The 71,679-nt window shown below is 43.3% G+C and overlaps 2 protein-coding genes and 2 non-coding genes across 5 annotated transcripts; all 4 read right to left on the bottom strand.

Moving 5' to 3' along the window:
- Positions 1-2,856: 2,856 nt before the first annotated feature.
- LOC128118454 (U6 spliceosomal RNA) lies at positions 2,857-2,968 on the bottom strand. Its single transcript, XR_008221223.1, has one exon. It is a non-coding gene; the product is annotated as a U6 spliceosomal RNA (small nuclear RNA).
- An 18,823-nt stretch (positions 2,969-21,791) lies between these two features.
- Rpl39 (ribosomal protein L39) lies at positions 21,792-25,804 on the bottom strand. Its single transcript, XM_052738176.1, has 3 exons — positions 25,489-25,804; positions 24,359-24,462; positions 21,792-22,088 (listed from the first exon to the last, which is right to left on the bottom strand). Exons 1-3 carry the CDS (start codon positions 25,489-25,491, stop codon positions 22,040-22,042), a joined length of 156 nt encoding a protein of 51 aa, XP_052594136.1. The 5' UTR covers positions 25,492-25,804; the 3' UTR covers positions 21,792-22,039.
- LOC128118135 (small nucleolar RNA SNORA69) lies at positions 22,871-23,002 on the bottom strand. Its single transcript, XR_008221022.1, has one exon. It is a non-coding gene; the product is annotated as a small nucleolar RNA SNORA69 (small nucleolar RNA).
- Positions 25,805-33,940: 8,136 nt separating the features above from the next.
- Positions 33,941-58,716, bottom strand: Upf3b (UPF3B regulator of nonsense mediated mRNA decay). 2 transcript variants are annotated; one of them, XM_052738181.1, is made up of 11 exons: positions 58,431-58,716; positions 57,487-57,593; positions 57,219-57,325; positions 52,419-52,517; positions 50,081-50,191; positions 47,324-47,367; positions 46,561-46,743; positions 46,142-46,180; positions 44,087-44,250; positions 42,972-43,272; positions 33,941-34,927 (listed from the first exon to the last, which is right to left on the bottom strand). In XM_052738181.1, the coding sequence occupies exons 1-11, from the start codon at positions 58,584-58,586 to the stop codon at positions 34,778-34,780; spliced, it is 1,461 nt and encodes a 486-aa protein (XP_052594141.1). In that variant the 5' UTR covers positions 58,587-58,716; the 3' UTR covers positions 33,941-34,777. The 2 variants fall into 2 exon arrangements, with proteins under 2 accessions (XP_052594141.1, XP_052594147.1); XM_052738187.1 differs by lacking the exon at positions 46,142-46,180 and having other exon boundaries at positions 58,431-58,712.
- Between the last annotated feature and the right edge of the window lie 12,963 nt (positions 58,717-71,679).

Genomic DNA, 71,679 nt, shown 5'->3' on the forward strand with positions numbered 1-71,679 from the left:
AAGCAGAGATGGGAGAGTCTCTGGAGCCTGCTGGCCTGCCAGTCTAGCTAAATCAGTGAGCTCTGAGTTCACTAAACAACCGGGTCTCCAAACAAACAAACAAATGTGGAGAGCAACTGAGGAAGACACCTGACACCATTGATCTCTGGCTCCATACACTTGTACACACATACAGACAGACAGACAGACACACACACACACACATACACACACACACACACACAGTCTCATGGCGGGGAGGGGGAGACGACCCATAGAAGAGGAGAAGGTATTTGTAAACATATATCTCATAAGTTATCTGGTCTAAGCCTAGGGGTGACAGCCTGTAGACCCAGGGGACTAAGACAAGGTAATCTCAAGTTCCAGCCTACCCTGGGCTACATAGTTAGAGATCCTATCTCAAATTAAAAGGTGGTATAGATCTGTGGTGATATTTTATTTGTATGTTAATAAATAAAATTTGCCTGGAGATCAGAGGAAACAGCAAGTCATTAACACAAAAGTCAGGCAGTGGTAGCACACGCCCTTAATCCGATCACTTGGCAAGCAGGGTCTCTGTGTGTTGAAGGCCACACTAGGGAACAGAGCCAAGCATAGTGACACATGCCTTTAATCCCATTACCAACCATAGAGACCTGGAGGTCTGTACAGACAGGCAGTGACAAGGAAGTGAGGTAGTTGGGCTAAGAGCCAATGAGAAGGCAGAACAGCAAGGCAATAAAAGCCTGGGTAGACAGGAAGTCATGGCATTTTGGAAGCTACAGAGCTGGAAAGGTAAGGTGGTTGGTGGCTCTCACTATTTCCCTGATCTCTAAGGCTACCCCTATATTTGACTCCTTGTTCTTTATTTAATAAGACCACTTAGAAATTCATCTACATAGATCTGATATTGATCACACGTAACTCCTATAAGTTAACAACAAAAATACAAATAGCCTGATGTTGGAATAAACAAAGGACTTTACTGCACATTTCTTTGTGGGTTTTTTGTTCTTGTTGTTTGTTTGTTTTGAGACAGGGTTTCTCTGTGTAACCCTGGCTGTCCTGGAACTCACTCTGTAGACCAGACTGGCCTCAAACTCAGAGATCTGCCTACCTCTGCCTCCTAAATGCTGGGATTAAAGGCATGCCCCACCACCACCCGGCCTTTACTACACATTTCTACAAGGAAGAGAAGCATATGACTGAGACGCATATGAAAAGGTGCTCATTGTCACTAGGCCATGGGGAAATGGAAATCAAAACTACAACGAGAGGGCTGGGAAAACAGCCCAGTTTTAGAGTGCTTGTCTAGCATGCATAAAGGCCTGGGTTCCATGCCAGCACTACAGAAACTGGGCATTGTAATGCTTGCCTGTAATCCCAGTACTCAAGGGTGGACACTACAGACTTAGTAAATGTTTAGTTCTGGAAAGATGACTCAGTGGTTAAGACCACTTACAGCTTTTGTTGAGGACCCAAGTTCAGTTCTCAGCTTCCATATTGAGCAGTTCACAAACATCTGTAACTCCAGCTCCAGGGGATTGGCTTCTGTGGGCACCTGCACTCATGTGCACATACCTACACACACACACACACACACACACACACACACACACACACACACACACACACCTCACAATTTAAAATAACATCAATCTTTTAAAAATAAAAACAAAGACACTGGAAAGATGGCTCAGTGGTTAAGAGTACTTTCTTCTCTTCCAGAGGACTGAAGTTCTGTTCTCAAGACTCACGTCAGATGGCCACAACACAACAGCCTGTAATTTCAGCTCTAAGCGATCCTAGGCCTCTGACCTCTAGGACGTCTGCACTGGCCTGCTCATACTCACACAGACACACGCACTTACATACCTTATTTGACTAAGAATCAAATAAATTGGGGCAGAGAGATGGCTCAGCAGTTAAGAGTACTGATTACGGGGTGGGGATTTAGCTCAGTGGTAGAGCACTTGCCTAGCAAGCACAAGGCCCTGGGTTCAGTCCTCAGCTCTGAAAAAAAAAAAGACAAAATAACAAAGAGTACTGATTACTCTTCCAGAGGAACCACGTTCAATTCCCAGCACCCATGTGACTGCGAACAACCACATGTAACTCCAGTTCCAGGGCCTCTTCTGGCCTCTGTAGGCACAGCACGCATTTGGTGCACAGACATACATGCTGGCAAAACACCTATATTCATAAAATAAAGAAAAATAAAATAAAATCTTTTAAAATTAAACAAATCTTTAAAAAATTAAATAAATAAAAATAAAGACAGAACAATGGGGTTTGAAAGCAGAGAACAAACAAACATAGATCAACTGAATTTATTAAGAAAAGTAGCAACCCAAAGGTGCCCTTGTACTCATAGCGCAGAACTGTACATATTCAATCTATCCCATAGTTGATGCTTTGCTCAAGGACAAGAAGAGGCTTGTTTGAGGGAGATTTCTTCCCCCAGCACTCTGTATTCTTTGCAGCTCTCCTGGCCTAATTGGTTCAGGCAGTGTAAAGAAGAAGAGAGGAGAGGGGCCTTCAGAAAGGACCGGGGGAGGAAGCCCATGCACAGCGAGGAACATTAGGTCTAGAAGAGTGATGGCCCTTGACATAAAGGCAAGGACTCCTCCAGGCCTCAGGAGGACTGAAGATTCCCTGTTGCTCAGCTCAGTATGCTAAAGATGTTCAAAATGGTGCCTGGGGCATGACAAATGGATTAGTGTGTTCAGTATCATCTGCCAAAAGGACGAGCAATTTATCATGCATCCTAAAGAGCTAGTAGCCTGTGGCTGGGAATGTGGCTCAGTGGTAGTGGTCTTGACTATCATTCATAAGGCTCTAGGTTCAACCACCACACCCAAAACAGAGGGTTTTTAAAAAAATCGGGAGTGACTCACAGATTTTCATGTCACCATTGCTCGAGGGCCATGTTAATCTTCTCTGTATTGTTCGAATTTTAGTATATGTGCTGTAGAATAAGTGAATGCACAAAAATAACTTAAAAAATAAGAACTTTAGTTCATAACAGTAATCCAGAAACCATACATTAATGGGCCCTGGTCAATGAGAAATCCTGGGTTTAGAATCTTCCTTAAAGATATGAAGTTCCTTTTGGTATGTGGATTTGCCTGGGCTCTAGGGCCCAGATGGTCAATAAACACCAACTTAAATGGTATTGTGAGTTCTTCCATGATGACCTCATTCTGTGTAAGGAAGAGTTTCTGAGGTGACCAGAGGAACTGATTTAATCAATGGGATTGCTTTAAGAGCAGAGTGGAAGTGTCTGTGACGAAAGAATTTTGATCTGTAGACGGCAGCCCTAGCCAAGGGCAGCCTATGCCTGGGAGGCTCAGTCTGCCTTTCTTGAAGGCCAGTCCCACAGACTTACCATATGCCTTGGGAGGGCCAGGAACTGCTGAAGCCAGTACCTAGTAGCAAATCTCTTCCCATTCATCAGCTATGAGTTCTGCTTCTCTGGTTGAACTCTGATTTATTAAATACAAGAAAGAAGGGCTGGAGAGCTAGCTAGTTCAGTGGTTAAGAGCACTCACTGCTCTCACAAAGGATCTGAGTTCAATTCCTAGCAGCTACGTAGCCACTCACAACCATCTGTCAACTGCAGTTCCAGGAGTTCCAATGTCCTCTTCTGACCTCTGAGAGCACCAGGCACGCACATACATAGTGCACATATACATGCAGACAAAAATTCATACATATAAAACGAGTATTTAAAAGAAAAATGTGAGCTATGCTAGGACCTGTAATCTTAGGCAGAGGCTGAGGCAGGAGGATGGTAAAATCCAGTCCATATGGGCCATGCATCAAGACCACATCTGAAACACACATAAACATGATGCACTCCAACACTGCAGGTCGGTGATCAAATTTAAATTTGTTCAGGTCACAAGGCCCTGGTTTTGATTTCCAGTAAAACACACACACACACACACACACACACACACACACACACACTGTGGAGATATTGTGTCCCCCAATATATTGTGCATCCTCATAAACTTATCTGGGGTCAGAAAACAGAACAGCCACTAGACAGACATAGAGGCCAGAAAATGGTGGCACACACACCTTTAATCCTATCACTTGTGAGGCAGAGATCTATCTGGATCTCTGTGAGTTCAAGGCCACACTGGAAACAGCCAGGCATAGTGACACACACCTTTAATCTCAGGAAGTGATGGCAGGAAGCAGAAAGGTATATAACTCGTGAGGACCAGGAACTAGAGCCTGGTTAAGCTTTTAGGCTTTTGAGCAGCAGCTCAGCTGAGATCCATTCGGATGAGGACAGAGGCTTCCAGTCTGAGGAAACAGGATCAGCTGAGGAATTGGCGAGGTGAGGTTGGATGTGGCTGGTTCTGTTTCTCTAGTCTTTCAGAATTCCCACCAATACCTGGCCCCTGAGTTTTTATTTAATAAGACCGTTTAGAAATTCGTGTTACAACACACACACACACACACACACACACACACACACACATACACACACACACACACTTTTCTTTGAATAGAACATACCTGGCAGCAGGTCATGGCTTCTACAACCATTTTCCAATAAAAAGAACCGAAATGGATTATAAGACAATGAATGCATGAAATAAATATCAAAAAGTTCCAACTGGTATGAAGAAATTACTATTTTGTTGTTTTGGTTCTTGGAGGTAGGATCTCCTGAAGTTCAGTCTGAGGCTAGCCTTGGACTGCTGATCCTCCTGCCTCCTTCCAAGTAATAGAACAAATTAATGAATACTTAAATAAGTGGGGAAGAAGAGACAAACTTTGTATGCATGAAAACCCCAAATAATATGCACAGGCAGATACTTCTTCAAGAAAGACTGTAGCTCCCTATAGCTCCCTATTCCTTTTCTGCCCCCGCCTCTGTGTGTGTGTCTGTCTGTCTGTCTCTGTCTATCTGTCTTTCTGTCTCTCTCTGTTCCTGTCTCTCCCTCTTGCTGATTGGCTTCAAACTCTCCATCCACCTGCCTCAGCCTTTCTAGTGCTAGGGTTACAGGCATTCACCATCACACTCTGCCCTACTCCTTAAATGAAGGCAGCACCTAACAGGTTATTTTTCCAGAGCACAAGCAGAAAGGAGAAGGAACTCTACACTGGAGAAACCCGACACCCCACTCAGCCAGGTGATCTGGGTCAACATCGACAGTGATACATCATGTTGATGGTATGTTCCCTAGACAGGATACAAGAAATATGGCACTTTCCCTCTGTGATCTTTCTTACCTAAGCTCACAAGCCCAGTCTAATTATGAGAAAAATAACAAAGGAATCCAAATAGAGGAGCATCCTACAGATGCTTGACCAGTAATTTTCCAGGTCAGCAAAGACAAGGCAATCAGGAGACTCTCATAACTAAGAGGGCTCTGAGGCTATGTGATGGCTGAATAAATCATGACTTCATGTATGGGATCCTGAAATGCCAAAGTGAAAAACTTTTTAATGCAAAATGAGTGTCTAGAGGGTCACATCTGCCATTCTAGTATTTAAAAGGATGAGGCAGGAGGACCACCACAAGTTTGAGGCCAGCCTGGACTACATGGTGAGTTCTAGTCCAGCCTGAAGTACACTGTAAAACCTCATTAAAAGACAAACAAAGACGCCTTTAATCCCAGCACTCGGGAGGCAGAGCCAGGCGGATCTCTGTGAGTTTGAGGCCAGCCTGGGCTACCAAGTGAGTTCCAGGAAAGGTGCAAAGCTACACAGAGAAACCCTGTCTCGAAAAAACAAAAAAAAAAAAAAAAAGACAAACAAAGAAACAAACAAAAAACTACCAGGAGGTGGTGGCGCATGCCTTTAATCCCAGCACTCAGGAGGCAGAGCCAGGTGGATCTCTATGAGTTCAAGGCCAGCCTGGTCTACAAGGAGTTCCAGGACAGCAGGGTTACACAAAGAAATCCTGCCTATAAATTTAATAAAGACAAACAAACAAACAGATAGATAGATAAATGTATGCCAGGAAAATGGAACAAACCACCACTTTCTCTGTGGAATCTTCTCAATTTTTAAAATAAATCTGTTATAAAAATAGGGACTGAAAGATGTCTTTGTGGTTTAGAGTACTTGCTACTCTTCTTAAGGACCTGAGTTCAGGTCCTAGCACTTACTATTGGTAGCTCACAACTGTTTGTAAATCCAGCTCCAGGAGATCCAATGATTCTGGCCTCTGAGAGTGCCTGCACTCATGTGCATATACCCAAATTCGTGTGCATATGCATACATGTGCATGCACATACACACTCACACACACACACCTACACATAATTAAGAATAATAAAAATAAAAATCATCCTTTAAAATAGCATCTATTTAAAAAACTCAATCAGAAAAAAGTTATACAAACAAGTTTCAGTATTAAAGCTACAGAATGAAGAGCTATTCTGCTGATCTTATTTTTACTTGAATTAAGATACAACTCTTGGTGGTTTAAATGAGCAGCAGCTGGTTGAACTTCTGTTGGTCACAACTGCCTTGACTTAGCCAATGCTACAAAAAGAAAAAGAGGGGGGCGAGTGGAAGAAAGGAGAGGAAAGGAAAAGGAAAAAGCGGAAACTACCTGAAGAATTTGTTACACTTCTTGTCTGCCTGACCTCCTTTTATCCTAGGAGTTGTTAGTAACTTACCATTTTGCTTGGTACATAGTAACCTCATGTGCTACCTACTATCTATGAGAGATGGCCAAGTACCTAGAAAACATGCACATTACCTGCACTATTGCCTGAAATCAGCAGAACAAATTTATGAGGCAGAGCCTCATAATTTCACTCTTCTACAGTCGAGGACACTCAGACTCAAGAAGACAGTGAGAGGACCAAGTTTTAACCAGCTAGTCTGGCTCCTAGGCTGTCCTCCCCAGTACCTCAAAGCTGCCTCCAACATCTGACTCGTGCCCTCCCATCCCTCAGGACCCAGGTTCCACTGACTCCTGTGTCTTCCTACTTCTCCTCCTCAAGCCATTATGCAAGTGAGTTAGTTCTACGTTAAAATGACCCCTTGCCCCAAGTCCACAGCCTGTCTCAGTTTGGGTGTGTACATACTCAACTGTGTGTCAGAGATCATCTCTTGGATGTCTTACAACCATATCTAACTTGGTATACAAAAACTGATGTGAAAGCCTGCCCTCCAAATGTTCTAATTGTCTACCTCTTAGTAAACAACACAAACCTCTATCCTGTTGAGCAAGACAGATACCTGAGCTTTGTCACGGGCACCTGCCTTCTCCTCCTCCCCTGCAGTCAGTCACAGGTCTTGTTGATCCAACTAAATCTCTCCTGTCTGTCCATCTCATCCATCTCCACTACCTCTGGCCCAGTTCTGTCACCAGTATGCCTCCTCATCTGAACCACAGCCCCTGGTGAGTCACTGCTCCACGCCTACCCGCCACAGCTCCAGTCATACCGTTCTCAGTGGACCACACACTAACCCCCACTGCTTCCTTTCTTTCTCCTACATTATTTCAAATCTTTATTTTTAATCAATCATGGTAACGAATACCTGCAATCACAGCACTCAGGAGGTAGAGGCAGGAAGATTGTCCCAAGTCTCAGGACACACACACACACACACACACACACACACACACACACACACACACACACAAACACACCATTCCAGGGCTAACTATACATATGAACTCACAGAGACTGTGACCAAGAACACAAGACCTGCACAGGTTTAAACAAAATCCCAGCACTGAGAAGAGGAAGTGGACACAAGGTCCCACCCCTAACCAAGACGCTATTTGCAGTAGATACCTGCTGGGAAAGGGAACACCAGTTTTCTCCAATGCCGTGTCACTGGCTATAGCATCCACACCCCAGGACAGGCCCCTACATTCAGGCCCAGGAGTAGTTGACCAACAGAGACCAAACTCAGTGGGTTTTTGTGAGCTTTTTGTTTTGTTCTGTTTTGGTTTGATTGCTTTGTTTTTCGCTTGTTTTGCTTTTCATTTTTTGTTTTTGAATGAAAGACAAAGAAAGAAGATGAAGGTAGGATCTAGAAGGAGTTGGGGGAGGGGGAAAGAATAAGCTCAAAATATATTGTATGAACTAAATAAATGCATAAAGTAGAATAGTATTTAAGAAAGAAAGGAAGAAAGCCAGGCGGTGGTGGCGCACGCCTTTAATCCCAGCACCCGGGAGGCAGAGCCAGGCGGATCTTTGTGAGTTCGAGGCCAGCCTGGTCTATAGAGTGAGTTCCAGGAAAGGCGCAAAGCTACACAAAGAAACCCTGTCTCAAAAAAAAAACCAAAAAAAAAAAAGAAAGAAAAGAAAGGAAGGAAGGAAAGAAAGAAGGAAGGAAGGGAGGAAGGAAGGAAGGAAGGAAGGAAGGAAGGAAGGAAGGAAGGAAGGAAGCTGGGCAGTGATGGCACATGCCTTTAATTCTAGCACTTGGGAGGCAGAGGCAGGTAGATCTCTATGAGTTCCAGGACAGCCAAGACTTACACAGAGAAACCCTGTCGAGAGAGAGAGAGAGAGAGAGAGAGAGAGAGAGAGAGAGAGAGAGAGAGAGAGAGAGAGAGAGAGAGAGAGAGAGAAAGGAAAGAAGGAAGAAAGGAAGAAGAAAGGCCAGTGAGGTAGTTTAGCAGAAAAAGGCACTTCCCAACAAGCCTGCATCCTGAGTTTCATCCCTAGGACCCACCTGGTGGACAAAGAGAAGCAACATCTGCAAATTCTCCCCAGACATTCATGAGCATGCAGCATATGCTCTCCACCCCAGCCCCCCGAGAGGAAATAAATGTAAAAATACTTAAATGATTAAAATTATTATTATTATTATTATTATTATTATTATTATTGTGTGTGTGTGTGTGTGTGTGTGTGTGTGTGTGTGCGCGCGCGCGCGCGAGGTGGAGGTCAGAGGACAACTTTGTGGAGCCAGTCCTCTCCTTGCATCTTTCCATGGATTCCAGGGCTGTGCCTCAGGTCATCAGGCTTGCACAGTACTTTACCTGCTAAGCCATCTTGCTGCCTCCCCTAAGCCCCCAAATTTTAAGATGTACACAGTAATTGTGCATATTTATGGGGGTACATTATGATCTGTTTTTGAGACAGAATCTCACTATGTATCCCAGGCTAGCCTCAAACTCTTGATCCTCCTGCTTCAGTCTCCTGAGTGTTGGGATGATAGATATACCCACCTCCCCCGGATGTTCCAAGTGTCATACTGTGATACAGGCATAAATTGTATAATGATGAAATTGGGGCGATTAGAGTATCTGCCATTTCAACATCTATCTAACCTCTCCCCACTCAAGAATTTCTGAAACCCAAGCTCGACAGGCCACTGCATGATTTCGAACCCTTTAATATGGTACTTGGCTGTAGATAGAACCCAAGCTCCCCCCAGGCCTGGAGGCTCCCATGACGTAGCTCCTGGATATTTCCCCAGACTCTCCCCCATCTTCATTACTTCCTCAGGCATTGCCCCCAGTACATCCCCTTTCTGCAGTCCTGGTCCAATGAGTGACTTTCAGTTCCCTAAAGTCTCCCGGCGTTCTCTGGACTGCCCTTCTCACGGTCTGTTTCCTCTGCTTTGCCACATCATGAAGACTCCACACTTCACAGCCTTGCTCCCAAATGCCTCTTCAGCCTTGGGGGTTCTGTGTGCTCTTTCTCAGGCCCTTCCATGTTCAAGACAGATTCCCAAGCACCCAGTGCCTTCCTCAGAACAGGAGCGGGGGTAGGCTGTGCTCTTTGACCCCCTCTGCCCCCATGCAGACAAGGAGCCCATGCCAGCCTAAGACGAGCTTCAGCTTGGTCATCCATGGTGGGGCTTTTGGAAAGAGAAAAGAGGAGCTGGAGGTGCCTGATCTTGAATCCAGATGCCAGGGCTTTTTGATTCAATGACACAGCTGTTTTGTGGTGGGTTATTTGTCTTCCTTTCTCAGGTCCCGCCCCTTTGGAAAACCCTAAGAAGGATCACTTTTCTTTCCCCTTCCCTCCTGCTGTTCCCCTCCCCCTTCAGTCTGTAACCCAGTCTGGTCCCAAACAAGGATTCTCCTGCTTCAGCCTCCAGAGTGCTGAGATGACAGCCCCCACACCTGGCTGGGATCCCTGTTTCTAAGAAGCACAATATTTTTTTTTCTGATTCTTTTTTTTCTTTATTAAGAAATTTCTTATTCATTTTACACACCAACCACGGATTCCCCTCTCATCCCTCCTCCCGCTCCCCGCTCCCGCCTTCCTCTCCCAACTCACCCCCCATCCCCTCCTCCAAAGAAAAGGTAAGGCCTCCCATGGGGAGCCAGCAAAGCCTGGTATATACAGTTGAGGCAGAACCAAGCCCCTCCCCCTGCATCAAGGGTGAGCAAGGTGTCCAACCATAGGTAGTGGGCTCCAGAAAGCCAGCTCATACACTAGGGATAGATCCTGATCCTACTGCCAAGGGGGCCCCTCAAACAGACCAAGCTACACAACTATCTCGCCCATGCAGAGGGCCTTGTCCAGTCCCGTGGAGGCTTCCCAGGGACTGGTCTAAATTTCATGAGTTCCTACTAGTTTGGTTTGGTTGTCTCTGTAGGTTTCCCCATCGTGATCTTGACACCCCCCTTGCTCATAGAATCCCTCCGTCTCTCTCTTCGACGGGACTCCCAGAGTTTGGCCTGGTGCTTGGCTGTGGGTCTCTGCATCAAGAAGCACAATATTAAATGCACATTCAGAGTCACAAATGTGGCTTCCAGGTTCATGTTTCTTAGAGCTTGGGCAACAAACCCAATGTCCTCACTTCAAACAGAGGAAAACTAGCCAGGTGCAGTGGCATGGAACTGCAATCCAAGTACAGCAGAGGCAAAGATATGAGGACCACCAGTCGGGCCCACTGATAGTGAGACCCCCACCTCAAAAAAATCGGGGCTGGAGAGATGGCTCAGAGGTTAAGAGCGCTGCTTATTTTTCCAAAGGTCCTGAGTTCAATTCCCAGCAACCACATGGTGGCTCACAACAATCTGTAATGAGATCTGGCGCCCTCTTCTGGCCTGCAGGGATACGTGCAGACAGATGTATACATAATAAATAAATAAATCTTTAAAAAAAAATCAAACCAAGAAACCTGCAAGACCCAACGTTGTTGCAGCTTGTTTGTGGCAGGCTAGGCATAGCTGGACTCAATCTCAAATTTCTTTTCTTTCCCCTCTCCTTTCTCTCTCTCCCTCCCAGATACCCCAGGTTAGCATCAAATTCATGATGTAGGAATAGCCTTGGATTTCTGGTCCTCCTGCCTCCCTTTCCAGAGTGCTCAGATTACATGTATGTACCACCAAGACCCAGTTTATGTGGTGTTGGGGATTGAGCTCAGGGCTTTGAGCATGGTAAGTAAAAATTCTATGAACCAAGCTCCATCCCCAGCTGATTTTAGTGTGTGGTGCATACCTATAATTCCAGCGCTCAGGAGGCCGAGGCTGGAGGATCAGAAGTTTAAGGTCATCCTTGACTACATACTTGTATAGCCCAGCCTGGGCTATACAAGACCCTGTTTCAAAGTTTCTCCCTGCCAAAAAAGAATTTCCTGATAGATCATCAAGTTAAACACAGAGCTTTGTGTGCTTTGTGGTTCCCAGGCCCATAAAGTAGTTCCAAGTTGTCTTAGTTAGGATTTCTATTGCTGAGGAAACACCATGACTAAAAAGCAAGTTGGGGAGGAAAGGGTTTATTTGGCTTACACTTCCACATTGCTGTTCATCACTGAAGGAAGCCAGGACAGGAACTTAAACAGGACAGGAACCTGGAGGCAGGAGCTGATGCAGAGGCCATGAAGAGGAGCTTCTTACTGGCTTGCTCCCCATAGCTTGCTCAGCCTGCTTTCTTATAGACCCCAGGACCACCAGCCCAGGGATGGCATCACCCACAATGGACTGGCCCCTCCCCCATCAATAACTAATTAAGAAAATGCCTTACAGCTAGGTTTTATGGAGGCACTTTCTCAATTAAGGTTCCCTCCTTTCAGATAACTCTAATTTGTATGTCAAGTTGACATAAGACTAGCCAGCACACAAGTTATAGATTCTAGGCCCACGTCTCCAGAAAGAGGCTACTTCCGGTTCCCATCTCCTGGGATACTCAGTCAAACCAGTTGCCACCTGAATAACAAAGTGTTCTGAGGTTACCGGGGAACAAGAAGCTGAAGCCACATAGATATGTCTGGAAGGATCAGAGGCCATGTAAAGAAACAGAAAAGGCCAAGAAAATGAAGCCCACAGTGGTATGTGTATGAAGAAACCATCTTGGAAGTGAATTCTGCAGGCTGAGCAGCGCCACTAACCCCAAACCAAAGCACACAGCCAAGGCCAACCTGAGTCCTTGACCCACAAAATGATGATGACCAAAAAAAAAGTCTTTGTTCTGGGCCATTGTTGTTTGTAATAGTCTGTTGCACAGAAACAGATAAACATAGCACATTATCTTCTGTGATGGGTAAAAGGCATAGAGAGATGATAGCAAGAACACATACTGTTTCCAGCAGTCTTCAAAATGCTATCTCTTCAAGCACAAAGGTTTTGTTTGTATAAAGCATTTTCAGTCTGAAGAGTCCTAAGTGAAATTCTAAGTATACAGACACGAATATTACAAACATATGTGGATGTCACTATGGAAATGAAAATATGTAATACTTCACACGAGGTACATAGACTGCTTCCGAGTCTGCCAATCTACCACCCTCACACTTTTACATTTAAAATATGTGAAGTTTAGCTGGCTTAAACCTGTAATCCCAGCACTAAGAAAAATTGCCGAGTTTCAGGCCAGCCTGGACCACATAGTAGTTCTATCCAATCTGTGCTATGGAATGAGCCCTGTCTGGTTGACAATGGTGATGGTGATGATGGTGTAGGAGTTCCAGATAGTTCCCTTGGCCCCTGTATTCTCTATCATGGTACTTAAAATACCACAAATATTGATGAACTAATCTCTTTAACCAGGTCTGTGTTTTCCTTTTCTTGTTATTGTTATTCTGAGACAAGGGCTCATGTTGTAGCTCAGGCTGGCCACAAACTAAAAGTATAGTCAAGGATGGCCCGAATTCCTGATCCTCTTGCTTTCATTGCCCGTGCTAGGATTACAGACATATGCTACTACACATAGGTCTATACTTTTCAAGCTGTAAAATTGACTTAGTGGAGCACAAACCACATTTTTTTTTTTTTTTTTTTTTGGTTTTTCGAGACAGGGTTTCTCTGTGTAGCTTTGCGCCTTTCCTGGAACTCACTTGGTAGCCCAGGCTGGCCTCGAACTCACAGAGATCCGCCTGGCTCTGCCTCCCGAGTGCCGGGATTAAAGGCGTGCGCCACCACTGCCCGGCTCACATTTATTTTTTTGATGAAATAGAAATATACGATGTGTTACATACAAGTATTAAATGAAGATATAAAGGTTGGGCTGGAGAGATGGCTCAGTAGCAAGAGTTCTTGATACCCAAGCAAGAGGACCTGAGTTCAGATTCCAGCACCTATGTAAAAAGGAGAAACATGGGTGTCCATACCCATACCTGTAACTCTAACACTGAGATAGTTAAGACAGGAGGATGCTGGGGTATTGGCCTTCAGCCTAGCTTCAGGTTTCAGTGAGAGACTCTGTCTCAAATGAGTAAGACATATAGTGATAGAGTAGGACACCCAACATGCTCCTGCATACACACATACATCACACACACATATACACAAAAATTGTGAAATTTCCTAAAGAAAGTAATAAGGCTAGATATGGTGGTGCACACCTTTAATCCCAGCACTCAGAAGGCAGAGGCAGGCAGATATCTGTGAGTTCGAGGCCAGCCTGGTCTACAGAGTGAGTTCCAGGACAGCAAGAGTTACACAGAGAAACTCTGTCTCAAAAAACTAAAAGACAAACAAACCCAAAAAAAAATCAACAACAAAAAACAAGCAAAGAAACAAACAAAACGATCAAAAGAACACCGTTTTAGCCAGGAATAGTGGCCACACTTGAAATCTTAACACTTAGAGGTGAAGGCAGGAGATGGACACACACACACACACACACACACACACACACAGGGTTTGGGGAGGGGAAGAAGGCAGAGAGAAAAAGCATGAGAGAGAAAGAGAAAGAGAGCACCAAAGAGCCAGCGAGGTGCCAGAGCCAGAGGCAGAGAGCTTGGTTTCATTTAGGGTCACAACGAAGAGCAAGGGATGAAGACGGCAGAAAGAGTGTGGCTCGGTAGGAGAGTGCTTGGCTAGTATCCACGATGGTCCTGGGTTCCATCACCAGCCTCAAAAGAAGGAAGAGGAGGAGGAAGAGGAGGAGGAGGAGGAGGAGGAGGAGGAGGAGGAGGAGGAGGAGGGAATTTCTATATACCCTACATCCAATCCAGATTCCTAAAATTACTTTATTAGTTCTTTTTGTCTCTCTGTGTGTGTATGTGCTGTTTAGACTCACTTACCACCATGTCTCACAATAGGAAATGTCTTCACACACACACACACACACACACACACACACACACACACACACACACACACACACACACACTGTGCTGTTTAGACTCCATCAAAATACAAGTCTCAGGGAACACTGAGAAACGGTGTCAAGCCAATGCGGAAAGGAGTCACAAAGGCTCCCTCTGGAGGTTGCAGCTCAAGATGACACTTTGAAACTCTGAGTCTCTTGGCAGAGGTAACATTAGATTCTAGTGTCCACCCTTTTCCTTTTCTTGTTTCCTTTCTTTCTTTCTTTCTTCCTTTCTTTCTTTCTTTCTTTCTTTCTTTCTTTCTTTCTTTCTTTCTTTCTTTCTTTCTTTCTCTCTCTCTCTCTTTCTTTTCTTTCTTTCTTTCTTTCTTTCTTTCTTTCTTTCTTTCTTTTAAATGTATTTCTTTCTTTTTAGAAATGTAGCTAGAGCTGGCCTCGAACTCTTCATCCTCTTCCTCTGGGACTGTAGGCTTGTGTCACCACAGCAGGCTCAGCTTTTACTCCCCGAAAGTCCAAATCCAAAGGTGCCAAGCCCAGCAACATTTTGATTCCCAGTGTCCACATGATAGAGGACCGATTCCTGCAGTTTTCCTCTGGCCTTCGCTTGTGTGCCCTAGCACATGTGTGCATGTGTGTGACACACCCATCATGAAATAAATAAAGGTATTACAAAAATTTTAAAGGGCATGTCTTCTTCAAATCCAACCAGTCTGCCCGATGGTGGTGGTGCGCTCCTTTAATCCCAGCACTCAGGAGGCAGAGGCAGGCGGATCTCTGTGAGTTCCAGGCCAGCCTGGGCTACAGGGTGGCTACACAGAGAAATCCTGTCTTGAAAAACAACAAAAAGACACTAAATCCCACAGTCCATAACTTAATTGGTGTCAGGATTTATTCCTTTTATTTCATATGGCATCTTTCCCACATGTCAGCATCCTTAGGAGCCTCTGAAATACCCAGACTGCCTTTAAAAAAGGTCAACATAAATGACCGTAGAAAGCACAAAGAGAACAGAAAGCAAACAGCCAATGGCACAGGGCCAGAGAGGGAAGGCACCTCTACTGGCCACACATGGCCAGCACACAAGGAAGGCTCTTGCAGCAGATGCCGTTGCCCAGGCCTGCTCAGCCCAAGGCAGCCTATTTACAGCCAAGTTTACACTTGCCCAGTCCTTCAGCCACAGCCCATTGGCTCTTCACCCAACTTGAGCCAATGGGGTTTTCCTCCCCAAATCTTGCTGTCGGGATCTAGTGATTTCAGTCCATTTCTACTTCTCCCATGACCTGAAGCTAGAGAGGATTTCATATTGGTCTTGTGCTGGGAGAAGCAGGGGAAGTAGATCTGCCAGGAGGAACAACAGTGAAGCACATATGCAGAAAGACACTGAGCAGGAAACGGGACTAAAGAGAGCGAGCACCCTGCTTGACTTTTCCATGGCTTTAAAGGCCTGCTGGTGCTGCTTCTGGAAGCCTAACTCAATCTTGCTCTCTGGTTCATGAAACAACTTTTTTCTTAAAGGTTTATTTTGAATTATGTGCATGTGCGTGTATCTGCATGAATTAAGGCACATGGAATGTACGCAGGCACCTGCTGAAACCGGAAGACAGTGTTGGATCCCCTGGAGCTAGAGTTACAGGTGGTCGTGAGCCACCTGCAGTGGGTGCTGGGAACTGAACTTGGGCCTTCTAAAAAGAAAGAGCAGTAAGTCCTCTAAATGTGAGTCATCTCTTCAACCCTCTTAAAAAGTTTCTGTTGGCATATATCTATGATACATAATAATGGATTTTATTCTGACATGTGTATAATGTATTTTGATTATATTCACCCTCACTACCTTCTCGTTCCCCTCCCACTCATGCTGATCCCCTTCCTCTTCTACATATTTGTTAATTTTTTTATTGGTGATCCAAGAGTTTAATTAGGGTTACTTACAGGACCACTAGGCACCTCACCAGTGGCTATACCACTGAAGAAAGTCTCTCTTCCCTCAGCAACCTTTAACTACTAATTGATCCCCAGGGAGGGATTGGGTCTCATGACCACCCCCCCCCCCATGATGGAATGTCAATAGGCCCGATCTTGTGCTAGTCTTGTGTAAGTAAGCCATCACAGCTGCTTCGAATTCAGGAGTACAAGGAGCAGTGCGTGGTCAAATAAATATTTAATTCCATCACTCAGGAGGCAAAGCCAGGAGAATCTCTGTGAGTTCAAGGCCAACCTGGACTATATATCAAGCTTCAGGACAACAGCACCACATAGAGAGACTCTGTCTAAATAAATAAATAAATAAATAAATAAATAAATAAATAGAATGCCATAGACTCTATCTCAATAAATAAATACATAGATAAATACATAAATAAATACATAAATAAATAAATAAATAAATAAATAAATAAATAAATAAATAAATAAATAAAAAGAATGCTTGTGGCTCCAGAGGACCCAGGTTTGTCTGTCAGCATCCACATTCTAGAGGACCCAGGTCTGTCAGCATCCACATCCTAGAGGATCCAGGTTTGTAGCATCCACATCCTAGAGGACCCAGGTTTGTCTGCCAGCATCCACATCCTAGAGGACCCAGGTCTGTCAGCATCCACATCCTAGAGGACCCAGGTCTGTCAGCATCCACATCCTAAAGGACCCAGGCTTGTTTCTGAGCAGTCACATCAGTCGGCTTACAAACTACAGCTCTAAAGGATCTGACACTTTCTTCTGGCATCCATAGACATCAGCACATGTGTCATACACATAAAACATTTTTTAATTAAAAATAAATGCCTGCTCAACATGGAAAATATAATTTCTTTGTAATAAAACACAATGTCATCATGTCTATATAGCCTGGGAAATATAAAAATGAAAACTGAATCATGTTATAAATATATACACATTTCCAGCAAAAGATATGTTCAATAATGTTCACATCTGCACTATTCATAAAGACTCTAACCAGGCATGGTGGTTTTGTATTGTGATACCAGCTACTGTTGCTAGGGAGGCCGACTCAGGAAGATCACTAGAGTCCAAGACCTTGACACAAGCCTGGGTGTAGTGGGTAGCCATTCCAACTTTGATCTGGAAGTTCCAACCCCCATTGAGACTTTGGCAACTGTCACGCCTACAAGGCGGGGCCAAGGGTGGTGCCTGGAGACCTGAGATCTGGATGGGCCAGCACTCTCTCTGTTCCGGGACCCTGGACGGTGGAGGTGGGCCAAGCAGAGCTCCAGAGAACACCGCTGAACTGCGATACACCTTCTCCAGACCCCGCGACCTACCTATCCCTTAATTTGTAAGTTACGCCATTAAATAAATCTCCTTTTAACTACGTGGAGTGGCCTTAATAATTTCACCAATACCTGGGTATTGTAGCAAGACCTGTCTCAAAGAAAGAAAAATGATTGTTACTTTAGTCACTGTGTACGTATGCATTAATGCACACATTTTATATTATGGCTCACTTGCAAGCTCGTCTCTTCATTCACCCACACTCCCATTCATTCATCTGCTTATTCAATTGACTGAGTAACTTTTTCTACTAGTTGCTGATATGTGAAAACAAACATCAGCGTGCAAGCCATCCCCTTGTGTCTATCCTGCAGTCATAATCTGGTGCAAAAGGCAGAGATCAATGAATCAACCACACGTGCAAGTTTACAATTACAACTGTAAAGTACACAAAGTTAGAAGCTGGTTGAAGAGGTAAGCCTAATTGGACTGGGAGGAGATGGGAACTTCAGGAAGAGTCCCCCTGTGGACATATAAAGTAAGCTGCCACTTGAACAGTGAAGACGAACAGCATTTCCAGTTGAGGGAACAGCACCTGGTGCTGTGATGGGCAGACCCATGTGGCTGAAGCCAGTTTAGTAAGCAGAGGAGATTGGAAACATGCTGTACTCCTTTTGAGTCATTTCAGGGAGTGAGCTTTGTTCCGAGAGCACCGTGAAAGAAGCAGAGGCAGGGGGTGAGAGTTGGATCTGGCAGAGCTCACTCTGGGTGCCAGGGTAGTGCTGTGGGACCAGGCTTTCTCAGTGCTTGCATTGTTGGTATTTGGGGCACGATAATTCTGTTGAGGAAGACTAACCCATGCAAGTTGTAGCATGTTTAAAAGCATCTCTAGTGGATGCTTTTAGTGGCACCTCCCCTCCTAGTTACAACCAGAACTGTCTCCAGACATTGTCAAATGTCCCTGGGGACAAAAATCACCCCTCGTGGGCTGACTGTGCCAGACCACAGCCTTTAATTTTCTTGGTTGACCACTTCATCTCCCTCTATCCAGAGTCATGCAGTCTTAATAGTGGTACCCTTGCAGATCACACGTGGGGCTGGTTCTCCACTCACTCACTGAATCTTTGTGTAGCTGAGGGTTTCATGTTTTTTACATAACCACTCCTGAAGAGAATTTCATCATACAAGTATATATATATTTTTCAGATACAGTTTATCTGTGTAGCCCTGGCTGTCCTGGAACTCAATTTGTAGACCAGGCTGGCCTCAAACTCAAGAGATCTGCCTGCCTCTGCCTAATTAATATACCACCCAATATCTCCAAGAGTTTACAAAATGTATTCCCTATCCCCCCATCATAAGATCCCTCTTTCCACTATCTCGGGTTGCTATACCTTATCCAGCATGTAGCACATACTGCTGGGGGAGGGAATTAAAACCCGACCTTTCAGCCTGCTCATTCCCTAAACATTCTACAGCAGGCTGAGTGTGGTGACACACACTTCCAGCACTCAGAAGGCAGAGGCAGGTAAATAGGAGTTTGAGGCCAGCCAGTGCTACATAGTGAGACCATCTAAAAAAAAAATAAGTAAATCTTTAAAAAAAAAAAAAAAAAGGGGGTGGAGTGGGGAGGGGAGCTGGAGAGATGGCTCAGAGGTTAAGAGCACTGATCGCTCTTTCAGAGGTCCTGAGTTCAATTCCCAGAAACCATGTGGTGGCTCACACCATCTGTAATAAGATCTGGCGCCCTCTTCTGGCCTACAGGCATACAAGCAGGTAGAACAGTGTATACATAATAAATCTTTAAAAAAAATAAAATTTCCTGCTGGGAGGTGGTAGCACACACCTTTAATCCCAGCACTCGGGAGGCAGAGGCAGGTGGATCTCTGTAAATTTGAGGCCAGCCTGGTCTACAGAGGAGTTCCAGGACTACACAGTTCAAGGCTACACAGAGAAACCTTGTCTTGAAAAAAAACAAAAACCCTACAGCTAAACCTAGCACTTTTCAGCTTTGTCAGGGTTCTTCCTCACCCAGTGGAGGGTCCAGTTTGCAGGCTGTCCCAGAGGCTTACAGCTGAACCCCCAGTTAACTCTCAACCATTCTGATGCTGCCTTTTCCAGAAGGTCAAAGCATTGGCAGTATCATGCCACCATATCATCTTCCATTTCTCCTAACTATAACCCTACCCAAGAGAAAGCTGAAGATATACTTTTAGTGTCATCTTGGCCTTGTCACTTAACCTCCCAGGTTGTCAGGATGCTGTCCCAACTTCCTCTGAAAAAAAGATTTTAAAATAATGTATATTATTGTTTTGGGTTTTTTTTTTTTTTTTGCAACAGGATCTACGTAGGAAATCACTATGTAGACCAGGCTGGCCTTGGTCTACATACCTGTATCTAGAATGTTGGGATTAAAGGTGTGTGCCCCCATTATCTGGCTATAAATAATGCATATTATCTTTAAATTGCATTTTTGTGTGTCTGTGCACATAATTTGTGGGTACCCTGAGAGGCCAGAGACATGGTTACAGGTTGTGAATCACCTGATGTGGGTGCTAGGAGCCAACCCAACTGGACCTTCAAAGTGCTCTTAAGCACTGAGCCATCTCTCCAGCCCTGAAAATTTACATACCTCAGAATGCTTAATAATTTGTCATGATCTATCAGTTAATTTTATCAAGTCTCTCTGCTTTAGACTTAAAGCATCCATGACAACTTTGATGATTATTTTTGCTGTGCTGGACTGAATCCAGGATTTCACACAAGCTAGGCCAGTGTCCCATGTATCCATATCCCTAGCCCCATGTTAATGGAGTAGAAGACATGAAGCAAAGATTTGTGGAGTTTCTAAGTCTCTGGATTGCTTGGATTCAGGAGTTCATGACCATAGGATCAAACAACAAAAAAGCCCCACCAGAACACTGCCACCACAACCAATAGGTATTATTTAGTGGTAGCTGTGTAGTAAGCTGGGCAATGTCAAGAATGAGCACCTCCAAGCAAACGTGAACACTTAAATAGAGCAAAGGCTGGCACTCATTTGTGAAAACCTTATGCATCGCCGGCCAGTTCATCAAATCCATTTAAGGGGCTCAGAAGGGGCCTGCTGTCCTAAGGGCAGAAAACTTCACTCTTAGTTTGGACCCCCATACATTACACACTTCAAATAAATGTAAATCCAAAAGATTTCTTTTGGAAACACAAGTTTGAATTTTCAAATGCTCTTCCCGTGGCTTTCAAATATGCAGAAACCTAGGCTCAGCACTTGGGAGGCAGAAGCACTGGTTGACCCTGACTACAAAAAAGGCTTGTAGGTGTAGTGGTTCACACCTGTGATCCCAACACCTGGGAGGATTAAGGCCAGCCTGGGCTATGAGGATAGCAGGCTGTGGGTTAGACTGCAACCCCAGTTTCTATGACTCCTACCAGGAGGCACCAAAATTAGCCTACAGGATCTGGAAAAGACAGCTCAGCAGTTGAGTCATACTAGTTTAGAGGACCTGCTTTCAAGTCCCTGCACCCACAATGTGGCTCACAACTACCTATAGTAAATTCACGCAGCTAAATCTAATTTTTTAAGAAATTGCCTATAGAACAGAGGTCCTCAACCTCCCTAATGCTGTGACTCTCAGTTTGTGTGATCCCCAACACAATAAATTTACTTTTGCTGCTACTTCCTAATTTTTGCTGTTATGAATCATAATTTAAGTCTCTGGTATGCGACCCCTATGATGGGTGGCTTGACCCCAGGTTAGGAGCCTCTGCTAGAGGGCTGGGGATGAAGTTCAGCTGCTAAGAGTGCTTGCCTACATGAGACCCTGAGCTCCATCTCCAGCACAAGGAATCAAAACATACTATAGACAAGGGAGGAGGGCCTATTGAGATGGGTGATAACTCTAAAGTTGTCCTCTGACCTCCACACAAGACTATGGCTTGTACATGTGGACACATACACAATTTTAATCAAGGTTAAAAAAAGATTTGTGCGTATGGTTGAATGCCTCCATGTATGGCTGTATTATATGTGCAGCACCCAGAGGGGATCCCCTGAAGTTGGTGTAGTAAATAGTTGTGAGCTGTGGGTGCTAGAACTCAAATCCAGGACTTCTGCAAGAACACCAAGCACTCACTCTCTCCAGCTCCTGGAGAACAATTCTTCACATACACCACAGAAGCATAAGCTTATTAGGTCTGGTAGAGGAAAGGGAAATTCAGTACGTTATAAACCGGAACAGCAGTTTGGAAGGTTCTACATTTTATTACTGGACAAACTACTCCCCCAACTTAAAACACGACCAAGTCTTCAGGTTAAAATGTTGAACTCCACGTGGTAGGATTGCTTGATGACCCACAATTCAGTATAAACTGTCTTGCCATTGTGTGAATCCTTACAGACCCAGCTTTGTTCTCCTCCAGTGTCTTCTCTTGGAGTTGTATCTGCATAGAATGAAGCCACAGGTTACAAGGTGGTATGGCTACAATGCAGCTGCTCATACTTACCATATTCCACCTTTCAGGGCACAGAATAAAAGAGGAACTTACTAGACAGAGTTCCAGGCCAGAGAGGTCTACATAGCAAGACCATCTCCAAAATAAATGTTACACATGTGCAGGGCCCTGGGTTTAGTCACCCATGTCGGGATGTATGGGCTGGGGCAACCCGTTTAAAAAAAAAAAAAAAAAGGCAGGGCATGGTGGTGGTGCCCCTTTAATTCCAGCCTGGACTACATAGAAAGACCAGTCTCAAAGGAGCGAAACAAAAATCTGTAAAGTCAAACCAAGAGGATTCAAAGCAGATTTTTTTTGCCAACCCTAGCTACTCTCTGGAGGCTGAGGTAGGAGGGTTGAAAATTCAAGGCCTGTGTGGGTTAGACAGCTGAGTGCAAGGGCAGGCTACCTGAGACCCTGCCTTAAACCAAGCATTTGGGGGAACTCCAGGTTCAATCCCCCGCATTGGGCATGGGTTCAGATAATTTAACTCTATGTAAGTTAAGTGGAATGGGAGATAAATGCAATCCCCTCCCTTCTGATCCACAGACCTGGATGGGATAGATGCACAGTCTGAACCACCACGGATCACACAAAAGCTCCTTCCTGCAAAGGCTAACAAGATGGCTGAGTGGGGAAAAGGTGCGTACCATGCAAATCTGGTAACCAGAATTCACCTCTAGAACTCATATTCAGGTAGGAGAAAGCAGGTCAAGTTGCACATAATAGTTTGCTGTCCATGTCAAAGTGTCATGATTTTACCCCCAGGAAGGCAAAATCGGAAACGATCAACATGGCTTTTCTTTCAGCAGGATAATGGCAGTACTCCCACAAAATGAAGCACTGTAATTGCGACCTGCTTTATTTAAGCTTTCAAAGTTCGAAGAGGGGCTGGGGGTTACAGTGCAGTGCAGAGGAACTTGCTAAATAGAGAGTATGCAGCAGGCCCTCACTCAAACCCTAGCACCCATAAAATAGGTAACTCTGTGGGTTAGGGTATATAGCCCCCCCAAACAAAATACCACCCCAGCTCTAGGATATAGACATATATATCTAGCTACTCCAAGTCCCTACTCTCATCAGCTAGAGCTCCAAGAAACTGAGGTTCATGTATTTGTGCAATGAAAACCCGAAATACATGTACATATATTAAAAAAGGGTAGCACCAACCATACTAGCAAATAGAAGACAACAATTAACTACAGTGTAAGGCCAGAATTCGTAGCTGATTTCCAACCGTAAGTGGCTAAATTAAGAATATAAACCCTTAATTTTAGCCCTAGCAGACCCACACCCCAGCACTTGGGAGGCAGATGGATCTAAGTTCAAAGCCAGCCTGGTCCATATAGTGAGATGCTGTCTCAAGAACAAAAACAAAACAAAACAAACAAAACCCCCCACAAAACCAAACAAGCACTCCCAAATTTGCTCCCAGGCAGTCTGGACTATAGAGACCCTGTCTGAGCAAACACAACCCACCAAACCAGTAGCCAGGCAAGACAGCTATCAAGCTGGAGGAATTGAGTTTAGTCGCTAGAACCCACGTGGTCAAAGAACCAACTCCCACAAACCATCCTCCGACTACACACAAATGAATTAAAGCAACACAAACATTACCATACCAGAACTGACTGCCACTGGCTGCCAGGCAAACTGTCAAGACTTCTTATGCCCATTTCTCCTGACTCTAAGGCTTCAAATAGAACTCAGTGAGGCACTTCCCTTGCCTATGGGAGGCCCTGAGTTTGACCCCTAGCAGAAAAAGAGACAGAGTCTTCTCAAAGGCCCAGCTTTTCTGAAGTTGTCAATTCAACTCTGGCTGTGGGAAAGAGCCGTTTCCAGCCAGAATAGTTAATCTCCTTAAGCTTTCACAGGGTAATTACTAAGTAACTGAGAAACATCTGCCCCTAAAACCTAGCCTGACTGTATAAACCAACAAAACATTTATAAAAATAAAAGGTTTGTGAGCGGGATTTCAGGAGCTCTCGACAGGTTAAGTAGGTAAAGGCACTTCCACGGAGCCTGATGACTTGAGCTGGATTCCAAGGACCCACTTGGTAAATGGAGAGAAGTGATTCCTGCAACTGCCCTCTGCAACGAGCACCCATACACACAGAAGCAGAGGGTGGCCTGCACATGCTTTTCTTCTATCTGTGTATCTACATGCCCCAAAGTAGGTAAAAGCAAGGGAAATGAAAGCGCAACAATGGGGGTCTTACCTTATTTTGTTACCAGTTTTCATCCGAATCCACTGAGGAATGGGACGATTTTGCTTTTGTTTCTTGGCCAGGAATCGCTTGATTCTGAAAGTCTTGTGAGAAGACTACGAGGAGATGCAACCAGTTTAGTAAAAAGAGCCTATTCACTGATTCCGTCACAAATCCCCTCATTCTAACATCTTGTCTGCGAACTATACACCCAGGAAAATTTCCACAACACTGAACTATGGAGTCCCGTGGAGTCAGAGTCCATGGCTTAAAGTCAACTTACCTCAGGTCAAGAGTGATAATCAGTGTCAGGTTTTAGGCCTGTCCTGTATGCTCTAAAAACGGGCTAATTTACTGTCTATCCTGCTGTGCTCCACATGCCAAACATGGAATAGGTAAGGTAGGGGCAACTGATGTACTGGAACGAGGATAGTTTTGGGTCAATCCCGACCATCTAAGCCAATGACCCTAGGCGCTGTACTTTGTGAAATAATATTATCCACTTTCAAGGGACGATGTCCGGGTAATTTAGATTTATGCAGCCCTTGACACTCAGTAGGCATACACCATTGCATATAAAAAGCAATGTGCACTCCTCCCCCTAAACCACTGTAGGAGGTGGCGACTTCCCTTAACATATTCAGATACTTTGTACCTAGAAGCGAAAAAACAATATATCACTTGGCAATCACTGATGTGCTGTTGGCAGATGCTTCTCAAGAAAGATCCTGTTACCTATTACTGTGGACATCTGCCTGTGTGAACTCCCCTTCTGACTCTTGTGCATGCTAGGGGAAGCCTAGGGTTCAATCAGTCGCGATCTACGAGTGGCCTCAAGACTCTTTTTTTTTTTTTTTTTACCAGAATCATGCAGATTACTGTCGGCTAAAGGCTAAGCGACGCAAGAATACTTTGCACCCCTCGCCAGACTGCACAAGCCCGACCCTGTGGGGGTAAACGGGCTTACTAATTTCATGCCGCGCCCGCGATCTGAGCGGTGGCCTAACTCCCACAAATAAAAAAAGTTCAAAACCTGAAAATGTACCCGCCCCTCAATGGGGCTTAAGACGATCGTAAAGGCACGGCGGCCTCCGGACTCGGGAAAGCTGCCTAGGAGCGGATGGCGACCGATAAAGTCTTACCATGGTGAGAAGCCAAGTCAGGAGCCCACCGCACGACGGAGGAGGAAAGGAGAAGAGGAGGTTCCGACCGGAAGAACACGATTAGAAGACGCAGCCAGAGGTGGAGCTTAGGAGATGACGAGTCGCGCCTTTCCTAGCCCCGCCCCTGCACTCCCATGGGGCCGTGGGAACCCGCGCGGGATTTACACGAAACTTAATTCTCAGGCCTCCGCGTCCGTGGATGTGTTCCTTTAGGTGATCGTCAGAGTCCTGGGGGCACGCTCTTCGTGGCTGTGGTAGGTGGCCTTTTAGAAGTGCCAAGGTAAAAGCCCTTTGCAAAACCCGGGAATCGGAATAGGCGGGACCAACTCTGAGGAGGGCGGAGAAATGGCTGACGTCACTTTCGAGCGCCGCGACTTCCGCCCTTTGGGCGGAAGCTTAACACAAGGGGCGGGGCTTAGGGTTGGGAATTGCACCTTCAGGGTGTGAGGGCGGGCACAAAGGACCAATGAAGGAGCTGAGGACATTGTTCAGTGGTTGTGGAGAACCCCGCCAGTTCGGTTCCCAGCACCCATGTTGTGTGGCTCCCAACCATCTGTAACTCCAGCTCCAGGGAAAAACATGCCTCTGGCTTTCGCAGGCACCTGCATTCACGATTTACATGCACATATCCCCTATGTAGACACACACCGACACAATCAAAAGAACAAGAGACAGAGACAGAGAGAGAGAAGACAGAGACACGCCGGGCGATGGTGGCATACGCCTTTAAACCCAGCACTCTGGAGGTAGAGGCAGGCGGATTTCTGAGTTCAAGGCCAAGTTCCAGGACAGGCTCCAAAGCTACACAGAGAAACCTGTCTTGAAAAAGCAAAAGCAAACAAACAAAAAAGACATACCGGGGCTAGGGGAATGGTTAGTGGATAAAAGCACTAGCCATGCAATCCTGGCAACTCAGGTTCAAGTCCCGAAATGAGAATGCACTGGGCATAGTGGCCCGTACCTTTAAAACTAGCATTCAGGGAGGCAAAAAGCAGGAGTATCTGATGCTCAGGAGGCAGAAGCAGGAGAATGGTGAGTTGTGGGCCAGTCTAGGTTATATATTGAAACCTTATCTCAAAAAATATTATATAGCCGGGCGGTGGTGGCGCACGCCTTTAATCCCAGCACTCGGGAGGCAGAGGTAGGCGGATCTTTGTGAGTTCGAGGCCAGCCTGGTCTACAGAGCGAGATCCAGGAAAGGCACAAAGCTACACAGAGAAACCCTGTCTCGAAAAAACCAAAAAAGAAAAAATATTATATAGAGGGCTGGAGAGATGACTCAGTGGTTAAGAGCACTGGCTGCTCTTCTAGAGGTCCTGAGTTCAATTTCCAGCAACCACATGGTGGCTCACAACCATCTGTAATGAGATCTGGCACCCTCTTCTGGCCTGCAGGTAAACATGCAGGCAGAACACTGTATACATAATAAATAAATCTTTAAAAAAATATTATATAGAGAGCACTATATAACAAAACAGAAAACTAAAGATATTATCTGTGAATATGATAGAAAGTTAAAGATTCCTTTTATCGGTGCTAAATTACTCTCAGAACTACCTTGTATATGCCTGCTGGGGAAGGGGATCAGTTCTTGATGTGGAAGGTCTGAGAACTTCATGAATATCCAAGCTATCCCTTCTTCACCAGCTCACAATACCCAACAGACTGCCTTCAGCTCTGGAATTTCTCCTACTTCCTTCAGCTTCACATCTTCTCTCCACAGAGCAGCTAGCTGGCCATGGCCAGAAGCAATGTGAGACGGCGCATATGGTGTTCAGTGCCCTGTGTATTATCAGTGCCACCAGAGAAAGAGGTGCTCAGTCAAGGCTTAGACCCACCGAGGTAATATTTTCTGCAGATGAACAAGTCCACACGCAAGTGGGGCACAGACAGTCACTATCAGATGTCTTTAAGGTGCAAAGTGTGATCATAGAGCTCGACTCTGTCGCTAGGACGTAATAGGCAAATCCAATCTCTAACTTTCTAAGCAATGCCAGAGGAAGGCCTAGGAAAGAGATTCCTGCTATTCTTTTCCCATCTGCAAAAGAACAATACAAGAAAAAGAATAGAACAGTTTTTAAAAATTAAAGGCTCAGATACTAAGTTGGGAATGCTGGTGTAGGGCCATAGTCACAGCAATAAGGAGGCTGAAGCAGGAAGAGTCCTATGATTCAAAGCCAACCTGGGATACATAGCAAGTTAGAGGCCAGCCAGGGCCATAGAGTGAGACCCTGTCTAGATAGACAGACAGACAGACAGACAGACAGATAGATAAATCTCTATCTTTTCTTAGCAGCTGTCAAAATTTACAGCCTGCTTGCTTGCTCTAAGTATGTGTGTGTTTCTTCTCAAATTCTAATTAAATGGTCCTTGGGCTTCAGAAACAAACTGTGTAGTTGCCCACGCCTTCAATCCCAGCACTTGGGAAGCAGAGGCAGCTGGATCTCTCAGTTTGAGGCCAGCCTGGTCTACAAATTGAGTCCCAGAATAGCCAGGGCTGTAGAGAAAAACCCAGTCTTGAAAATCCAAACCAACCAAACAAACAAAACAGGCTCAGATGCCCCCTTGCCCACTGTCGGAATCTTCTCCATTCTGTCTTTAATTCCAAAGAAATCAGGAGCTGAGAGTGTAGCCCAATAGTAGAGTACTTGCTTGGCACCGGTGAGGGTTTGGGTTTAATCACGGCACCATACAAATTAAAAACAAATAACCGTAAAAAATTCAATCTGTGCCTGAAGAAAAAAGTAGACCAAAATGGAATGAACTGACTTTTTTTTGGGGGGGGGGTGTTGGTTTTTTGAGACAGGGTTTCTCTGTGTAGCCCTAGGGGTCCTAGAACTCACTCTGTAGAACAGGCTGGCCTTGAACTCACAGAGACCCATCTGCCTCTGCTTCCCAAGTGCTGAGATTAAAGGTGTGTGCCACCACTGCCCAGCTAGAATGATACACACACACACACACACACGCACACGCACACGCACACACACACAGTTATTTATAAGCTTACTAATTTGTGTGTGTGTGTGTGTGTGTTTTGCTAGGGCTGAAACCCAGGGTCTTATACATGCTAGGAAAAGCACTCTACCATTGAGACATGCCTAGCTCCTATGAATTTATTCTTTGTTGTTGATTTTTTGAGACTAGGTCTTACAATGTAGTTCAAGCTGGCTTAAAACTCACTATATAGCCCAGGTTGGCCTTACACTTACAGCAATTCTCCTGCCTCAGCTTCCTGAGTACCAGCATTATAGACAATGAGCCACCATGCCTGGCTCCTATAAGTTTATTATTATAAATAATATGAAATTATGATTTATGGCAGCACATGCCTTTAATCCCAGCTTGGGAGGCAGAGGCAAGTGGATCTCTTTGAGTTCAAGGCCAGCCTGGTCTCCAGAGTTAGTTGTAGGACAGCCAGGGATGTTACTGAGAGACCTTGTCTCAACAAACAAACAAACAAACAAACAAACAAACAAATAAAAAGAAAAGTGGTGGAGAGGGACATCAAGGGAACAAACTGTGAGGTTTGACAAAAAGGGAGGGGGCAGTAAAATGGCTCAGTGCTAAACCTGACAACTGAGAACCAGTCCCCAGAAGTTGTCCTCTGACTCGATACATGCTATGTCATGTGCACACAGCGCCACAAGGTAAATATAATAAAAATTAAAATTTGGAGTGGAGAAATAGCTCTGTGGCTAAGAATTGGTACTATTATTTGGGAGGGGGTGGGGGTTGAGACAGGGCCTCCCTACAAACCCCTGGCTGTCCTGGAACTCACTCTGTAGACCAGGCTGGCCTTGAACTCACAGAGATCCACTTGCTTCTGCCTCCCGAGTGCTGGGGTTAAATGCGTGTGCTATGCCTGGCTTAAAGCCAAGTTCCATTCTCAACACCCACAGTGAGTGGTTCATTGTCACCTGTAATTCCAGCTCCAGGGAACTGAACACCTCTCTCTGACCTCCGTAGCCACACACAGATACAAAATAAAAACTTATAAAAAGAAAACAAGTCTTAACAAAGTTTTCTTTCTCCTCCGCTCCCCACCTCCACCCCCACCCCGAGACAGGGGTTTTTCTGTGTAGCCTTCCTTGGCTGTCTTGGAAATAGCTCTGTAGATGAGGGTGGTCTTGAACTCACAGAGATCTGCCTGCCTCTACCTCCTAAATGCTGGGACTCTGGATGTGGGGCACCATCACCAGGCTAAATCTTAAGAAAGTTAAAAGGAAGTGAAACAAACACAGCTCTGTGAAAGCTAAGGCTAACAATTGCTTGGCGGGAGGAAGATCCAGTTTAGGGATTCTCCTCAGCTACACTTGGCAGCTTACAGGCTGGAGACTCCCTAATCATCTCGTCCTCTCACCGCCCTGCTTACACTGTACTCCCAGTTCTGTTTAATTCCACTTGTCTCCAGTCACTAATGTATCATGAGTTACTCATGGCCAAGGACTTGGGTTTTTTATCATCCCCGTCCCTAGTGACTGGCACACAGTGAATGAATAGTAAATGCTTGCTAAATGAATAAAGGAGTGGAAGAAATTTGAAGGGGCAGGGAAGTGGGCTTGACTCAGAACCAGAGAGGCGCTGACAGGAAAACTGCCCTGAGTTTACTCAGCTGCTAACAGGCCAGAGAGGAGGCAGGCAGTGCCAACTCATTACTGATGGCTGAGGAGTAGCCTTTTTCCTAAGGCCAGCCAGCTCCTTTGACCTCTACCTTCGCTTCTATTTTGGCTGCCTTTGCAAGAAACCTACACTATTGGTTATTCTCCCGGGTATTCCTTCTCTTACAAGTCTAAATACTAAAAATACTTTACTGTTTCTTATATTTGAAATGATTGTTTATCAACACCATTTGCCTATCTGTTTTCTTTCTTTCTTTCATGGCCAGACTTCTATAAAGAGTTATAAATGCTAACTGAATCTATTCTCAACCCAATGACTTCCATAATGCCAGGCCACTAATGATCTAGAAGTCACCACATCCTGTGGCTCTCTTCAAGTATCACAACTGAGTTTTCTCTTGCATTCAACTCTGCTGGCCACTCACCCTTTCCATTTCTGACTAGTGTGAACCTGAGGCCTTGCTTACTCTACCACCAAGCTTTATCCACAGCCCTGTCCACACTACTGGTGTGTGTGTGTGTGTGTGTGTGTGTGTGTGTTTTGAGATAAGGTCTCATATAGCCCAGGCTAGTCAAAAAACTTACTATGTAGCCAAGAATAGCGTTGAACTCTGATCCCTGTCTCTTTCTTCCAAGTACTGTGATTATAGGTCTGGGGCACTCTACCCAGGGCCATTAATTACTTCTTGAAACATTCTTTTGGATTAAGTAGCACCAGAATATTTGGTTTTTCTCCTACTCTATGACTACTTCTTGTCTATCTTTGTAGATAGATTTTTTTTTTTTTGGTTTTTCGAGACAGGGTTTCTCTGTGTAGCTTTGCGCCTTTCCTGGATCTCGCGCTGTAGACCAGGCTGGCCTCGAACTCACAGAGATCCGCCTGCCTCTGCCTCCCGAGTGCTGGGATTAAAGGCGTGCGCCACCACCGCCCGGCGTAGATAGATTTTTTTATTGGTATAGGAATGTTAGAATTATTTTGGGCTGGAATGAAATCTAGCTCTATTTCTGTCCCTACTTTATTCTCTTTGGCTAAGTGACAGAATCCATGCCTATGGCTTCAATGACCATCTAAAATTAGATGAGTTCCTAGGAGTTTCTCAAGTTCTAATCTCTTCGGACCTATTTGTCCCCATCTCCACTTCCCACTTGCCATTCACTCTGCACTATGGCATGGTTTCCCTCTGCCCAGTTTACGAATACCCAAGCATTGCCAAATCCAATGACAACTTCATACTTATGTTCCTCAACCTCTCTGAGGCATGGGACACACTGAGCCACTCTCCTGAAATTTCTCCTTATTTGGAAGTACTTTCTCCATTTTGGATGATTCTTTCAATCATTTTTAGGGGCTCGTCTACCTGCTTCTTGGAACTGGCTTCTACAAGCTGAGAAAGGTGGATACGATCAAGACACACTGACATTGCATAGGGGGCTGGAGAGATGGCTTAGTGGTTAAGAGTACTTGCTGCCCCTGCAGAGAACCTGGTTCAGTTCTCAGCACCTATGTGTAATTCCAGTTTCAGGAGATCTAATCTTCTGCTGGTACCAGACACTCATGTGGTGCACATAAATACATGCAGACAAACAGACACATAAAATAAATAAAGTGGGTTTTTTAAAAGGTACATTGCATACACGTATAAAATTGTCAAAGAATAAAAATATTTGTAATAAATGTGAAGAAATACAAAGCCATAAACTAGCCTATTAGTAATGGGCAACCGATGCCACATTAGGTGGAGCTGGCAGGAAGGAAATCAAGCAGAAGTTCAAGAATGTTGTGCCCCACTACTCATCTGTCTTGTGGCGATGTGGGAGGGGAAGCGATGCCCCCCTTAACCCTGAGCCTTACAGCCTGCAACAGATGAGAGAACTGACCCTCCCCCTTAACAGCTGCAGCACTCAGGAAAGCGGGCCCTGCTTCTCGCCTAGACAGCACAGCAGAGCTGCCGGGTATTTGGAGGTGTGGGTGACCCAGCCCCCAGGTTGTGAGCAAAGGAGAGTTTGTCTCCATTACTCATCTGACATGTGGCAGCGTGGGTGGAGGACAGATCCCCCCCTCCCATCAACGCCTGAAACAGGTGGAAGAGCTGGTCATGAGGTCATAAGAGCAGGACAGCTGTCCCTACCCTGGGACAGCTGCAGCCCTGGGAAGAGTGGCCCCTGTATCTCACAGGGGTAACACAATAGAACTGGCCCTGATGGTATAGGTGTAGAAGAGCAGACCCTGACAGTGTGAAAGCAGAACTGGTCCCACCCCTCACTCACTGCCACAAGAGGTGAATTAGCAGGGGCAATGCTAGAGAGCTCATCCTGGTAATGAAGACAGGAGAACTGGCGGGCTGACCAACCCTACAGCAGCCCAGGCCCAGAATCAGGGTTATGACTTGACCGGCCCCAACATCCACCCCATCTACAATCCGCTGGTGCTGTGGGATGGTCTTTCTGTATGCTGTGAATATGTGTTGCTACTATTGGTAAGTGAAGAAGCTATTTTGGCCTATGGCAACACAGGATATAGCCAGGCAGGAAATCCAAGAGAGATACAGGGAGAAAAAAGACACAGTCGGAGTGATGCTGTGAGCTGCCAGGGGAGCAAGATGTAATAGAACACAGGTAAAGCCATGAGACACATAGCAATACATAGATTAATAGAAATGAGTTAATTTAAGATGTAATAGCTAGCTAGCCATAAGCCTGAGCCATAGACCAAACCGTTTGTAATTAATATCAAGCCTCTGAAAGATGATTTTATAAAAACAGCTGCTGCCCGGGTGGGACTGGGCAGGTCGGAGAAACTTCAGTCTATATGCTGGAGCATGTGAAGAAACCTGACCCGCAGACCCAAAGCTGCAGGATCTCCACAACACAGGGCAACAACAGGATATCCAAGTAGCGTCCCAGTGAGGCCCAGCATTAATAGTGCAGCAGAAACCAGAGGCCTTGAATCGAACCACTGACTCTTTGCAATGAACACTTGCACGTAAAGACATATGGACAAAGGGCTACACCACACTGCAGCTTCCATGATGAGATTTTTATATTTTCCCTTCTCTTAAATTTTGTTTTATTTGGGGGGGGGGTTGCAGGGGTGGAGGGTGGATACAAAGGGACAGGGAATGAATGGGATCAAAATACACGATTCATTTGTTGTTTGAGACACTCTCACTTTATAGCTCAGGCTAGCCTAGATCCTACTATGTAGCCCAGGATGACCTCAAACTTATGTCAACCCTTGTGCCTTGACCTTCTGAGTGCTGGGATTGCAGGTGTGAAACACTGTGTCTACCTTCATTTTGTTTCTTTTTTGGTTGTTGTTTCTTTTCTTTTTTCTTTTTCTTTTTTTTGGTTTTTCAAGACAGGGTTTTTCGGTGAAATAGTCCTGGCTGTCCTGGATCTCCCTCTGTGGACCAGGCTGTCCTCAAACTCACAGAGATCTGCCTGCCTCTGCCTCCCGAGTGCTGGGATTAAAGGCGTGTGCCACCACCACCTGGCTCATTTTGTTTCTTATGGTAAAAGAATGGTGAACCATGATCTGACCCCTCTTTTTGGTTGAAGCCTCTCCTTGCCTACTGAAGGCAGAAATTAATATCATTTATCCCCTTTCAAAATTCCCCAGAAGTTAATTCAGTATCAAATGTTTAATTTCTCTAAAGCAACAGCTACTTAATAAAGTTAATAAACTCACTTCGCTTGAGGCTGGAGGTTATAGCTGAGTGGCAGATTGCACATACAGCAGGCTTGAGACCCTTGGTTCTGTTCCCAGTACCACAAATAAGTCAGTATCTGAACAAATAAATGTAGCTTCATACTTGAGTGAAGTCAAAATTTATTGACAGCAATACAAAACAAGCTAAGACAGAAAGCTGCCATTTAACAGATAGATATTGGTGTAGTTTCCTTCCTGGAGAGGGTATGTACTCAAGTCATCATACCTAAGATAAAACAAAGACTAGATTGTCAGCAACTAACCAAGGACTACACTTTACCTATTAATAGGGAGAAAATGCTAAAGGTAAAACGAGACATTTACAAATATTTTTTGATGCTAAGTTCACAGAAGTAAACAAAACAAGCTATAATTACAAAAACTTCAGACACAGGATATAGAATTAACATGACTATTTAAATCTTTTCCATCAGCCATCATTTGCTCTATCCTCCACTCTACTTGTGCTACAATTACATGCTTGTTGCTTCTACACTACAGAGTCAACAGTTATCACCAACAATGCAAAACAGTTCGAGCCCAACAAGACTTAGTGTGCTTCCGCTCCACTCAAACTAAGCTGTTCCAAGCCAAGATTAAGAACACCTGTTGATTAGCCCCTGCTCCTTTTCTGCTTGTGTCATACAAAGTTAAGTCCTTACTTGACATTTTTTGCTTGCAATGCTCTTGCTACCGTCTTTTTCTGAGACATTAAAATTAACTTGTGAAAACTGCAAAAAACAATGAAATTGTACTTCCGATTCTGAGCCTGCAATCTTTTCCTGCTCAGACACACTACACTCCTCTGCAGTGCATCCCACCAGCACAGCGACTCCTTTTCTTGTTCTCTGTTCCTCTGCCCTGAAGGCACTTCTGGATAGCATAATACGTGCTCTTTGGCTGCCTGGACAGTCAGGACACCTATGGCCATTGGGACTTCTCACTCCTCTCCTCCTTCTTTTCTATGGCTAATACCACTTTCCTGCTTTTTGTCCACAGGTGAATCTCCAGGTTTGATGTTGTCATCAGAGAGACAGAGTCGATTTCGGCTTCGAGCTCCTGGTTGGTAAAGCTGCATTGCTGGACGATCCTGAAGCAAAAACAAAATATTCACGTTACAACACTGTTACTCCTCTTTAACGTGGCTGGTTTCAGAGCCCTAAATTATACATCCATATCCTCCGAAACCAAGTCAAAGACCTGAATGTGTGCTACATAATAACTTCCCATTTCCTGTATCTGAAAAGCAACCATTTTTAAAGGAGGGATTGAAACTAGACCCTTGTGCATGGTAGGTAAGTGCTCCACCGAGCTGCATTTCCAGCCCTTTTTCTATTTATTCTGAGACAGACTATCACTAAGTTGCCCGGGCAGGCCTTGAACTTAGTATCTTCTTGCCTCAGCCTTCTGAGTAGGTAAGACTGCAGGCCATCAACACCAGTCATAGTTGCCGTCACTTCTTTACTTCAGACAGGGTTTCTCAAAAAAAAAAAAAGGACAGGGTTTCTCTGTGTAGACTTGGCTGTCCTAGAACTCACTCTCTAGACCTAGCTGGCCTCAAACATAAAGAACCACCTGTTTCTGCCTCCCAAGTACTGGGATTAAAGGCATTCGACACCATACCCAACTTGTAGTCACTTAAGAATTACCTTACATGTCTGGTGTAATATTTTGAGAAATCTACTGCCTAGTTTTAAAATATTTTTATTAATTCTTTGAGAATTTCATACATGCATATAATGTATTTGCCTAACTTTTAAAGCCATCTCAGGATTACATAATTAACTCTTAATTTTTTAAATGTCAAAACTACAACAATCGGACTGGAGAGATGGCTCAGAGGTTAAGAGCACTGACTGCTCTTCTAGAGGTCCTGAGTTCAATTCCCAGCAACCACATGGTGGCTCACAACCATCTGTAATGAGATCTGGTGCCCTCTTCTGGTCTGTAGACATACATGCAGGCAGAACATTGTATACATAATAAATAAATAAATCTAAAAAAAAAAGACTTATTTCATTTAAAAAAAAAAAAAAACTACAACAATCAACGGTGTAGTAGTTTGAATGTAATTAGCACCCCCCCATAAGCTCATAGGGAGTGGCACTATTAGGAGGTGTGGCTTTGCTGGAGTGGGTATGGCCTTGTTGGAGGAAGTGTGTCACTGTGGGGGCAACCTTTGAGGTGTCATATATGCTCAAGCCATGCCCAGTAAGACACTCAGTTCACTTCCTGTTGACTGCAGGTCAAAGATGCAGAATTCTCAGCTTCTTCTCCAGCACCATGTCTGCCTGCACGCCACCATGTCCCACCATGGTGATAATGGACTGAACCTCTGAACTGTAAGCCACCCAATTACATGTGTTATAAGAGTTGCCATGGTCATGGTGTCTCTTCAGAGCAATAGAAACCCTAACTAATAAGACAAAGAAAGGGCTAAGCTGTAGCTCAGTAACAGATTCTTGCCTAGTCTGTGCAAAGCCAGGGTTAGATCCTTGGCCCTTGGCCCTAGGAGAAGAAAACTCTGGAGAAACCTCAACAATTACCTGCTTGTCATTCTCCACCAGTAAATTGCCCTTTTGGTGGGAGGGGGAGAACAGGGCCTAAGGTAGCCCAGACTGACCTTCAATTTGAAGTCCTCCTAACTCAAACTTCTGAGTGCTGGGATTACAGACACAAGCCACCATGTCCCATGTAATAAATTCACTGTAAAATCCAACACTACCTAAAAATATGTTTAGGATGGTCTGGGGATTTAGCTCAGTGGCAGAGTGCTTGCCTAACAAGGTCTTGAGTTTGATCCCTAGCACAGCAATATATGTAATAGATATAGATATGGAGATTAATTTAGAATGAAAACTTTGGCCAGTGAGATAGCCCAGTGGGTGACTTTGATCCAAAGGAACCACAAAGAAAAAGGAAAGAGCCAACTCCTGCATTGATTTGCACACATCGGTGTGTATGCTTGTACACACACACACACACACACACACACACACACACACACACACACGTTAATAAATTTGAAAATAAAAAGCATGGAAATGTCCCTGAAAATTATGAGGTTAGACTCTATGTAAATTGCCAAACGTTTTAAAAAGTAAAATCTCACTGTGTTGTCCAGGCTGGTCTTGAACTCCTAGGCTCCCGTGATCTCCTTGCCTCAGCCTCCCCAGTAGTTGGGACTACAACTTTGCTACTGTCCTTGGCTAAAAACATGTGCTCAAATTTAGGTACAACCCACCACCCGAGTAGGTGGCACTTTAGAATCAGATTCCTCAGTAAGCCAACAAAATCATGGCCTTGGACCCTTAATTCAAGTCCTATGTTTGCTTTATGACTGTTTGACCCTAGAAATCTTGTAAGCCATTTTAAGAATTTAGCAAGTGGTGGGCTGGGGATATCGCTCACATGATACAGTGCTTGTCTAGCATGTGTGAAGCCCTGGGTTCGATCAGAGCATAAACCAGGCGTAGTGATACAAGTGTGTAATTGTAACACTTGGGAGGTAGAGGCAGGAAGATCAGAAGTTGGAGGTCATCCTTAGTTACATACTGAGTTTGGGGCCAGCCTGGGCTACATGTCTCAAACAAAACAATAAGAAAACCAAACCCACAAAAATAGTAATACAGAATAATAACAAAAAAAGAATTGGGGTGTATGACTCAGTAGAACACAAGCTTTGCATGCACAAACCTCTTATTCAAGGTCAAGGAGCTCCCTATCCCCTCAAAGAAAGTTCAACAGAAAATTATAGGCCTTCCTTACCCTTTCTTCCTGATTTATGAAAGCTAACCCTAAAGTGTTATTCTTCTTCTGTATGTGGTGCTGTGGATTGAACCCAGAGCCATGCACATGCCAGGCAAGTGCTCTAACAGAAGCTATGTCCCCAGCCCTAAAGCACTATTCCTATTAAGTAACTGTAGCAAAATATTTCACTGCTTTCACAAGATGAAATGTTCAAATACTTGAGACCACTGCATAATATTTCCAGATATAGATAATGGGGCTTCTAGTGTACAAAGCCACAGTGAATTGAACACCAAGGATAAAGAGCTGCTAATAGCAAGTTAGAATGCAATGAAGATGTCTAAGGCAGGCACTGTCTCCCATCTACAATGTCAGCAGTTGAGAGGGCAGGGCAAGAGGATCGCCTTGAGTTCTTGCCTGGCTGTCTTATGTAGCAAAACCCTGTCTCAAAAAACAAGGTGGGGTGCAGGCTGTGGCTCAGTTAGTAGACTACTTGCTTAGCATGTACAAGGCTCTTGGTTTGATTCCCAGCATTCAAGAGGTGGTGTCAGGAAGATCAGAAGTTCAAAGTTATCCTCAGCTACATATTAAATTTGAGACCAGCCTAGACTACGTTATAAACAAACAAAAAACCAAGGGAGAAAGTATACAAATGAAGATTCCTAAGTCTATGTGTTCTTAAGGACTAAACATAACACAATGATAACCCCGAGATACTGCTGGGACACCAATCTTTACTCTCAACACTGGTAAATAAAGGGAAATAAAGTGTTTATCTCCTTTTCTTGCATAACAAGCTAATGGTATTAATATTTCATGTTTTTTTTTCACCCTTATTCTAAAACAAGGTCTCACTATATAGCCCAAGGAGGTCTCAAACTCACAATCCTCCTGCTTCAGCCTCTTGAGGGCTAGGATTACAGGCATGCATCATCATACCTGGTTTTTTCAACGTATAAAAAATTATGTTTATTTGGGTATACACACGATCATATGAAGGTCAGAGGAATAACCTGTAGGAATTGATTCCTTCTTTCTACCATGTGGGTCCCAGGGATTGAATTTGGATTGTCTAGCTTGGCAGCAAGCACTTTACCCACTAAACTATCTTGCTGGCCCCTTGTCAACCCTTTATCTTGAAAAGCTTGAAATCAACTAAAATATTTTATAAAATTAGTGCAGTGAATACCACATATCCTCCTCCTAGGGTTCACCAAATAGTAACATTTTGTCACATTTGCCTTTTCTGTCTTTAATGTATGTGTACACATTCTTTTCACACATTATTTTCTTGCAGAATCATTTAAGAATATTTCAATATTTCAGCTTGTATTTTCAAGAATAAGGGCAGTTGTTATTGTTCAATTATGACTTTTTTTGAGAGAGAGAGTCTATTAAGAAAAGATTTAAACCAGGCGGTGGGGGCGCACGCCTTTAATCCCAGCACTCTACTTGGGAAGCAGAGACAGGAGAATCTCTGTGAGTTCGAGGTCAGCCTGGTCTACAAAGCAAGTTCCAGGACAGGTTCCAAGGCTACACGGAAAAACCCCTGTCTTGAAAAAAAAAGAAAGAAAAAAGAAAAACATTTATTTATTTATTTAAAGATTTATTTATTTTTAAATTATGTGTAGTTTTTCTGTCTGCATATATTCCTACACACCAGAAGAGGGCGCCAGATCTCATTACAGATGGTTGTGAGCCACCATGTGGTTGCTGGGAACTCAGGACCTCTGGAAGAGCAGTCAGTGCTCTTAACCTCTGAGCCATCTCTCCAGCCAAGAAAAACATTTAAATACAGATTTAAGCATGTATGTTAACAAAGGGGGAGATAGCCGGGTGGTGGTGGTGCACACCTTTAATCCCAGCACTTGGGAGGCAGAGCCAGGCGGATCTCTGTGAGTTCAAGGCCAGCCTGGTCTACAGAGCAAGATCCAGGACAGGCACCAAAATTACACAGAGAAACCCGGTCTCAGGGAAAATAAATAAATAAATAAATAAAGGGGGAGAGATGAGAAAGGCACAAGGGTACATACCTCTGACTGAGGAGATGGGGAGGAAGGAGGATCAGGAGTTCAAGGCCATCCTAGGCTATATAGTAGTTAAGGTCAGCATGAGTTACATGAAATTCTGTCTCAAACAAATGAATCAAAAATGGAAAAGAGAGGAGATGTAAGATGGCTCAGCAGTTAAGAGCACAGGCTGCTCTTTCAGAGGATTTTGGATCTGTTCCAGTACACATGTGGTGATCGCAAATATATGTAACTCCAGGTCTATGGTATCTGATGGCCTCTTCTGGCCTCCTCAGGTACTGCACACAGGGTGCACAGACACACATCATCATCATCTAAAAATAAGTCATTAGTGATAAAAAGGGGGGATGAAGAGGAGGGAAAGAGAGACATGTACGAGAAGAGGAAGTAGTACACATATTCAAGTGGGCACAGGCTTCACAAGAGCCACTCAACCATACACCATCCTAAAGTAGTGGTTCCCAACCTTCCTAATGCTGCGACCCTTTACTACAGTTCCTCAGGTTGTGGGGACCCCCAACCATAAACTTATTTTCATTGCTACCTCATAGCTGTCATTTTGCTACTGTTATGAATCATAATGTAAGTATTTTTGGAGATAGAGATTTGCCAAAGGGTCATGACCTACAGGTTGAGAACTGTTGTCCTAAAACAATGGAAACCCACATTCAGCACAGGTGCACATCTGTAATTTTAGCACTCTGGAGTCTTATGCAAGATTGCCATGAGGGCAAGACCAGCCTATGTTACACAGCAAAACTCTGAGTCCTTATAAGTCAACTAACAACAAAATAGGATATCCAGGCAGCATATTCTTCCTAATGCGATATAAGAGGAAGGGAACACAGCATCGCTTAAGAATATTCTTGCAAAAAAGGTCACTTAATAGCCGGGCGGTAGTGGCGCACGCCTTTAATCCCAGCACTCGCAGAGGCAGGCGGATCTCTGTGAGTTCGAGGCCAGCCTGGTCTACAGAGTGAGTTCCAGGAAAGGTGCAAAGCTACACAGAGAAACCCTGTCTCGAAAAAAACCCAAAAGAATATTCTTGCCCAAGACTGAGTGTGAGTATATTCGAAGTCTCTAGATCAGGGCATACCAGGTGTTTTGTTTATTTTGTTTTTGTTTTTGAATGAGGGTCTCACTATGTAGCCTTAGCTGGCCTGAAACTCACTGTTTAGACCAGTTAGCCTCAAATTTGTAAAGATCTACCTGCCTGTCAACCTGCTCCTGCCTCCTGAGTTCTAGGATTAAAGGTGTGGACCACCATGCCCAGCCCTTTTAAAGATTCATTTGTTTTTTTAAAGATTTATTTATTTATTATGTATACAGTGTTCTGATGCACATATCCCTGCAGGCCAGAAGAGGGCGCCAGATCTCATTACAGATGGTTGTGAGCCACCATGTGGTTGCTGGGAATTGAACTCAGGACCTTTGGAAGAGCAAGCAGTGCTCTTAACCTCTGAGCCATCTCTCCAGCCCTTAAAGATTCATTTTTATTACTTTTAACTGTGGGGTGTGTGTGTGCATGTGTGCATGTATGTGCAGTTACCTAAAGAGGCTGGAGTTATAGGTGTCTGTGAGCGCCTGACATGGATGCTAGAAACTGAACTCCAGGACTCTGGAAAAGCAATGTCCATCCTTAACTGCTAAGCCATCTCTCCATCCCCAAGTTTGTTTGGTTTTTGTTGTTGTTGTTGTTGTTGTTTTTAAATAAATAAGATGTGCTTGGGACACTGCCTTACTCGATTCATTCATTTTTTTTTCCTTTTTGCAGTGCTAGGATTGAACCTAGGGCCTCCTGCAGTCTAGGCAAGCACTCTTTTTTTTTTTTTGGTTTTTCGACACAGGGGTTCTCTGTGTAGTTTTGTGCCTTTCCTGGAACTCACTTTGTATACCAGGCTGGCCTCGAAAGGCAAGCACTCTTAACCACTGAGAAATACTCCCAACTCCAAAATCCTTTTTAATATACCATAATGCTTGTTTTCCTAACTAAGTTTAGCTGCTATGTCAGAGACTATATGGCTGATACAGCTTAGTATCTTTTTTTTTTTTTTTTTTTTTTTGGTTTTTCGAGACAAGGTTTCTCTGTGTAGCTTTGCGCCTTTCCTGGAACTCACTTGGTAGCCCAGGCTGGCCTCGAACTCACAGAGATCTGCCTGGTTCTGCCTCCCAAGAGTGCTGGGATTAAAGGCGTGTGCCACCACCGCCCGGCTCAGCTTAATATCTTTACCAGCTGGTCCTTTCTAGAAAAGTTTGCTGATTGCCAGCCTAGATTTGACTATTATTTTCACTTTAAAATTGTTTAGTTAATTGTAAATTTTTAGTGCTAAGTTGTCTATCACAGTACCAGCACTTAATTACTAACTATAAAAGACACATAGGATGTATATGGTTAATGAGGTCACAATACTATAATTTGCCCATCTTCGATCTGAGAAGATCCATAAGACAAACTGGTTTCTGCAACAAACAATTCAATGTCAGGAAAACAAAAGGAGATTGGATAGATCAAAAGAGAATTCAACCACACACAATTTAACTATTTCAGACACACACATTCTATGAACTTTGTTCATAGCCCCTATTTAAGAAGACATTAACGATGCAACTGGGAAACTCTGAATATGAATAAATAGGATATTAAGAAATTACTGTTTGGCCGGGGTGGTGGTGGCGGCACATGCTTTAATCCCAGCACTCGGGAGGCAGAGCCAGGCAGATCTCTCTGAGTTCGAGGCCAGCCTGGTCTACAGAGCAAGATCCAAGACAGGCTCTAAAACTACACAGAGAAACCCTGTCTTGAAAAAAAGAATTACTGTTTATCGGTTAAAGGCACTTGCTGCCAAGCTTGACAAGCTGAGTTCAATCCCCAGAACCTACATGGTGGAAGGAGAGAACCGACTCCCCCAGATTGTCCTCTGACTGTTCCTCATGCACTGAGACATATGTGCACTTGCACACACTCATGTACATGCACACACAAAATAAATGAATAAATTGTAACAAAAGGCTGGGTGGTGGCGGCAGCGGCGGTGGTGGTGCACGCCTTTAATCCCAGCACTCGGGAGGCAGAGGCAGGTGGATCTCTGTGAGTTCAAGGCCAGCCTGGTCTACAGAGTGAGATCCAGGACAGGCACCAAAACCACACAGAGAAACCCTGTCTCGAAAACAAACAAAAAAGTTACAAAAGAAAATGAAAATTCCACAATAGGGACTGGGGATGAAGCTCACTGGCAGAAAGCTTGCAAGGCCCTGGGTTCAGTACCTAGTTAGGGTGGGGAGAGCGCATTCCTTTGCATTTATACTTGTAAGAATGGGAGAAGCAATCCTCATAAAAAAACTGAAAAGCAGCACCTTGTTCCTTATGCGATCTCTCTTAACCACTTCCTCTTTCCTTTCAGTTTTTTCTGAGGTGCATATTGACTCTGTATTCTCACTCTTCTTTCCTTTATCTCGAAGGGCTTCTTTCTCTCGCTTCAGCTCCTCTTCCTTTCGTTTGAAAGCCTTCTCTTTCTCATAGCGCTCCTTCTGCTGCTGTCTCCGCCGTTCTTCCTCCTGCCGCTTCAGCCTCTCTCTTTCTCGGATCATGCGCTCCTGATCTCTTTCATAATCCCGCTCCCTGTCTCTGTAGTCTCTGAAACTCTCCTCCTCAGGCCTGCATGGAAAACAACCAAGAGACCTGGAAATACAGCTCGGTTGACAGAGTGCTTTACCTAATGATGTATGAAATGCCCGGGGCTCAGGTCCCAGCACCATAGGCTGGCCTCAAACACCTGAGACCCGTCTGAAAACCAGAACAGAACCAAGAAAGGACCCTGAGACTGAACCTTCAAGCATCCTACAATTGCAAATGCAGAAACACTGTGATCCTAACTTGGCCACCCTAATGAGGATGCACTGCTGCTACAGCTGAGGAAAAAGTAGTAGTTTGAGAAAAACAAGCAAAACCGGAAGTCTGGCTCACCAGTTAAGAACCTATTGCTTTTGCAGAAAACCCAGGTTTGGTTGCCAGCACCCACACCAGGAGCTCACAACCACCTGTAACTCCAGCCACAGGGGGATCTGACACCTATGGCCTCCAAGGGCACTTGCACACATGTGCACATAGACACACACTAGACACATGTACATAACTGAAAATAATATAAATCAATCTTTAAAAAAGGAAAACCAAAGGTCATTCACCTAGATGAAGACACTAGAAGATTTGAAACCTTTCCTCCTCCTCCCTCCACCCAGAGAAAGCAATTCACCTGTTTTTTCTTTTTCTTTTTTTTTTGACAAGGTCTTACCATGTAATCTAGGCTGGCCTTGAAACCAGCAATCCTCCTACCTCAGCCTCAGTGTTATTACAGGTGAGTACACCAGTCCAAGCAGCAAATCATTTAACTCCATGCAAGTAAAGTGCATGGCATCTCCACCAGTGGCTAGTGATGAAACATGCTAAGAGCTCTCAATTGCTGACTGACCTCTTCGGCTTTTCATCCCTCAGTTCGACGACATCAGAACGCTTGGGCAGAGTACAACTTTGCCCACTGGCTCTTTCTTCATTCACATTCTCTTTGTCCATTTTCTTGGCTTTGTCTCTTTTATCAAGTTCTTTTTCATCTCCTTTTTCTGGTTTCTTGAGCAGCTTTTAAAGAGAAAATTTTCATTTTGGTAAATGGGGCATTGCCTTCTGAGTCTATCAAAAATCCCACAATATACTAAATATTTTAACTTTAGACAACAGAAGCCCCTTATCTTTGCCATTATTCTCAAACTTCCAGACAAACAACTAGTATACAATAGTGATTTACTAAAAGGATACTAGCAGAGTGAAAGTATCATTCCTTCCACGGGAAGTGGTTTCATCATCCTGTGGCAATGGGATCAAGACTCCTTTGGTTTTAAATGGACTCTTTTGAAGGGGTTTTGAGACAGGTTCTCACTATGTAGCCCAGGATAGCCAGGAAATTACAATCTGCCTTTATTTGTCTCCCTAGTGCTAGTTAAAAGCGTGCACCACCCTACCTGGCTACAGGTCAAACTTTTAAGTGAGTCAATTTTTTTTGTTTTTGTTTTTCTTATGTGTATAAACTTGTAATGCCAAATACCTTGATCACCAAAGGAGAGATCCATTGTGGGAATGATTCTGCCTTAAGCCTGAGAATAACATATTTATGATGGTATAATCACATTATCACTAAAGATAAATAGCAGTATTTATTGGCATTGGATTTTTACAATCCCAAAGCCTTATACAATAGAATGTTGAAATTCCATCTCTACTCAGTACCACATATGCCACTCTCTCTGACATCATTGCTATAAAGAGGTATCATAGATACCCCTGCTAGGTGTTGGATAGGCAGATTCTTAGGCAAAACAAAATATCGCAGTAAATGCATCATAAGAGGTTCATCTCAGGGAGAAGGCATCATGCAAGTCACCAAGCAAAAGGCAAATGAACCACAGGACTTAAGCATGAGCTACTTCAGCACACACAGCCACTACAAATGGGAATCCGAAATGGACACAAAGAAGGTCCCAAAGTAAAACGAGGGCAGATGTGCAGGTTTCATCTGAAGTGTTCTTATTTCTCTAACGAACATCTACCTGTATTAGATACCAAGATGTTCATTCCTCTAATAAGAACATTAGAGAAGCTCTCCAGCATGGCTGGCTCTACCTTTTGGCTGTCTTGCTCATCACGAGGACGAGCAAGTCAAATCATTTCTGGCATGGTAGACAGAGACTCAGCTGGAAGGAACTAAGGTGGACCTTCCCCTGTATCAGCAATGATGAGTCCAAAGGAGACTCAGGAAACCCCAGCCCCCCGCAAACTGCTGTATTTCCAGAAAGTAGAAGGTGACCATGCTGTCATATCGGTGAGATGCTCTCAGACTTTCTGAAGGTCTAGCTGCGAGTATGTCTCTGGGATGTTCACTGGAACAAGGGCTGCCCAAGCCATGCCCTTGGGAAGGAAGCAGCAAGGCTGAGATCTTTCTACAGGTTTTCCTCTTCCTATATGCAATGTAGCAATAAGCAAACCTGCTGATCACAGATTCCTAGATGCAAGACAGTAACTCGGGAATCACATGAGAGGGAGAGCACTTGGCAGGGTATTATTAGTCAATACTCTTCCCTGCCAGTTAGGAGAGGCATATAAAAAGATGAGAAAGCACTATATAAACTGACTTTCCTCTGAACCTGCATTGTTAAGGCTTCTGGGCACACAGTAGAGCATCAGGGTCACTTGGGTGCCCTCTCTTTTATTCTATCCTATTTTATTGAAGTAGGTGCTGGAACTGCAGGCCAGGCTGACTTCACACTAAACCCATCTACCTTAATGAATTACCATGCCTGGTTTGGGGTTTCCTTTTAAAGACAGATGTCAAATAGCTCAGCTTTCACAAAGACCCAAGTCAATCTGAAGGGGTTTCAACACGGAACACTACCACCACCACCAAAAGTTCTTATTAGCTAAGACCTGTGTGTACGACATGATACTAGGTGCTCTGTATCATGTACTTGATCCTTACATTTTTCTGATTCACAGCTTGTAACAGAAACCTGTGTACCTGAAGACAGTGGAAAACAAACAGATGAGGCAACTTCATGTATCATTTATGAAAGAAAAGCTGAATAAAACCCCAAATTCATGCAAGCCAAGCCTAAGTCCAGAAACTGAGAGACTAGCAACCCACATAGCAAACATTAGTGACTTGAACAAAACAGATCTGCAATGAAGGACGATAGCATTGGGTAAACTACTGAATCCTTCTAATTCATTTTAAGCTTAAAACTTAATACTATTAATATAATGGGAAATCTCTTTATTTCAATAACCCACCCCCAAAAGTGCAAAAACAAAACAAAACTTGCAACAACACAAGGCTCATGCATAAACAGATACATGCAGTTTTCAGTGACATGCAGTCCGTTTCCGTTGTTTTCATACCTTAATCTTTGGTTCGTCCTTTATTTTTTCCCTTTCTGGAACTCTCTCTATCTTCTTTAGCTTTTCTATATCTTTTCTTTTTCGTTTCTCCTCTTCTTTCCATTTTCTTCTCTCTTCTTCTCTCTGTCTTTTCCTTTCTATTTCTCGTCTCCTCCTTTCTTCCCTCTTTTCTTCTCTCATTCTCTAGAAATACCAACACAATCCTTCCAATGACATAGGTACCACAAAACCCCCACTAGCCACAAAGGCGTTATGGGTAGGTACCTGCTAACCCATCTGACTTCTTTCCTACTTTTTTTTTTGTTTTTCGAGACAGAGTTTCTCTGTGTAGTTTTGGTGCCTGTCCTGGATCTTGCTCTGTAGACCAGGCTGGCCTTGAACTCACAGAGATCCTCCTGGCTCTGCCTCCTGAGTGCTGGGACTAAAAGCGTGCACCACCGCCCGGCTTCTTTCCTACTTTCTACAACATACTTAATATCCATCCTCTGGAGAATCAAGACTGGGACCTGTTCCCACGGTTTCCTTTGTACATTCTCAAGGCTTTCAGGGTATCACAAATGTCTCTGGGACAACAAAGCTCTCTCCATGTCTGCAGGGTAAGCCCCTAGGCCCACCACCACCAAGAAGATGGCCAAACAAGCTAGATCTTCAAGGGCTAACTGTGAGAAAACAGCTACTTCTCCTGTAGGATCCTAAGGCTCTCAAATGTTTATACACTGTGAACTAATAAAGAACCAGGAAAACTACAAAAATGAACACTCACCTGCTTGTTCTTCAGGAAGCTCAAAAGTGGGGTTGTCCTTTTAGCTATAAAGCATAAGCAGATTATTAATAATGCTTATTAAGCCCAGAAAGCATTTGGCTTTCAGTCATCCCCTGCTACCCACTCAAGATGGAGAAATTATACCCCTTATAAAATTCACCACTGTATTAATCCAAACAAGTTGTATAGTATTCTATTTCAAAATGCAGGCTTAAAATACATTTTTCAAAAGTGAATAAAACTGGGTGTGGTGGCACACACCTGTGGAGGCAAGAAGATCAGGAGTTGAGACTATCTTTGGCTATATGGTTACATAGTTTGTGGCCAGCCTGGGATATATGAGACCCTCTCAAAAAAAAAAAAAAAAAGACAGAAAAAAAAAGTGAATAAACTGTCATTGAAATACTGAAAGGGGGTCTGGAGAGATGGCTCAGCGGTTAAGAGCACTAGCTGTTCTTCCAGAGGTCCTGAGTTCAATTCCCAGCAACCACATGGTGGCTCACAACCATCCATAATGAGATCTGGTGCCCTCTTCTGGTTTGCATGCATATATATGGACAGAACACTGTATACATAATAAATAAATGAATCTTAAAAAAAAAGACAATGAAATACTAAACAGTCTGGTTGGAGAGATGGCTCAGCAGTTAAGAGGACTCTTCTAAAGGTCCTGAATTCAGTTCCCAGCACCCACATGGCAGCTCACAATCTGATGCCCTCTTCTGGTCTGCAGGTATACGTGCAGACAAAGCATCTGTATACATAAAAAATAAATCTTAAAAAAGAAATACTGAGCCGGGCGGTGGTGGCGCACGCCTTTAATCCCAGCACTCGGGAGGCAGAGCCAGGTGGATCTCTGTGAGTTCGAGGCCAGCCTGGGCTACCAAGTGAGTTCCAGGAAAGGCGCAAAGCTACACAGAGAAACCCTGTCTCGAAAAACCAAAAAAAAAAAAAAAAAAAAAAGAAATACTGAACGTTTTTATAAGTAATTTTTAACTGGTAAGACACAAATAAGTACATTCTTATTATATAGGAGTATAAGTTTGTTCAACTGGAAAGAAACCGAGGGCAGGGGTTTGTGCTACAAACATCTAATCATCCTGATACCCTATTTCTACTTCTTGGAATTTATTCTAAGGAAGCTACCAGAAATGTGCTTATTCTGCATATTCACTATTAGAAATCAATCTTTAGAATTCTATTTAAGGGGGCTGCAGAGACAGCTCAGTGGTTACTGCTACTGCAGAAGACCTGAGTTCACCTCTCAGGAGCCACATCAGAATTCCAGTCTTAGGCAATCTGAAGCCTCCTGCATCTTCAGGCACCCACACCCCTGTGCGCATACCTCCCCCACATAAGCATTCAAAAAGGAAAAGTGGGATGGACATGGTGACACACTAGGGAGACAGAGGCAGGAGGGTCTCTGTGATCTCTGTGAGGCCAGCATAGTCTGGAGTTCCAGGACAGCCAGGGCCACAGAGAGATCCTGTCTCAAAACAACAAACGAACAAAATGAAATTTAAAAAAATGAATTTAAAAAAAGAAATTTATTTAAATTCATTTTTCAACATGCTGAACAATATTAGCCTTGATGGCATCTTTTTGAACACTTATTTTTTTTTAAACTTTCTTTTTGTTTGTTTAGCGATAGGGTCTAATATGGCTTAGACTGGTCTGGAACTCACTAAGTAACCAAGGATGATCTTTTTTTTTTTTTCAAGACAGGGTTTCTCTGTGTAACAGCCCTGGATGTCCTAGAACTCACTCTATAGACCAGGTTGGTCTCAAACCTGGAGATCCGCCTGTCTCTGCCTCCTAAGTACTGGGATTAAAGCTGTGCGGCACTACTGCCCAGCTCTCCAAGGATGGTCTTAACCTCTAATCCCTCTTCTTCTACCTCCACCCCCGATGCTGGGGTTACAAAGGTATGCCACCATTACTGTTTTTTGTTTCGTCTCTGTTTTATTTTATTTTATTTTATTTTTGAGACAGCATCCGGCTCACTAAATTACCCAACTGGCCGTGAACAAACTGTAGCTCAGGCAGGCCTTAACTTTCTATCCTCCTACCTCCGTTTCCTAAATAGCTAGGATTATGGATAAATAAATGGATAAATTTACAGGGTAAATTCCTAGGAGTGGAAATTCTGGGTCAAACACTATGTCAGTAGTTAGAGTTGGCTGCTTAGAACCAACATCTAAGCTAAAATTTTTCAGATTTTCTTTTCTTTTTTTTTTTGGTTTTTCCGAGACAGGGTTTCACTGTGCAGCTTTGCGCCTTTCCTGGATCTCGCTCAGTAGACCAGGCTGGCCTCGAACTCACAGAGATCCGCCTGGCTCTGCCTCCCGGATTAAAGGCGTGCGCCACCACCGCCCGGCCAGATTTTCAATTTTATAATAATGAACTTCAGTTTTTTAGATTACCAGGTCAATTTTTAGGAGTAAGAATTTACTGCTAGGAGACACCAATTTTTCTTCCAAGGTTTGCCATCGGCTAGGCATTCCGTACGTAACAAGCTTTCAACTGTGCATGCTTGTATCCCAGCTGTGCGACACTGAGAGAGCCACTAGAACCTTGTCTCCCGGGTGGGTGCAGTGTCCTGATCCTGTGAGGTAGCTATTAACTGTGCATTCCAAGAGATGCAGTCTCAGAGAAGGGAGTGACTTCAAGATCACAGAGCTACCAGGTCAGGCGGGAGGACACAGACTTAGGGAGGCTGATGAAAAAGCCACTGGCCAAAATCCTTTTCCTCCTTACCTATTAATTCTCGATTCTTGGCTTCTATTTCCTCCAGCAATGTCTCTGGAGTAGATGTCATTTTTTCATTGTCTGTGGCATAACTCTCCAAAAATTTCCTGTATTCTGGATCTAAATGATTATTTAAGGAACCAGAAAACAGAGACTTGAACAAACAAATAAGAAATATTATGTAGGACAGGTATTTATCTAAGAAGATACTTTTCTACTAAATGGAAGACTTAAAAAACAAAAACAAACAGAACACTCACACAAGCTAGATGACTAGGGCTATCTTGGGACGCAAATTACTGATACCCACCGTGGGAGTCTGGTGTAACAGAGCAGTCAGGAGAAATGAGAGACCATACATTAGAACACACTGACAAGAGGTGGAACACTGCTCCAGGCCTGGGATGGCAGCTCAGTTTTAGAGCACTTGCTAGGCATGGGTGAGGCACTAGGTTTGAGCCCAGAATCTCAGGAGAAAAAGAAAATCTAAGGCTCCTATGAACCCAGAGCCACACTTATAGGAGAAATGGGAATTACAGAGTATTCATTAACAGCATATAAGCAATTTGTGCATGGCACACCCCACTTTATAAAAACTCAACATAGGAAAGTGTGATGTTCCAAAAAGATAAACTAGAGGCCAAGTCCTAGACATGGCTTTGGAGACTGTGGTGATTCCTGGAATTCTCTCCTACATACCTCTGTCCTAAGAAAGGGAAATAAATATACCTGAGTCATTATATAATTTGCAATATCATCAATAAAAAGCTGTGTACTCGAGTCTTTGCTGTTTTATAAAGTACTTGTTATAATAACAAATGACAAAAATTCAACAAAGGTGATTCTAAAAAATCAATACGATATAAAAAATATTGTGGCTGGTGGTTGGCTAGATGGCTAAGTGGTTAACAACACTGGCTGCTCTTTTAGAGGATCCACAACCTTCTGTTACTTCAATTCTAGGGGAATTCAACACCTTCTTCTAGCCTCTGAGAGCACCACCTATGCACATGATATACATGCAGGCAAAACACCCAAACATATAAAAAATAAAATTAGGGGCTGGAGAAATGGCTCAGTGGTGAAGAGCACTGACTGCTCTTCCAGAGGACCTGAGTTCAATTTGTAGCAACCACATGGTGGCTCACAACCATCCATAATGAGATCTTTTGTCCTCTTCTGGCCTGCAGGGATACATGCAGACAGAACACTGTATACATGATAAATAAATCTTTAAAAAAAAAAAGTAAAATAAAAAAAAAATACTGGGGCTAAATCCTTATCCAATACAACAACAGTTGTACAACAGTTAGCCAACATAATGTTACCAAAATCTCAAAATCCAGAGTTGGTTTTGCCTTACATGGAAATTAAGCCAGTTTTCCATTCCTATATTTCTGTTTAGCTTAATAACTATATGTATTGTTAACAGAATATTCAAAGCTTAGATTAGACTGGCAATTTCAGTTGCTTTATATGAAGTTACTTGGAGATAAAAAGTTGTTTTTAAGAAAAAAAAAAGGTTTTTTCCCCCTTGGGTGGGGGTGTCTGTCAAGATGGTTCAGGGGTAAAGACATTTGCTGATGACCCGAGTTCAATCCCCAGGACCCAAATGGTAGAAGAGAAGAACCAACTCCTAAAAATTGTCTTCTAAACTCTATACTTATGCATTCCCTCCCATCCCCATTATATACATCAATATTTTTTAAAGTTTTGGGCGGCTTTTTAAAGATGGCTCAGTAGTTAAGAGCACTGATTGCTCTTTCAGAGGACCTGGGTTTAATTCTAAGCACCCACATAGTGGCTCATAATCACCTATAATTCTAGTTCCAGGGGACCCAACGCCCTCTTCTGGCCTCTCCTTTCGCCAGGCACACAAGTGGTATACAGACATACATGCAGATAAAATACTCATATACATAAAATAAAATAAATAAATCTCAAAAACTTTTTACAATATTTTCAACCATAGGTCAAACCTTGTTTTAGAAAGATAATGGAAACTAAAAGTTAAATCATAGCAATGGTAGGAGGCTGCAAGGAGCAGTTAATATCATTTAAAAACTGATTTTTCTTATCATCTCTAATCAACAGACTCAGAATGATTTACTGCTCAGTGGTCAAGACTAGATTGCTCAGTGGTGGAGGAATGAAATGCCACTAGCCAAAGAGAACAGAAACACTGTGGAAAATCCACACCCACTCTAACAAGTCAGCAAAGCTTCCATAGGCATAAGATTTCTCATTAACTTTACTCATATGTTTTCTATTTAACATATTGGAGTCTAACTCACAAAAGCATCATGCAAAAGGACTAAAAAAGCCAATAACCAGAGCTATACTGTACCATCATCAATAGTCCCAACTTTTGTATCTCTTTTCTTAATCTTCTTTTTTGCAGCTTTTTGAAAAGGTGCAAATTCTACGATAGCATGATATTCCTGACCTGTTTAGGGAAAAAAAATGCCATCCTTGCTTTAATAAAGAAGATGTGAAAAGTGGGTACAAGCAAATCAGCCTGTTTTCTAGACCTACTTAAATGGCAGTCATTTGAATAGTCTCCCAAATGCCAAAACCCTAACTAGATTAACACAACTATAGAATCAACACTGATAACATAAGTAAAGACATGACAGCAAGCTGGGTGTGGTGGTATGTACCTATAGTCTCAACTATTGGGAAGACTGAGGCAGGAAGATTGCATGAGCCCAAGAGTTTCAGGCCAGCCTGGGCGACACACAAAGAGCCTATCTCAATCAACAACAACAAATAAAAGATATGGCATAGAAGTAAATGTTCACTGAAATTCAGCTTGTAAAATGTGGCATTTTGATATGTGAAAAGAAAATCTACAAATTAATTTTCATTACAAAATATTTTAGAGCATGGCATAGTGGCTTGGTGTCTATAACCTCAGCATTAGGAAAGTTAAAACAAGAGGGTCATTGAGTTCAAGGCCAGCCTGGGCTGCTTAGCAAGCTCTGGTTCCAAAATCCTAACTAAACTAACAAATATTAGAAATCTCTTAAATAAGCAAATGTTAAAAAAAAAAACATGCTTTGGAAATAGAACACCTCACATAACCACAGCCAACCTCAAACTTTCTTTGCAGCTGACACTGTCTTAAACCCCTGATCCTCCTGTCCCCACCTCCTCCCAAACTCTGGGATTAAAGGGATACAATGCCCAGCTAGATGAGGTAAATCTAGAGACAGCAGCTCAGTACGGTAGCACATCCCTGTAATCCCAGTACTCAAGAGCAAGACTGCCATGAGTTTGAGGCCAGCATGAGATACAGAGTGAGACCCTGTCTGGGGATGGGGAGTCTAATGGTTTGGAGCTAGTTGTGGGGGTGACAGCTAATAAATATGGGGTTTCTCATTGGGATGATGATTACAGTCTAAAATTAGATTGTGGTGATGGTTATACAATTCTGTGAATATATGAAAAAACCCACTGGACTGCATGCATTTTTGTTTTTGTTTTTGTTTTTTTCGAGACAGGATTTCTCTGTGTAGCTTTGCGCCTTTCCTGGAACTCACTTGGTAGCCCAGGCTGGCCTTGAACTCACAGAGATCCGCCTGCCTCTGCCTCCCGAGTGCTGGGATTAAAGGTGTGCGCCACCACCGCCTGTCTTCGAACTGCATGCTTTAAAAGGGTATATTTTATGGTGTGTGAATTACATCTTCATAAAGCTATTATTTTCAGTAAGGTACCAATATGAGTTTGACAGATGTTAATAACTCCATTATGGCAATCATTTCACAGTATATATACACATCAAGTTATCACACTGTACAACAGACTTGTATAAATTTGTCAATTTTACCTCACTAAAACAAAGAAAAACATGTTTAAAGTCAGGTATGATGGTACATACCTATAATCCCAGCACTCAGAAAACAGAGATAGGAAGATTGCCACAAGTTCAGGCCAGCCTGGTCTACACAGACAGACAGTTTCAAAAAGGCAAAACAAAGTAAAACAAAAATAAAAAGACTACATATTGCACAAATTAAATGATTCTGTTGATGTGAAATGCCCAGAGTAGGGAAATCCATAGAGACAAAGTAGATTAGTTGGCTGCCAGGGCTGAGGCGGAGAGTAGAAGACTGCTAATAGAGATGGGTTTCTTTGGAGATGATGAAAACATTCCAGAATTAGAAGTGATGGTTGTAGAACTTGGCGAATATACTAAACCCTACTAAATTTGCACATAAAGATGGCGAATTTTATGATGCGTGAATTATATTTCAATTGAAAAAGAAAACTGACTGTTAAAAAAAGATACACCAGATCATTCCCACGGAACAATGTCACACAAGGTACAAAATACTATCTTCTCAAACAAATGAATAAATTTAATTAATGAAATTAAAAAATACTATCTTCTCTTCAGTGGCATATAGACACAAACTAGAATAAAATAAGAACAGGAGTTGGGTTGGGTGGCACATACTTGTAATCCTAGTATTTAGGAGATGAAGGCAGGAGGATGAGAACTCCAAAGCTACCCTAGGCTACATGGAACCCTGTCTCAAACAAGAACAAATCATGAAGGAAAGATGGCTATGAAAATCCTAATGAGGGCCGGAGAGATGGCTCAGAGGTTAAAAGCACTGGCTGCTCTTCTAGAGGTCCTGAGTTCAATTCCCAGCAACACATGGTGGCTCACAACCATCTACAATGAGATTTGGTGCCCTCTTCTGGCATGCAGGGATACATGCAGGCAGAATACTGTACACATAATAAATAAATAAAAAAAGAAAATCCTAATGAATGCAGAATCAGACTAGATGAATAACTACTATGTATTTGAAGAATAGAAGAGATAAAAACCAAGATTGAAGCTCAGTGGGAGATAGACTGGGGAAACAAACAAACAAAAACAAAAGCACAACCAGGGCAAGGCAATGGAGGGCTAAAACTAGCAGGATGCGTTTGGAATTTTTGTTTCATAACTATCAACTTAAATCATTTCAAAAGGGGTAATTTTAAGTTTGGGGTGTAGCTCACTGATAGAGACAAGGCCTAGTAATGTGAGAGACCCTAGGTTTAATCCTACGAATGAACGAACACACACACACACACACAGAAACACTGAATTTCATGGCCATCAGGCTGAAGTATACAGAAACAGAAACATAGAAACCCCTGTAAAGAGACAGTGGTTGTCCATACATTGGCTGATGAGGACACAGAATGTAAAGTATAGATAAGTCTCAGGGAACAATACACTTTATGGGCTGGAGAGATGGCTCAGTGATTAAGAGCACTTCTTGCTCTTAGATCTGGGTTCAATTCCCAGCATGGACATGGCAGCTCACAACCATCTGTAACTCTCCAGTTCCAAGGGATCAGATGCCCTGGTCTGACCTCTGTGGGCACCAGGCATAAATATGGTACACAGACATACACATAGTCAAAACTCATACACATAAAATATTTTTTTAAATACACAGAATGTTACTAAAAAAAAAAAAAAAAGCCCACAATGGGCTGGTGAGAGGGCTCAATGGGTAACAAGCGCACTTGCCACCAAGGCTGATAACCTGAGTTCAATTCCCAGGACCCTCATGGTGGAATGAGAGAACATGTGTGCCATAGCCTGCAGACACACAAAATAAAAAAAAAAATGTAATAAAATTGTTTAAGAAATTAATAAGTTGAGGGGCTGGAGAGATGGCCCAGCGGTTAAGAGCACTGGCTGCTCTTCCAGAGGATCTGAGTTCAATTCCCAGCACCCACATGGCAGCTTACAACTGTCTGTAATTCTAGTTCCAGGGGATTTGACACCTTCATACCAATGCACATAAAATAAAGTTTAAAAAAATATTTAAGGGGCTAGAGAGATGACTCAGAGGTTAAGAGCACTGGCTGCTCTTCCAAAAGTCTTGAGTTCAATTCCCAGCAACCGCATGGTGGCTCACTACCATATGTAATGAGATCTGGTGCCCTCTTCTGGCCTGCAAGCATACATGCAGGCAGAACACTGTATACGTAACAAATAAATAAATCTTTAAAAAATATTTAAAAATAAGAAATTAATAAGTTGATAAGACTCAAAACTTGTACCAGATGTAAAGGATAAAGAAATGAAAATATTACAACTTGGACCCCTGTACTAAGTGAGAAATCATTGCTATCTGCTAGAATAAAAATGCTGGTCAGGGAAAACAGCTGGTTTGGGAAAACTAATCAAAGTTAAACATGGAAGAGTGTAACAGAGAGTGACTTTAGTGAGTGAGAAGCCCTTATTTTACCCTTTGTGCACACAAGTTGGATAAACACATTCATCAAGCCTTCAGCTTTTATTGGCATATATCATAACAAGGATTTAATATACGAAAACTTGAGGTAATTGAGATAATAAAACTAGACAAGAAACCCTATTTTCATTTATCTATGATTATAAAACCAAATGAAAGTTGGCAAATGCCAACTTGGATACATTCTGGCTAAATATTGCAAGTAGCAGATAGCAAATAAAAAGTGAGATTAGAGTGAAGTCAGAAATTTGTCTTTGTTATAAATTGTGCATCCTGGATACCAAGAGTTCGTGCGTTTTGCTGGTGCTGAGGATCACACCCAGGGCCTCACACGTAATCAATCACTGCATTAAATCTTCGGCTTGGGAGATCAAATCTGATGTTTTAGCTATATACAGCTTTGTGAGAAAGATAAACAGTATTCTAACTGAGGACTATTGACATAAAGAATATTCATTAATATCTTTGAAGCAGAAAATCAACATTTAAAACAAGTTTAAAGTGTCACATAAGGAGAAATCAGTAGTAATTTCATTTACTGGATCAAACTAAAGAAATAAGTTAATAAAAATATCTGAGGATTATAAAAATCCTTTAAATGTTGCACATTTCATCTCAAAAGGGCTTAGAAAAAGTACCTACACAGGCATGGAGAAAGCATCGTTTTGTATACTGCTGTCCCCCTCCCTCCTTACCTTCCTTCCCCTTCCTGACCCTCTCTTTCCAGTAATTCTATGTAGCCCAGAATGGCCTCAAACTTGTAGTCATCTTCCTGCCTCTGTCACCAGTGTTGATAATAGGCATGTTATCACAAGTGGCTGCACACATTCTCTTAAATGTAAAAATGGCAAACTCCCCTAAATTTTATAAAGACTCACCTTTATTGTCAAGAAATACATAGCCATCAAATCGGTCCCTGAATAAAAGAATGTCTTCTTGGTTTTTAAAGTTGATATATGCTCTGGCATACATATGAGGATACAGACTGTAGAGGGGGAAAGCAATTATGTGAATATGGTTGCAGGTGACTGGCTGAATTGCAAACATGTATATATTAAAGAAACTAGCTCAAAAACTAAAAGGGGTAGGATAAAAAGAACGGAAGACTGTTTTCCACCCCCGTTTTTTAATTTTTTTTTTTTTTACCTAGTATCATTAGAAAAAAACTCAAAATAATCATGATCAGGCATAGGTTGAAGATGCTCCTGAAGCTGCTCCTTGGTCAAAGTGGGAGGTAATCTTCGAATTACCACCTTAGGAAATGAATGGGGAAAATAAAATCAGTACACATCAACTTTCTGGTATACCCAAATCATGGCTCTTGATCGGCTTTAAAATACAAAGGCACTTATAAAAACACTGAAAATATTCTTCTGCAGCCCAACGCGGGTTTATAAAAACTCTGGGAAATGACAACTGACTGTCTGGCGCAACCTGACAATGTCAGGTTCTGTTATTAAATGGCAACCCTGCAGTTTAAAACCCATTTTAAAAAAACAAAAAACAAAAAAACGGATCTATTTGTAAACAGGTAGACAAATCCCGGTCTTTCGTGGATGTCACGAAATCGTATCAATTGTATCTCTCACACATCTAACAGGCGCTGAAAGAACTCCCTCCCCATTTGGCTTAACATATGTAAAACATTACCCCCACTGCCCTCCATCTGTCTGTCCCTCCAGGTCATCAATTCCCTTAACGTACTTCCCCAACTCGCCTCCATTAACACTTACACAATTACTCTCACTCCGCACCCCTGGTGTCGCAAGGACTATTTAGCAATTCAGCCCAATTAAAGTTCCCCTATCTTTACTGCCGCTCCCCTTTCCCATGACCACCTCACAGTCGTAGCTCTAACTTAAACCCTTCTCATCTGGGAGCCCTCCTTTTCCCTCACCCCCCACTTCGGGGGCTTGACCAGAACCCGCTAATCCTATTTCCACCTGTGCGTGAGACAGAGCGAAGCAATTTTCATTCAGTTAGAAACAGAAGAGAAACCCGGGAGAGAAAGAGAACAGCCCCATTCCCAGCCACCCTCCCCAATCCGTGTACTCGTCCCGCCCTCTCTCGGGCCACCAGCCCATAGGCACCTTGCTCAAAGCTTCTTTCTTCTCCCTGTTGCGATCTTGCTTATCTTCTCCTTTGGCGCCTTCGGCAGTAGCTCCAAGGCTACTGCCTGTGGCACCCTGAGGCGTTAACAGGGTCACTCGCTTCTCCTTAGGCCTGTGATCTTTCTCTTCCTTCATGGCCACGGTTACGCTCCTTAGAGCCGTGGCTCAGCTGCAATGCCTTTACGCCGGGCACCTACTCGCGGGCAGAAGCCTCAGGAGCTCCGCCCCTAACAAATGCCCCTAGTGATAAGCAGAGCCTGGCGTTCCATTGGGCTCTCTGAGATCTCGCGAGAGTTTAGGGCACCCAGCTTCACTCCGGGTTAAGGTTTTAACACCTGGTCTTTACTTCCCGCCTGCCTAGTGCCCGCGCTGCCCAATCCCCTAGCGGCCCAGATTCCCTCGGGGCCCGCCCCTTCGCGCGTCATTAGCAACTCCGCCATCTTGTCTAGAAACGACTCTTTCCTGGACTACAACTCCCTACAAGCAAAGCAGCTGCCCGCCTGGGATTAGAACGTGGGAATCATACAGCTGTCTCAGGGTCTCTTATTTTAAATACATATGATCATTTAATCTTTAAATTTTAGTAAATTTATTTTTTTATTTTATTATTTTTATTATTTGAGCCACGTGTGGTAGCTGGTGCCTGTAATCCCAACACTGGGGAACCTGAGGGTGAAGGATCACAAGTTCAAAGTCTGATCTAATTAGCAAGTTCCAGGCAAATTAGTGCTAGATAGTGGAGCCCCGTGTCAACCAAACATTCAATAGGTAAATAAATAAATAGATAAGGAAATTTTTTTGTTTTTTTTTTTGTTTTTGGTTTTTTTTTAAACTAAAGTATGCTTTCAGAGGCGCTAGAGCCTCTTTTGACAAAAGGATTTACAGATTAGGTTTTACAAAATTAGCCGGGCTGTGGTGGCACACTCCGCAGAGGCAAGCAGATCTCTTAGAGGTCGAGGCCAGCCTGGTCTTCAAAGGGAGTTCCAGGACAGCCAGAGCTGCACAGGGAAACCTTCTCTCCAAAAACCAATAAATAAATAGATAGATAGATAGATAGATAGATAGATAGATAGATAGATAGATAGATAGATAAATGAATATAAATAAATAAAATTAGGATTTACAGAGACTCGAGAAACACACATGGTACTAATTCAAGGAGTTATAATAAAAAATGTATGAGATTTGTTTTCACACACACACCCTTTTTTCTTTTTCTAATTAAAGGATTCTCCTCTGGTATTGAAAGTACCCAACTTGATTTTGTTCAGTTTACTCTCTTCATTTTAAAAAGTACAAAATTGACTGTAAATTACCCCTCCTACAATTCAAATACCCATTAACAGGTGAATGGACAAGCAAGATGCCATACATCTACAGAATGAAGTGCTATGTCTTGGTAGTGAACAGTGAAAGATGTCATAAATATGAGCAATAAAATAAACTATTAGCCAGGTGCAGGGGCATGTTTCTGTAGTCCCTGCATTTGGGAAACTGAATCAGAAGGGTCAGGAATTCTAGGCCAGACTGAACTACCCAACAAGATGTTTTCTGTGGAAGGAAGGAAAGAGGGAGTGAAGAAAGGAAAGAAGGAGTAAAGTATTTTGTTGGTACGCCTGACTGAGGTGGAAGGGGGATCTCTGGTGCCTTTAGCTGGTACCTGCAGAGGACAAAGCACCGACTCACCTTGGTGCAGCAAGTTCCTGATCCTTGCAGGCAGTTCTCAGTGCCATGACTGAAAATAACCATGGTGTATTACAATTGAAGAAAGAATGGGGTCTGGAGACCACACTTCCATCACCTATATTTTGCACCAACCTGAGAACTGAAAGCCTGAGGATTTTGCTGCTACAAAGAATGACCTTTATCTGAAGTTGGCCAGATCCTTTTTTGTAGTACTATATTCTTCGTGAAGAAAAAAAAAAGGCCTGAGACCAGCGTATTTATGTGCCAGGTAGACAGCATTAGCTGGGTGAGGTGGCAGATACCTGTCTTAGCAACTCTTTAGGCTACTGAACCAGAAGATCATTTGAGCATTAGTTCAAACCAGTCTAGGTAGGATACTAAAATTTCACGGTTCTTCTCCCCAAGAGACAACATTTATTTTGTCTTATAAGTAACTGGTTTTGTCAAAAAGATCCCATTAAAGTATTTTATGGCAAAAATGCTATTATGTTGAAAGAACGAATTTAGAAACTGAGTATATGCTATGCAGTTCCGAGGTAGACTAAAAAGACAGAAAGTTGGGGGTACATGAGGGGAGAATGGAGCCCTTCATCCTGAAACCCAGCTTTTGTCATTCCAGCTAACAGAGTCAGGAGCCAGGAAACGTCAAAACTAACAGACAAAATTGCATACAGAGACAGTGTGTGCCTACCTAATCCGCAAATGACATGTAATCTCATGTTTCGACACCTCTCTCATCTATCAATTTTGACAACTCCTTTGTAACTTTGAACCTTTTAACCTTGTTCCAAAACAAATTCTTTGAACAATGCAAAAAAATGGGAGAAAGATTGTTCTAAAACTTTAGAGATGGCCAGGCGGTGGTGGCACACACCTTTAATCCCAGCACTGGGGAGGCAGAGGCAGGTGGATCTTTGTGAGTTCGAGGCCAACCTGGTCTCCAAAGTGAGTTCCAGGAAAGGCGCAAAGCTACACAGATAAACCCTGTCTCGAAAAACCAAAAAACCAAAAAACAACAACAACAAAAAACTTAGAGATATAACTTGAGAGCTATAATCTGTCTTCAATCCCTGGGACCCATGCCTACACACACATCACCACCACCACCAAAATCTTATATGTGCTTGTACTCACTGGTTTTGTGTGTTAACTTGACACAAGCTTGAGTTATCAGAGAGGAAGGAGGCCCAGTTAAGGAAATGTCTCCATGAGATCCAGCTGTAGGACATTTTCTTAATTAGTGATTGATGGAGGAGGGGCCAGTCCATTGTGGATGATACCATCCCTGGGCTGCTGGTCCTGGGGTCTACAAGAAAGCAGGCTGAGCAAGTCATGGGGAGCAAGCCAGTAAGAAGCTCCCCTTCATGGCCTCTCCATCAGCTCCTGCCTCCAGGTTCCTGCCCTGTTTGAGTTCTTGTCCTGACTTCCTTTAGTGATGAACAGCAATGTGGAAAGTGTAAGCCAAATAAACCCTTTTCTCCCCAACTTGCTTTTTGGTCATGGTGTTTTGTGGCAGCAATAGAAACCCTAAGACAGTGCCTATTGCAAAAAAGCCTGAGCATGACTAGGTTTTATTTATTTTCATTGAAGTGTGAGTTTTTATCTGAATGTATACTTGTGCACACCACATATGTACAATGCCTGTGGAGGCCAGAAGAAGTTGGTTAGATCCCCTGGGATTGGAATTAGAGACAGTTGAGCCAGTCTGAAGCACCCTGTCCTCAAACCTTACTCCTGAGCATCAGGGCACACACACACACACACACAATAAATAAACAATCTTCAAAAAGGCCTGTAGAGATGTCTCAGTGGTTAAGAGCACTGGTTGCTCTTCCAGAAAACCTGGGTCCAATTCCCAGCACTCACATAGCTGTCACAGCCATCCTTTTGTGTTCTCCTTTCACAATGCGGAGAAGGAATTCAGAGGTTTACCCTTGGCAGCAGGCACATACGCCAGCTGAGACATTTCACCACACTCCTTTATAAAACATGTCTTTTAAATAATGTATTTATTTTTGTGTGCCAGGGAGTCGTGTGTAGGTGTGGGGGTTTGTGTGCAGCTGCCTGCAGGCCATGGGGTTAGATGACACCCAGACAGAGTTGAATCACTCCTTCCAACTCCAAGATTCTCAAGCTTCAAACTCAGAATTGGCAGCAGGCACCTTTATCCATATCTTGCCGGCACGTAAAAGAAAAAAAAAAAATCTGTTTGAAAGTTTTACACATTGTGTGTATGTGCCTGTATGTGTGTTTTGAGTGGTGGAGACAAGATGGTCAGAGGAGAGAGCCTGTAAGAATTTGCTCTTGGCCGGGCGGTGGTGGCGCACACCTTTAATCCCAGCACTCGGGAGGCAGAGCCAGGCGGATCTCTGTGAGTTCGAGGCCAGCCTGGTCTCCAAAGCGAGCTCCAGGAAAGGCGCAAAGCTACACAGAGAAACCCTGTCTCGAAAAACCAAAAAAAAAAAAAAAAGGAATTTGCTCTCTCTTCCCACCTTGTGGATCCTGGGTATTCAAGTCACATTGTGAAATCTGACACCAGGCCTGTTTACCTGCCGAGATATCTTACCAACCCTTAAAACAAATCTTTTGTAAAATACTATTTTACTTGTTTAGTGTGTGTATGTACATTCATGCATGGGGGGGAGGGGGCTAGATGGGTCAGATGACTCCCTGACAGAATTAGCTCCATTTTCCCATCATGTATGACCTGTCCTTTAGAGTACAAATGGCCTACTTGTGGCAGGCACCTTTATCCAATGAATCATCCACCTCAACAGCCTGTCCTCCCAGCATCCGCCACTTTTTCATTGGAGTGTGTGTGTGTGTGTGTGTGTGTGTGTGTGTGTGTGTGTGTGCACGCATGTGCGTGGTTTATTTGTGTGTGAGAAGCAGTTAGAAGCCAGGTGGCTAGAGTAGGCTCACTCCTTCCTTCTTCCACCAGGTAGTTCACAGGGATGTGTGGACTTTTTGGCCCACCTGTACAGATCTTGTCTGCCGGACCTGGCATCTGAGGACCTGAAAGAATGGGGTGGACTACAGTCTAACGCTGTAGATGATCTTACTTCAGTTTCAGGGTACTTTCATACATAAAAGTAGAAAAGAAAGCAATGATCCAAGTAAGATTCTTGAGTTCAGAAAACCAGGATCAGAAAAACATGTAAATAAACAAGAGTAAGCACATACTTAAATATTAACAGAGCAGCCCTTTCCCAGAACTTTCTCAAGACAGACCAATTTAAACACAATGCCTGGCATGTACTGTAGATTATATTTGGAATGCACAAAAGCAAGGCAGAAGGCCATATCCAGATTCAGGGTACACTGAGGACAGCACTCAGCATATCTTTTCACCAGATTGGGTTCTACAGCTATGATCTGACATCCAATAAAAGTAAACATGTTATAAATTGAACGTAAATGTTTGTCACAGGAGGCGTGAAGTCACTTCCAAGAACAGTCCAGGGAACAAAATGCACCTGAGGTAAAAGGCCCTCTGCTGTTTTCCCTGGAGCCTCTCTCACAGTTCCCCAAGGCACTGTCCACCATGAGTCATTCTTCTGATGGTGTTCAGATAGGATGGAATTCAGATCACTAGGCTTAGTGTCAGGGCCTTTACCTGCTGAGTCTGAGTCATCTCATTAGCCTCCACACCTGTTTAAAGTACTTTAAAAACCATATTTTTGTTGGCGGGTGTGTGTGTGTGTATGTGTGTGTGACTGTGTGTCTGTGTGTCTGTATGTCTGTGTGTCCTGGTGCCCAGGAGTAAGGTTAGAGGACAGGCTCCTTCCACACTGTAGGCCCTGGGAATGGAACTCAGATTATCAGACTTAGCATCCGGTGCTTTTGCTATCCTGACCCATCTCTCCTGACCTATTGTGTCTAACATCATTTTGTAAAACATTATTTGGGGTCTACGTATATGCCCTTGAGATTAGAAGACATCCTTCCAGAGTTTCTATTCCCCTTCCATCACCTGGTTCTCAGAGAGATGATTCAGATTGTCAGGCATGGCAGAGGGCAAACATAAAATATTTTTAGATATATTTAATTTTATGTGTATGAAGGTTTGCATGCATGTAAGTCTGTGCACCATGTACATGCCTGGTGCCTGGAGAGGTAATGATAGTTGTGAACCACCATGTGGGCTCTTGGAATAGAACCCAGGTCCTCTGCAACAGAAGCAAGTACTCTAAGCCCCAGAGCCATCTCTCCATCCCTAATCTGTTTTCAAACTTAGTTTTTAAAGTCTAGGCATGGTGGTATACACCTTTAATCAGAGGCAGAGGCAGGGGGATCTCTCTGAGTTCAAGGCCAGCCTGGTCTACATAGTAAATTCCAGTATAGCCAGGGCTATATAGATAGATCCTGTCTCAAAAAAAGTGAAGTTAATTTTTATGTAGCATGTGTGCACTGTGTGTGTGTGTGTGTGTGTGTGTGTGTGTGTGTGTGTGTGTGTGTGTGTGTGTGTATTCCTGAGGGGCACAGGGAGGGGAAAGTATGATGACACTCACCAGAGCTGGCTCTCTCCTTCCATCAGAGGGATCCTGGGGATTGAACTCTGGTTTTCAGGCTTGTTAGCAAGCACCTTTACCTGATGAAACATCTTGCTGGCTCCTTTGTTTTCCTTTCTTTCTCTTTTCTGTTTCCATTTTCTTTTTCTTTTTTTTTTTCTTTTGAGCTGAGACCCAACTCAGGGCCTTGTGCTTGCTAGGCAAGCGCTCTACCACTGAGCTAAATCCCCAACCCTCCATTTTCTTTTGTTGTTACTTTTTGGACAAGGGCTCACTCTATAGCCCAGCCTGGCCTCAAGCTCATGGCAGTCCTCCTGCCTCGGATTTCAAATTGCTGTGATTATAGGTGTGATCTACCAAAGTAAGTTCAGTTTTTCCCTTTAACATTTACACTTTTTTACAAACTCACATATAACATGTGCTTATTTATATACTTACTTATATCCTTAAGGAAACTCTATAAAACTACCTTAGCAAATGTACTTTGGACTTACATCATGGCCATTGACTACATATTTTTACTCCTTACAAGCTTATTACTACATGTCTTAAAGAAATTCTATCGATCTATTAGCATATACTTCTTACAAGCTTATATTCTTTAGCATATATCTAACTTAGCAAACACCTAAAGATTTCTTAACACTTAGAGATTTAACATTTTCTAACAAGACAGAATAATTTTCTACTTCTTACTCTTAATTATCATCGCTATCTCTATTAGAAAGATTCTCTTAACTAGACAGGAAGTACACACATCATTTCTAAAGTTCAGAGCTTATTCTGAAAGTTCTTGAGAAACTAGAGTTTAATTCTTTAATGGCTCTCTTAACTCTGGGATTTAGTGACTTCTGTTGCTATGCATTTCAGATGTTTTATAACAACTCTATTAAGAGCTATGTCAGTTTACAGCAAACCCAAAAGAAAGAAAAGAGAAGAAAAGAAAAACCTTGTAAGGAATATTCTGTTTCTGAATTGCTTACCTAGCAGTTCAACAGACAATTTCCCAACAGGAGAAGATAGTTGTCTAAATTGGAGTCGGGTTCCAGACCTGCAGCTTTCAGCAGGTCTGAAAACATTACTGAAACTTAGTTACAATTGTCTCAAACTCAGCAGTCTGGAGGCCTATTTATTTATATTCCTACTATCCCCAGACTGCAAGATGGAACCTTAATAGCAAGAGCTTTGTTTTAGCTCCTTTTTACACTCATCACCAAACTCTGATACAATTTTCCCTCTTCTTAATTATTTTAAAGCTGTATTTGGCATGAGCTCTTTAATAATGCTGGTGTTTCTGATAAATTATTATTAGCCCAATATTTTCACCAAAACTGCTACTATTCAAAGGAGTCAAGAACATAGATGTTCTTTCATGTTTCACTTCATTATCTTTTTTTTGATCTTTTTTTTTAATTAATTCGGAGTTGAGGACCGAACCCAGGGCCTTAGTGCTTGCTAGGCAAGCACTCTACCACTGAGCTAAATCCCCAACCCTTCATTATCTTCTTAACCCTTGATGTTATTGTTAGCAGCTGTGATATTTAGCATTGACTTCTTATACGGAACTTTCAGGTGAAGCAACTCTATTTTGTAAGACAGCTAGATTTTCTGAAGTTTGTTCCCATCTATAAAGCAGTCATTTCTTTTTGAATGTCTGTTTCCTTGTCTCCTTATTAGATTTGCAAAGGAGTCATTCATTGCAGGTTGTTTGTTCAAAAGGCAAAGAACATTTTTTTTTTTGCCCATAAGTTTCTTCATATCTAAAACAATGTCCAGTTTATGGACTGCTTTCCCTTGTTTTAAGGATTTTAAAGTAGCTTGTTTGTTCTTATAGGTAGCTATTTGTCATCCAACTACCGTAAATGCTTTGCACAGCTATTAGGGTAAATAACGCATTTTCTCAAGGAGCTGGTAAAGCCAAAAAGTGGTATAGCTCCGAGTTTTGTATTCTTACAGTCTTTCCTTGGAACTAATATTCAAGAAACGCTACATGATTTTCATCCTTAGTATTCTTTTAAAAGCTGTATTTTAAGTTTACTATGAATATCTTTTTGAGCTGAAGTTTTTCCAATGTCGCCACCTTTAGTGGAAAAACTACCCTTCCCAGAATGCATTTCTCATCAGCTCACTGTTATGAGCTAGTTTATGGACTCCATTTCCCACAGTTCTTTCCGGGTCTGAAAGTCAACTTCTAATTCTCTGTTACCGGGCTTGCTTTCAAAGTTTCGCTTTTGCAACGGGAGATTTGAACTAAGCATTTTATGTTTTCAATTACGGGACATTGGGAGATTTCTGTTCTCACCTCAGCGGGCTTTAAACAGGTGCCTCTCCTTCATCAGACACCGGCTGGAATCAGAACAGCACCTGCCTTGTTAGCATGCATTGAGGCAGGCATTCCTTTTACCAACTTCCCTCGGGGCTTGTGCTTGCTTAGTCAGTGAAAAACAGAAGCATTTACAACAGAGCTTTTCCATAGCTCATTCAGAAAGATTTTTCTCCCACTGATAGATCTTTATCTCATTTTGCTTGTTCCTTCCCCCCAGATGGAGAGCTTCAGATATCTCAGGCTGCGACTCTGTTCCTCTGCTAGCTGCCTCTGGAGGTAGGGGATTCCCCTATCCCCGAATCTGCCTCAAACTGTAGCAGCTTTTCCTCAGGTCATACATTTTGGGGGAGGAATTTGTCCCTTCTCCGTTTCTTCAGAGTCTTTCTCCCTGACAGTTCCCAGTTTGGTCTCAGTTTATTTCCTCTGCCCCAGAAACATTTCCAATACTACAGTGGCAGCTTTCCTTGCTACTGAAGGTAGGGGCTTTTTCTGTTTCTGTTTCGGGGGTCTGTGAGGTTTGTGTTCATAAATCAAGCTTAGTAAGGGAGGTTTTCGTTCCCTAAACTCGCATTAGGACAGGTGTTTTGCCTCCTCAGGCCTTTCACCTGACCTCGTCCTCCAGCGTGTTCTTAAACAGAGCTTATCACCTGAGGCAATTAACCCCCAGGGCTACACTCCCTCACCTCACCGGGAGTCAGTGGAAACAAAGCATTTCTCAGAAAGATGCTTTTTCTGATAGAAAAGAAAGCTTTACTCCTGGTTAGTTCTCCATTCTGCCCTGGTCTTTCCCCAGACAGCTTTCCTGACTTGGCAGCCCAACTGCAGATGCAGGTCAGCTTTCCTAGAAAGGTTCTTTCTCTGATAGGAAAGCTTTTCTCGGAGATTTCTTTTTGCAGCTGTGGACCGATCAACCCAGGACTTGCAGTAAAGTGGGCAACTGTGTGGTTCCTGCTGGCTTTAGCTTTGTTCATTAGCAGTTTTCCCCTGGGTCCTGCACCTTCCTGCCTCAGCTCTACCCTCCAGGAAGTTGTTCACAACTGCAGGAACTCTAGTATCCAGGAATGCACTCAAACTCGGAGGTACTGGCTAGTTGCTTCTCAGTTCTTGGTTAGAATCGAGGATACAATGCTAACAGTTTGCATTGCTCCAGGGGATCTTTGCGTTAGATTAGGAGCACCCTTTCATTCTGAGAAGTGCTTACTGAAACCTTGATGCCTCAGCTCAGCTGTAACTGAAAGGTTTGGCTTTTTGCTTTTCCCATGTAAACAGTTTCCTGCCCTATTGGGCTCTCTGTAGCTCTTTACCTGCACTCTCCCAAGCATTTCCCTTAGGGGACTTTGACCCACTGTCTTTTACTAGCTTGAAGAGACACAGCTTAGGAGAGTTTTTTTTAAATTTAATATATTTTATAATTAACAATTTCACAGATCAGCCACGGATTCCCCCATCCTCCCTCCTCCCACCCCCAGCCCTCCCCCCCATCCACCCCCCATTTCCCACCTCCTCCAAGGCAAGGTCTCCCCTGGGGAGTCAGCCCAGCCTGGTAGACTCAGCCGAGGCAGGTCCAGTCTCCTCTTCCCTAAACCAAGGCTGAGCAAAGTGTCCCAGCATAGGCCCCAGGCTCCAAAAAGCCAGCCCACGCACCAAGGACAGGTCCTGGCTCCACTGCCTGGGGGCCTCCTAAACAGTTCAAGCTAATCAACTGTCTCACTTATCCAGAGGGCCTGGTCCAGTTCCTTGGGGGCTCCTCAGCCATTGGTTCACAGTTCATGTGTTTCCACTAGTTTGGCTATTTGTCCCTGTGCTTTTTCCAATCATGGTCTCAACATCTCTCGCTCATACAATCCCTCCTATCTCTTGCTGATTGGATTTCCAGAGTGCCACCTGGGACTCGGCCGTGGCTCTCTGCATCCGCTTCCATCAGACACTGGATGAGAGTTCTATCTTGACAGCCAGGGTGTTCGGTCATCTGATCACCAGAGCAGGTTGACTCGGGCACTCTCTCTCGACCATTGCCAGTAGTCTACAGTGGAGGTATCTTTGTGGATTTCTGGGGACCTCTCTAGCACTCTGCTTCTTCCCCAAAGAATGCTCAACTATGTTCATAGCAGCATTATTTGTAATAGCAAGAACCTGGAAACAACCTAGATGCCCTTCAACTGAAGAATGGATAAATAAAATGTGGTACATATACACAATGGAGTACTACTCAGCAGAGAAAAACAATGACATCATGAGGTTTGCAGGCAAATGGATGAAACTAGAAAAAAAATCATCCTGAGTGAGGTAACCCAGACTCAGAAAGACAAACATGGTATGTACTCACTCTAAGTGGATACTAGATATAAAGCAAAGGATAACCAGACTGCAACTCACAATTCCAGAGAGGCTACCTAGTAAAGAGGACCCTAAGAAAGACACAGGGATTGCCCAACGACAGAGAAATGGATGAGCTCTACATGAGCAGACAGGGGGGGTGGGGGGGGTGGGGGTAATGGAGGACAAGGGTCCCAGCTGGATTAGGAGCAGAGTGGGAGAATGGGGAGGGAGATACCATGATAAATAGGAGAGGGTTTTAGGAACTCAATCCCTGCCTGCTGCATTCATTGCAGGGAGGATTTTTAAAGCTTGAAAGACAGAACTTAGAGAGGTTTTGCTGTCTTAAGAGGTTTGTTGTTTTCCCTTAGAGCTAATCACAGGTGGTTCTAAATTTTGTCCTTCTAAGAGAAAGTTAAAAGCTTTAGTTTTTAAATTTTTTTAAGAGAGCTTTTTGTTTGAGAAACATTAAGGCTTTTTAGAGAGATTTTTCCAAGAACTTTTAGTTTAAGAGAAAGGTTTTTTTCCCAAGAGAGAAAGACCAACTTTTCCCAAAATTTCTGAACTTGAAATTTTTTGGCTTCTTACACCCGCATTTTTGCATCAGGAAGAAATCACTTTCTCCTGCTGCTTGGACTTAGTATTTTAGCTGTCCCCAAGCCAAAAGCTTCCATAGGTGTAACACAAATTGTTAGAAGGTCTTATTAATAAAAACAAACCCAGTCCAGTTATTGGGGTGAATGCTAGAAGATCTGAGAAACAGAACCAGCCACAGCTAACCTCACCTCACCAATTCCTCAGCTGATCCTGTTTCCTCAAACTGGAAGCCTCTGTGTCCTCATTCAGAATGGATCTCAGCTGAACTGCTGCTCAAAAGCCTAAAAACTTAACCAGGTTCTAGTTCCTCGTCCTCACGTCTTATATACCTTTCTGCTTCCTGCCATCACTTCCTGGATTAAAGGTGTGTGTCACCATGCCTGGATGTTTCCAGTGTGGCCTTGAATTCACAGAGATCTGGATGGATCTCTGCCTCCAGAAGGCTAGGATTAAAGATGTGTATTACCACTGCCTAACCTCTCTTTAATATAGTGGCTATTCTGTTCTCTGACCCCCAAATAAGTTTATTGGGGTACACAATATATCAACCACATTCCTTTGTCTAAAATTTAAAAAAGCTTATAACTAATACAAGAAAAACTATATCCAATAAGTATATACAATATATAGTCAAGAATTACATTAACAATGTCCAGTCCATTAATATTTGACAAATTCAGACAAAAAATTTTCATTACTTATCCTATTTAAAACAAGTAGTTCCTTTTAAAAAGTAGATTCAATAATCTCCCTTTTTATATTATATCCATTTTTTTTGAGTAGATCCAAAAATCTGCCTTTTATCTTATTTCTGTATTTTCCCCCTTTTCAGAGTAGATTCAATGATCTACCCTTTTCTATATCTTTTTTCTTTTAAACAAACCCTGTATGTAATCTCCTTTGTTTAGTTTTTTTTAACCATTAACAATTAACTTGTAACCAACCATTGGTAAACAATAACAATTATCCATGAGCTATTGAACGACCAAAAAACACCCACTCCACCTCTTGGGAATGTGGACATCGTTTTCTTAAAATTACTTACTGCTTTCTGGGGGTGAAGACATCTTTAGGGGATCCTAAAAAGAAAATTTTTGGGTTAATGGTCAAGTCCTGGGAGAGGTAGCTGTATCATTTGTTGTTCAGTCTCTGCATAATGGGAAAATGTAGGGCTTGTCTCAAGTCCTTGCTCGAGTTGTCTGTGAATCTGGATCATCTCAACTAGCCAGCTTGAAATTGTCCTGAGCAGTTTGTAGTCCAAAGCCGATCTTTCCGTGGTGTTAATCAGCTTAATGGCTTTACCATAGTCCATGTGCAATCCTGTCATCCTTTTGAAGATTTCAAAGTTGCTGTTAGGTGTGGTCATGGTTCCCTGTAGAATTTTTTTGTGTGTGTGCCTCTGTGGTTTGGAGCAATCACAGTCTGATAAATGTCTGTCTCTCGGAAACACGAACGTTCTTCCCTAGAAGAGAATATCTTCACAGCAATTTCTCCCCACCATTTGTCTCCCAAACTTTTCCAAACTGACCTTTGCCAATGCTTTCTTGTAACACGATGGTCCTGGCAATTTTACTCTGAACAAGCAGCAGTAAACACTTTGTCCCAGGTAGCAGCATCACCACAGTCACCAACATGAGAAGGAGCCAGCAGCAGCTGCTGCCTCCATGGTCCCACCGCCACTGTTTGTGGCTTAGCCTGGGACAAAGCTTCTCCTTAGCAAGCCTCCTAGGCTGGCCTCAAACTCGGGATCCTCTTGCCTCTGCCTCCTTTAGTAAATCCAACCAGTGTGCCA

Source organism: Peromyscus californicus, unplaced genomic scaffold, assembly GCF_007827085.1.
Source record: "Peromyscus californicus insignis strain IS unplaced genomic scaffold, ASM782708v3 Scaffold_10__1_contigs__length_136768540, whole genome shotgun sequence".
NCBI classification, from domain to species: domain Eukaryota; kingdom Metazoa; phylum Chordata; class Mammalia; order Rodentia; family Cricetidae; genus Peromyscus; species Peromyscus californicus.

Excerpts from the sequence above, each read along its gene's own strand:
- Rpl39 (XM_052738176.1), bottom strand. Across the intron at positions 22,089-24,358 it reads AAAACTGGTAACAAAATAAG|ATACAACTCCAAGAGAAGAC; the intron begins GTAAGACCCCCA and ends CATTCTATGCAG.
- Upf3b (XM_052738181.1), bottom strand. The coding sequence starts at position 58,586 with ATGAAGGAAGAGAAAGATCACAGGCCTAAGGAGAAGCGAGTGACCCTG. Across the intron at positions 57,594-58,430 it reads AGAAAGAAGCTTTGAGCAAG|GTGGTAATTCGAAGATTACC; the intron begins GTGCCTATGGGC and ends TCATTTCCTAAG. Across the intron at positions 50,192-52,418 it reads AGTTGGGACTATTGATGATG|ATCCAGAATACAGGAAATTT; the intron begins GTACAGTATAGC and ends ATAATCATTTAG.